Consider the following 72,089-nt stretch of genomic DNA (forward strand, 5'->3'; position numbering starts at 1 on the left):
AAGTTTTTATTGGTAAGGCCGAAGACCAAGTAGGGGGTAACGCACCCGGCGGGCTCATTTCCGTAAGGGAAAAGACCCCGAAGACCGAATAGGGGTAATGCACCTGGCGGGCTCATTTCCTTAAGGGAAAAGGCCCCAAAGACCGAATGGGGGGTAACACACACGCCGGGCTCATTTCCTTAAGGGAAAAGGCCCTGAGTGCCCGATACAGGGGGCTTATATACCGCTGTTGCTGATCACAGTGATTGGTAGATTTGAAAACAGTGGGGACTGGATTGGTGCAGATTTGGTACAGATTTGGTACAGAGCTGGGCGGAGTCTACCTCCTTATTTGGTTTGGTTCCTGGACCCAGCCAGCGGGCTGCAGGGTCTAAGGCCCATACCAGATATGGCAACAGAACCGTGTACATTCAAACAATATCTGCAACCTTTCCATGGTGGTTGAGGGGGCCCCCATCAATCATTATTATTAATATATGGAGTCAGAAGTCATGGATTCAAACCAGTTGTCAGCTGTGTGACTTTGGGCAAGTCACAACTTCTCTGGGCCTCAGTTACCTCATCTGTAAAATGGAGATTGACTGTGAGTCCCCCTGCGGGACAACCTGATCACTTTGTAACCTCCCCAGCACTTAGAACAGTGCTTTGCACAGAGCAAGCCCTTAATAAATGCCATTATCATTATTATTATTATTAGGCATTTCTCCTGAAGTGGGCAGAAATTAACATTTTGTTTGATAGTGGGGAATTGGCTATACCCCTGTGTCAGTGTGAAAGTGTATTTAGGATGAGGTATGTTTGAATGAATTGGCCAGTGTTGTGAAAACGTGTATTGTTCATTGCAGAGAAATTCCTTGCTGAATTTGGGTAGCTCCACAGGCTGAGTCATCTTATTGGCCTGGGTTTTTTAATTCTTCTCCCTTCCCTCAGCTATTCATGAAGTCACCCAGTTGCTCGCAAGAAATTTGCAGTTAAGGCATGAGTGTAGGAAACTTAACCAATTTGCTTTCAGGGCCAGAACTATCAGTTTGGAAGATCAAAAGGGAATTGCATTGAGAGAAGGCACCTCCCCCTAACACAGGGTTGCCTCCCTCAATTCAGTGGTTGCCCTCCTCAATCTAAGGCACCTCCCTCTAGAAACTACAATAGTGGTAATTAGGAGTGAATTTGCCATTGTTCTCCCAGCCTAGGGAGATAGGGATAGGATAAGTGTTTGAATTAATGTGGGATAAGTTTGGATGGAGAGGAAAAGATGGATTTTAGCAATGTTGTGAAGGTTGACAGGATTTGGTGACAGATTGAATATGTGGGTAGAATGAGAGAGATGAATCAAGGATAATGCCAAGTTTATGGGTTTGTGAGACAGGGCGGGTGGTGGTGCTGTTGACAATAATGGGAAAGTCACCAGGAGGACCGGATTTGGGTGGAAAGATAAGGAGTTCTGTTCTGGACACGTTAAATTTGAGGAGTTGGAGGGACATCCAATTACAGATGTCCTGCAAGTAGGAGGAAATGCCAGACTGTGGAGAGGGAGAGAGATGAAGGTTAGAGAAGTAGATTAGGACATTGTCCACTGTGAGCTTTCCAACTTGTACTTCCCAAGCGCTTAGTACAGTGCTCTGCACACAGTAAGCGCACAATAAATACGATTGAATGAATGAATGAATTTAGAGATGGTAGTCGAAGCCATGGGAGAGAAGAAGAAGAAGAATAATGATGGCATTTATTAAGCGCTTACTATGTGCAAAGCACTGTTCTAAGCCCTGGGGAGGTTACAAGGTGATCGGTTGTCCTACAGGGGGGCTCACAGTCTTAATCTCTATTTTACAGATGAGGTAACTGAGACAGAGAAATTAAGTGATTTGCCCTAAGTCACACAGCTGACAATTGGCGGAGTGGAATTTGAACCCATGACCTCTGACTCCAAAGTCCGTGCTCTTTTCCACTGAGTTCTCCAAGTGTGTGGGTGAAGATGGAGAATAGAAGGGGACACAGAACGGTCCCCTGAGGGACTCCTACCTTAGGGGGTGGAAGACAGAGGAGGACTCTGAGGAAGAGACTGAGAATGGGCAGCCAGAGAGCTAGGAGGGGAAGCAGGAGAGGACCATGTCACTGAATCCAGGGTTGGATAAAGTGTTCAGGAGATGGGGTGGTCGACAGTGTTGAAGGTAGCTGACAGGTCGAGGAGTATTAGGATGGGATAGAGGCTATTGGATTTGGCAAGAAGGAAATAATTATCCCATTGTTTAATTTTAATCAGTTCTTCAGAGCGGGAGGGGTGGAGGGGCGTTAAGCCCGAGTGCAAGGGATCAAGGAAAGTGGAGACAGCAGCTGTAGACAACTCATTCGGTGAGTTTGGAGAGGAATGCATGAAATGTACTAACAGTACTAAGTGCTAGGATAGATTAAAAATAATCAGATCCCACTTGGGGCTCACAGTCTAAGTAGGAGGGAACACAGACTGAGCCACCTCCTTCCTCTCCCCCTCCTCCCTCTCTCCATCTCCCCCCCCCCCCCGCCTTACCTCCTTCCCTTCCCCACAGCACCTGTATATATGTATATATGTTTGCACGTATTTATTACTCTATTTGTTTATTTTACTTGTACATATTTATTCTATTTATTTTATTTTGTTAATATATTTTGTTCTGTTCTCTGTCTCCCCCTTCTAGACTGTGAGCCCACTCTTGGGTAGGGACCGTCTCTATGTGTTGCCAAATTGTACTTCCCAAGCACTTAGTACAGTGCTTTGCACACAGTAAGTGCTCAATAAATATGATTGAATCCATATTTTGCAGATGAGGAAACTGAGGCACGCCGTGAGCGCTTCCGGGCCACTAACGTGGGGGGGGGGGGGCAGGGCCATCTGAAACCCTTGCGGGCTGGGGGGGCCTGGAGAGGGGTGTGGGGGGAAAGGGGGAGCCCCGTAGCCCTCATCGGTGCCGCTTTGGGTGGCTTTCGTGCTTGAGCTCTCTTCCTCCCTTTAAAGCCCTACTGAGAGCTCAGCTCCTCCAAGAGGCCTTCCCAGACTGAGCCCCCCTTTCCCTCTTCTTCTCCCCACCCCCCGCCCTACCTCCTTTCCCTCCCTGCAACCTTATGTATATTTGTACATATTTATTATTCTATTTATTTTATTAATGATGTGTATATATCTATAATTCTATTTTTTATGGTAGTGTGGCTTACTGGAAAGAGCCCTAGCTTGGGAGTCAGAGATTGTGGAGCCCGCTGTTGGGTAGGGACCTTCTCTATATGTTGCCAACTTGTACTTCCCAAGCCCTTAGTACAGTGCTCTGCACACAGTAAGCACTCAATAAATACGATTGAAATATGATTGAATGAATGTGGGTTCTAATCCCGACTCCAGCAGTTATCAGCTTTTGGGCAAGTGACTTAACTTCTCTGTCCCTCAGTTTTCTCATTTGTAAAATGGGGATTAAGACTGTGAGCCCTATGTGGGACAACCTGATTACCTTGTATCTACCCCAATGCTTAGAACAGTGCCTGGCACATAGCAAGTGCTTAACAAATGCCATAATAATAATAATACTCACCCAAGCTCTTAGTACAATGCTTCACATACAGTAAGCATTCAGTAAATACCATTAATTAACTGACAGATCATTCTCTAGTTTCTTATGTTTAAACCCATTCCTTAATGGAACCAAGCTGAGTGGACAAGGATTTGGACATTTCCCCTACTCCTACTATTTGATTAAAATTTGTGTCTTCCTGCCTTTTCCATTAGATTGTAGTCTCTTTGAGGGTATGGGACCTCTGTTCTGTTATTGTTATGGTCTCCCAAGCATCGAGTACAATGTTCTTTGCACCATAGGTGCTTAACAGATACTAATAAATGGGTGTGTTAATTCAAAGGAAGTCCACGACCACTTCTTGGTCTGGATTGAGAATGATCCTCTCAGGCTAAAATCTAGAGCCTAATCCTGACCCCTACCTAAACTGCTACTATTTCTCAGGAAGTTTTCCAGTCAGTCAGTCAGTCCATCAATCATATTTAATGAGCACTTACTGTGTACAGAGCACTGTCCTAAGTGCTTGAGCGAGTACAATATATTTCCAAGCACTTAGTACCATGCTCTGCACACAGTAAATGCTCAATAAATATGACTCAATGAATGAATGAACAGACACATTCCCTGCCCACAATGAGCTTGCAGTCTAGAGGAGGAGACAGACGTTAATATAAATAAATACATCACAGACATGTACCTAAGCTCTAAAGCAGGGTTTCATAGGGCATTGGGTTGGAGGGCAGGGGGCATGGGCTTACCTCCTGCCTCCCAGAAAATCTGAGTGGATTAGTTGTACTGTGATGGGGGGGATATGTTATCCCCCAACAAACCCGTTTGTCTGACAGGGAGCAGGGAATGCACTAGACTTATCAATCATTCAGTCGGCCAATATACTCTGCACAGAGCACTGCACTGTTTATCTGGGAGAGTCCAATGGATTAGTAGACATGATTCATTCAATTGCATTTATTGAGAACTTATTGTGATCCCTGCTCAGAAGGAGCTGACAGTCTACTGTGTGTAGAGCACTGTACCGAGCTCTTGGGAAAGGCCAATAGAGTTAGTAGACATAATCCCTGCCTTCCAGAAGCTTACAGTCAGGGTGAAGAGCACTGTGCTGAGTGCTTGGGAGAGTCTACTAGAGTTAGCAGACACTATCCCTGCCCTCAAGGAGCTTACAGTCTATTATGTGCAGAACGGCAACAAAGGAAGTGCGGGATTGGATATGCAGAGCAGTGAGTAATTTCTAGAACCAAGAAGGGAATTAATGGTAGTGGTGTCCAATAACACTCCAACAGTAATTAGACTGCTACCTATAAAGCCTGAATGAAAGTCTAAAATTTCCTGCTCCCACTAGGAATTGAATTTCATCGCATCATACAGGTAAGATAATAGCAGTACAGGCAAAGGATGTAAATTCTTTTCCCTCTGCTGGATCTGGATTAGGGAAACTCCCTCAGAGGAATAGAATTATTAAACTATCAGTAGTATTTATTGAACAACTACTCTGTGCAGAGCCTTGTACTAAGTGCTTGGGAAAGTACAATACAATAGAGTGGGTTGACATGATCCCGCCCTGCCTAGAGCCTGGGCCTGAGATTCAGAAGGACCTGAGTTCTAGTTTCTGCTCTGCCACTTGTCTGCTGTGTGTCACTTCACTTCTCTGCGTCTCATCTGTAAAATGGGGATTAAGAGTGTCATCCCATATGGGACATGGACTGTGTCCAATATGATTACACTACCCAGTGCTTTGAAGAGTGCCTGGCATATGAAAGTGTTTAAAAAAGACCATTAAATGGTACATATTTATTACTCTATTTATTTTACTTGTCCATATCTATTCTATTTATTTTATTTTGTTACTATGTTTGGTTTTGTTCTCTGTCTTCCCCTTTTAGACTGTGAGCCCACTGTTGGGTAGGGACTGTCTCTATATGTTGCCAACTTGTACTTCCCAAGCGCTTAGTACAGTGCTCTGCACACAGTAAGTGCTCAATAAATACGAATGATTGATTGATTGATATTGCTGCATACAGGCAATATAGACCAATAATGAAAACAGATCATTATTACCTGGGGCTGGAGCTGCGAACAGCCAACAACTGCTAGACTCTTAATCTTATCTAAACTGCCTCACTTAACTTAACTGAGCCTCAGTTACCTCATCTGCAATATGGGGATGAAGACTGTGAACCCCACTGGAACAACCTGATCACCTTGTATCCACCCCCCTGCCCCCCAGGGCTAGAACAGTGCTTCGCACATAGTAAACGCTTAACAAATACCATTATTATTATATTCGTTTTCCTATTTTCTTGTAAAAGGAGGTGAATTTACCCATGACCCTAAAATACCCACATTATCACCGCAAGCAGGTTTCATGAATCCAATCGCCTTGTTTATTATTAATCCATCCTCTGCTGAAGCCTCTGAACTTTAAATACATTCACAAATGTTTGGTCAGCTAGGCTAATGAGTCAGATGGTATTTATGGATTCCTAACGTTGGTGCTTGTGGAACAAAGTGTCAGTAGCTTGCTTTATTGTGCAGCAAAAGCCATAAATTATTTCACAAATGAAACCTTGTGAGGGATACTTTGACAGCATAATACCTTCCAAGGGAAGAGAGAAAACGCTGGGCTATTTTGACTCTATTGACACAACACTTGAGAATGTTCTTGTAAAATAATACCAGAAGAACAATTGCAGACAGTTGCCAAAAAAAAGGTTATAGCAAGAGAAGATGATTTTTCTGGAAGTCGTTTCACGCTAGTCAGATGCTGCTTAATCAACCTGGAGCCCAGGCCTAGATCAGGTTACCGAGCATAACATTAGTCCCAAGGGTTTAAAATTATTTTAGTTTCACATTGGTCATCTTGCTGCAGGCAGCAAACTTCTCAAAACTCATTCCAGGTTTTGGAGTGAGGGTCAAGGCTCATCCAGATTTCATCAATAGCTTACTTATCACTTAGTATTTAAATAGAACACCCTACAAATATTTGTATAATGTTATTAACTAAGACATATATCGTTCAACAGTGTTCCCAGTGGGTGTCTCGATTTGTATGAGGCAAATACATTTTGTAATTCTATTCTAAGTGAGAACTGAACTATTCTTCTCTTATTTTAGATGTTCACTTTATTTTCCCTGCTTGAGTTTTTTTTAAAAAAGAAACACATGCATACAAATTTATATGCTTAAAGATCACTGATGCTTGTGATAATGCTTGGATATTATTTGGGAAACTTGATGTGAATTTAAGACTTTTAGGTAGATGGATCCTTAGCAGAAAGTGTCATTCCCATTATAGTATGCCAGAACAGAGTTTTGCAAAGGCGATGTTTATCTTGGGGGTTACGTTGCAGTCATATTGGGGGTAGACCCATGAGAGCTAACATTAGGGACAGATATAATAATGATGGCATTTATTAAGCACTTACTATGTGCAAAGCACTGTTCTAAGCACTGGGGAGGTAACAAAGGAATCAGATTGTCCCACGGGGGGCTCACAGTCTTAATCCCCATTTTACAGATGAGGTAACTGGGGCACAGAGAAGTTAAGTGACTTGCCCAAAGTCACACAGCTGACAATTGGCGGAGTCGGGATTTGAACCCATGACCTCTGACTCCAAAGCCTGGGCTCTTTCCACTGAGCCATGCTGCTTCTCTTTGAAATGCAGAGTGGCCTGGGGCAGCATGGCCTAGTCCTGGGAGTTAGAAGGACCTGGGTTCTAATCCCAGCCCCACCATATGTCTGCTATATGACCTCAAGCAAGTCACTTCACTTCTCTGGGCCTCAGTTACCTCATCTGTAAAATGGGGACTAAGACTGTGAGCCTGATGTGGGTCAGGGACTGTGTTCAACCTGATTAGCTTGTATCTGCAGCCCCCTCTCTACCCCCTCGCTGACCCTGGATGGGTGGCAGCCACTGGGAGAGGGGGTTCCAGAAGAGAAATCATTCATTCATTCAATCGTATTTATTGAGCACTTACTCTGTGCAGAGCACTGTACTAAGCGCTTGGGAAGAACATGTGGACAGGTGTCAAGTCTCCAGGAAAGTATGACCCCTGCCAAGGAGCCCTGGCAGAGCTGCTTCAGCAACAGCAGACTCAAGCCCTTCCCCCATCCTTAAGGAGGTGGTTGCTAGTGTGAAGTTGTTAGGCTGGTAGACATGGCAGTTGCATCATCAGCAACACTTTTCCACACAACCCAAGAGGAGCAGAGTGTAGAGAGGCAGCAGGACTGGGCACAGGAAAGGATCCTGATTTTGGTTTTTCAGAAACATTCTCTGTCTCTCAGTCTTTGTTTCTCACTACAACCTCACTGCCTCAGGAAATGGCAGATCTTCCAATCAATCTGATCCTGTCTGCAGGAACCAATCAGAGGTCAGGGCTCATGAATGTGCCATAAAACAATCCCCTCAACTGGGTGAACGATAATCAGATATGGGAATACAGGGACACCCATAATCTCATCCAACATACTCTGTGCAACATGCACCTGTATCATATAGCCATCTGGTGCGACATGGGATAAAACCAACCTCCCCTTCCCTAGGATGGATGTTCAGGAATGACATATGATAGTGTAAGCATTACCTTTGCAGTGTAATCTAATAACATCATACACAGCATTTATGTCAACATTCTATTTCAAAGATTGGTTCCTGAGTGTTAACACCCAGTTCGAGGCCTGGTTCTTGATAAGCGGATGGTTTCTGAGACTATGAAAGGGCCCTGGGCATCGTATTTTGGAGGCAGATTCAGACCCAGAGACAGGGAAAGCAGCAGGAGAGAGAAACCCTTTCTCTCTCTAGAGGATTGTGTGGTTATTTCTTGGTATTCTTTCTGGGTTGGTCTCTTTGGTTCAGAAGGGGTGAGACAGAAGCAGGATGTAGGCGAGATAGACAAGATCCACAGCTCTGGATCACCTCCATTGTTAACTTTCTCTGTTCCTGTGGAGAAGTCACCTCCTGACCAAAGAGACTTCCAAGTGATTAGTGGGCCTGAGTTGTAGTAGCAGTAATAATTGCATTTATTTAGTCCTTACTGTGCGCAGGCACTGCAATAAGCGCTGGAAGAGAATATGAAGGTGAGAATTAGACATGACCCCTGTTCCTAGAGGGGCTCACAGTCTATGAGTATAAGTTGGCAGAGGGAATCGTTCTCGTCACTGTACCTCATTCTCGCCTGTCCCGCTGTCGACCCCCGGCCCATGTCCTCCCCCTGGCCTGGAATTCCCTCCCTCCGCACATATGCCAAGCTAGCTCTCTTCTTCCCTTCAAAGCCCTACTGAAAGCTCACCTCCTCCAGGAGGCCTTCCCAGACTGAGCTCCATTTTTCCTCTCCTCCTCCCCATCCCCCCCCCCCACCTCCTTCCCCTCCCCACAGCACCTGTATATATGTTTGTACAGATTTATTACTCTATTTTACTTGTACATATTTACTATTCTATTCATTTTGTTAATGATGTGCATCTAGTTTTACTTCTATTTATTCTGATGACCTGACATCTGTCCACGTGTTTTGTTTTGTTGTCTGTCTCCCCCTTCTAAACTGTGAGCCTGTTGTTGGGTAGGGACCGTCTCTATATGTTGCCAGCTTGTACTTCCCAAGCGCTTACTACAGTGCTCTGCACACAGTAAGCACTCAATAAATATGATTGAATGAATGACTGAATGAAAAACACATCAGGAATGATGAAATGTTAAAAGCTAACACAGACAAATAAATAAAACAAAAGCAAAATCAGTAAGGTACTTTGCCTAGAGGTGCTGACTTTCAGGCTCCTCAGGGCTCATTCATTCATTCATTTGTTCATTCAATCATATTTTTTGAGCACCTACTGTGTGCAAAGCACTGTGTTAAGTGCTGGGGGGAGTGCAGTGCAACAGCAAATAGCAAGCATATTCAGTCAATCAGTCTGTTGCATTTAATGAGCACTTACTGTGTGCAGAGCACTGTTCTAAGTGCTTGGGAAAATACAGCATAACAATATAACAGACGCATTCCCTGCCCACAGTGAGCTTACAATCTAGAGGAAAAGAACTGCTAAAACCTGGGATCAAACCAGGGACCTATATATCTTCAGTCTAATGTTCTCCCAACTGAGCATTTTTGGCTCTAAGTTCAGGGCACAGCAATAGCTGCTGCAATTACTACAGCAGTCACAAGTCTTCCTGGGGTTTTAATAATAATAACAATAATAATAATAATTAATAACGATAATGGCATTTATTAAGCGCTTACTATGTGCAAAGCACTGTTCTAAGCGCTGGGGAGGTTACAAGGTGATCAGGTTGTCCCACGGGAGGCTCACAGTCTTAATCCCCATTTTACAGATGAGGTAACTGAGGCACGGGGAAGTTAAGTGACTTGCCCAAAGTCACACAGCTGACAACTGGACAATTGGACAATGACAATTTTACTGAGGCCTTGTCATGTGGCTGTTTTTCTCTTGCCTGCTGGAGTGTTGGGAGGTAAAATGGGATGGAGTCTCCTTCCTGTAGCAGAATGAGTTATTATTTGAAGTGTCAGCAGCTGGTTTGTCCCTTAGAGACAAGTAAATTTGTACTTCCCAAGTGCTTAGTACAGTGCTCTGCACACAGTAAGCGCTCTATAAATATGATTGAATGAATGAATAATGGATTTTGAGATACTAAAGCAAAAACCTGCCCGTATCAAGCAAAAATTCTTCACTATTGACTTCAGAGCTCTCCATTACCTTGCCCCCTCCTACCTCACCTCCCTTCTCGCCTTCTATATCCCAACTCACACACACCACTCCTCTGGTGCTAAACTTCTCACTGTGCTTCGTTCTCGCCTGTCCCCCGCCATCTACCCCTGACCCACGTCCTACCTCTGGCCTGGAATGCCCTCCTTCCTCAAAAAAAACACACTTCCACCCTTCAAAGCCCTACTAAAGGCTCACCTCCTCCAGGAGGCCTTCCCAGACTAAGCCCCCCCTTTTCCTCAGCTCCCCCTCCCCCCAACCTAGCCCCAATTCTCTCCCTTTGTTCTACTTCCCTCTCCCCACCCCACAACAATTGTGTATTTATGTTCATATCTATAATTCTATTTGTTTATATTAATGCCTGTTTTACTTGTTCTGACATGTATATATATCTCAAATTCTATTTATTTATGTTGATGCTACTGATGCCTGTTTGTTTGTTTTGATGTCTGTCTTCCCCCTTCTAGACTGTGAGCCTGTTGTGGGTAATGATTCTCTCTCTTTGTTTCTGAATTGTACTTTCTAAGCAGTTAGTACAGTTCTCTGCAAACAGTCAATGCTCAATAAATACGACAATGAATAAAGAGTCCTGGGGGCCTTCTTTGGGAGCCAGTCTCAGACCCAGGCAGAAGGAGAGCACCAGATTCACATCTACCAACTCTATTGTATCATTCCAAGTGCTCAGTACAGTATGCTGCTCACAATAAGCCCTTAGTAAATATCTTTGACTGAGCAGGAGTGCTACATCCTCTCTTTCTCTCCGATTTTGTGGTTCTATCTCAGTATTCCTTCTGGGCTGGTCTCTGGCTCAGGAGGGTTGAGAGGCCTCCTGGCAAGGGAAGGCACTGTGTAGTTTAATGGAGCTGAGTGAGTTGATCCCACAAGCTAAATTAAATTAGTAAAGACAAATGACAAATGAAATCTATGAACAATTTTAATATCCCTCTTAGTGGGTTTCAAAATTGCTGGGCTCTGAAAGTCTTGAATAGGAAATACTCACGAATAAAATATCCAGAGTTTTCAGGCCACTCCATCACCATGCCAACTTCTCTCCCTTTACCTGTTACCCTGAGGTGGCTGCCCTCCTCTGAGTGCTGAGGTGGTTTCCCTCCTGCTCATTCATTCATTCAATCGTATTTATTGAGAACTTACCGTGTGCCGAGTACTGCACTAAGAACTTGGGAGAGCACAATACAACAGTAAAATGACACATTCCCTGCCCACAACAAGCTTACAGTCTAGAGGACGAGCTTGCTCCCTGTCTCTACCTGGCCCAGAGGATGGAGGTGTACGTTTTCTCAGGTGATCCTTTCAAGTGTTTAGATGCCATCTCTCTCATCTTCATTTTCATTTCCTTCTGGTGGAAGGAAAACTTCCTAGCTAAGAAGTTTTCAGGAACTAGTTGTCTGAAAAGCCTCTTCACAAAGTTGGCCTGGATGATCTATGTTCATAAAGGGAGATAGGCAAGATTGGGGTTTTGTAAAAGCCCATTACTGACTAGGTTTGATTTATCACCTGCCAGATTCTCAAACCTCTTTCCAACAATGGTAATGGATCCGTCTCATTCTGTCAAAGCTCCTTCGTTCATAGGAGAGGAGGTGTCAAAAGAAATGGGATTGATGTTCACTTGGGAAGGATCATTCAGAGTTAAGTCAGTTTCCACATGAACAAAAAAATGCTCATGGAGATGCAGAGGGGGGAATGTTACCTGATATTGGATTATTTAGAAGGGTTGGGCTTTTTTCTCCCAGATGTGTGGCTATGGTTCCTAGTGTAGCTTCCCTGTTCCTTGACTGGTACAAGCACTTTTCTGCTTCTATCAAACATTGTTATCTGGTAAGGAATCTGCACGGGGTCAAGCTAGAGTCCATTATCTTCTCCATGGGGGTTGGGGTCCTCCGGAGACCTTGGGACTGGATGGAGGGAGGCTTTGGGAACAACAACTCAGGAGATCTAGCCTCCCAGAGTATTAAAACGGAAGCCACTGCATCAGAAAACCATGCAGCACCTCCCAAAGATGGCAGCAAGCGGGACTTATTCAAAGATGGCCACTGGTGCAAGACTTGCTGCCTTTCTAAAAATAATAACAATGGTATTTGTTAAGCACCAAGCACTATTCTAAGCGCTGGTGTAGACACAAGGTAATCAGGTTGTCCCAAGTGGGGCTCACAGACTTAATTCCATTTCACAGATGAGATGATTGAGGCACAGAGAAGTGAAGTGACTTTCCCAAAGTCACACAGCTGACAAGGGGAGGGGCTGGGATTAGAACCCAGGACCTCTGACTCCCAAACCCATGCTCTTTCCACTAAGCCACGCTGCTTCTGCCATAGCTTTCTCACTGTAAGGTCTTTGTGAGTGGGAAACATATCTGCCTGCTCGGTTGTATTGCTCTCTCCCAAGTACTTAGTTCTGTGCTCTGCACATAGTAAGCGCTCAATAAATACCATTGATGATGAGGAGGAGGAGGAGGAGGAAGAGGATGATAACGATGACGGCAGCAGGATGGAATCAATCAACTGTATCTAAGAACTGAACTACTAACAGGTTGGGAGTTGTGGCTTCTGGGCTGAGCTGAACTGCCTGAAGCAGTATGCCCTGTGGAGGTGGTAATTGAGCAAATCTATTCCACAAAATACTGCATGTGACAACGTTATGTTGCACTGTGAGATGAAACGACATCTGCATCAGCATGTTGAAAAATGGGGGCCGTGTAACGTGAACCCCCATGATGTGATACTGTCTTGTGGAACAATGGGGAGGGTCATGACCTAGTCAAAACAGCACGGCCCTGAGAGTCAGAAGGACCTGGGTTCTAATCTCAGCTCTTTCACTTGTCTTCTCTGTGACCTTGAGCATGTCACTTCACTTCTCTGTACCTCAGTTACCTCCTCTGTAAAACAGGGATTATGACTGTGAGCCCCACATGGGCCGGGGACTGTGTTCAACCTGATTAGCTTGCACATACCCCAGGGCTTAGTACAGTGCTTGGCACATAGTAGATGCTTAATGAATACCAAAAAAATTAAGAAAAGAGGGTTAATTTTAGGCTAATCAAGCTAGTGTGAACAACCAGAGTGATCATGGTTTGGCATGGACTCCTGTAAAATACTGGATTTTCCCTGAAATATTCACTGCATTCAGGTGTGATTCTGTGTATATGACCCCATTCTCCATAATGAGAAAGGGGACTCATTCTATGAGGCTTTGTACCCTTGGAAGCAACAATATGAAGAACCCAGGTGGAGAAATCACATGATGAGAGGGAGTGACACTGTGAATAGAAGCCCAGCAGCTTCTTTTCAGGTGTTCAAATATGACTGCTACCAGCCTCTGGAGGAGGATGTGATCAAATAAAATGACAGAAAGAACTGAGCAAAGTTCCACAAAGCAAAGCAAAGGAAAAGAAAGCATTTGCATGTTGCTTATTTCCAGTGCTTTATTCATAAAGAAAAATGCCAGGAACTCAAGGGACTGTGTCATTTCACGTTTTTAATGAGCTGGCACAGGTGGCAGCATTACTGCTGGGGCTCAAAACTCTCCAGGCCAGAGCTGCTAAGGGGATGAATTATTCCCAGCTGAGAAGAGAACCCTGGCACAGTTTATATGCTGTTTATATCCAAGAAACTTGCTTGTTACTACGGAATTTTTTCACTACTTCATTCATTCATTCATTCAATCATATTTATTGAGTGCTCACACTGTGCAGAGTACTATACTAAGTACTTAGGAGAGTACAGTATAACAATAAGCAGACACATCCCCTGCCCACAACGAGTTTACAGTCTAGAGGAGGAGACAGACATAAATATCAGTCAATAAATTACAGATACGTGCATAAGTGCTGAGGGGCTGGGAGGAGGGATGAATAAAAGGAGCAAGTTAGGGTGCTGCCAATGGGAGAAGAAGAAATGAGGGCTCAGTTAGGGAAGGCCTCTTGGAGGAGAAGTGCCTACAGTAAGGCTATTTCTCATCCTGTTCCCATGGAGCAGCCACAAAGCCAGTAAAGTTCTGGACCTTGTTGCCTCTTTCATGGGGCCACTGCAGGGGATGGCCCTGACATGATACAGATTGCGCAGAGAGTGCCATTGTTTCCCCTCTCATAGGTATTGCAAGCTGCCTCTTCTGAGTTCGGGGAACTGACCTTATAAGTGGAGATGCCATGTCTTCTCTATTCTAAAAAACCCTACCTTGACCCCTCAGCTCCCTCCAGCTTTCGCCCCATCTCTCTCCTACCATTTCTCTTCTCGAGTGATTTGTCTACACCCTCTGCCTCCACTTCCTTCCAGTTCTCTCCTTGGCCCTCTCCAATCTGCCTTCCACCTCCTTCATGCCACAGAAATCACCCTCTCGAAAGGTCACCAGTGATCTTCTTGCCAAATTCTCCTCAATCTCTCAAATGCCTTCGACACCGTCGACCACCCTGTTCTTTTAGAAACATTGTTCAACCTTGCTTCACTGACACTGTCCTCTCCTAGTTCTCTCTGGACACTCAAACTCAGGCTTTCTCAACTCCTCTGCCTCCCATGCTCTAAATATGGGAGTCCCCAAGATTGATCTTCAGGTATTTATAGCATCAATCAAACAATGGTATTTATTGAATGCTTATTGTGTGTACAGCACTGTATACTGAACACTTGGAAGAGTATGATATAACAATTTGACAGATACATTCCCTGCCCACAACAAGCTTACAGTCTTGTTGGGGAGACAGACATTAATATAAATAACTAAATTAAGGATATGTACATAAGTGCTGCGGAACTTGGGGTGGGAGGGTGAATAAAGGGAGCCAACCAGGGTGATGCAGAAGGGAGTGGGAGAAGAGGAAATGAGGGCTTAGTCAGGGAAGGGTTCTTGGAGGAGACATGCTTTCAATAAGGCTTTCAAGTGGGGAGAGCTATCTGTCAGATATAGTAATAATAATAATAATAATAGTAATAATGATGTTGGTATTTGTTAAGCACTTATACTATACTATACTATACTATCTCCAGTGGCTACCAATCAATCTGCGCATCAGGCAGAAACTCCTCACCCTGGGCTTCAAGGCTGTCCATCACCTCGCCCCCTCCTACCTCACCTCCCTTCTCTCCTTCTCCAGCCCAGCCCGCACCCTCCGCTCCTCCACCGCTAATCTCCTCACCGTACCTCGTTCTCGCCTGTCCCGCCATCGACCCCTGGCCCACATCATCCCCCGGGCCTGGAATGCCCTCCCTCTGCCCATCCGCCAAGCTAGCTCTCTTCCTCCCTTCAAGGCCCTGCTGAGAGCTCACCTCCTCCCTGAGGCCTTCCCAGACTGAGCCCCTTCCTTCCTCTCCCCCTCGTCTCCCTCTCCATCCCCCCATCTTACCTCCTTCCCTTCCCCACAGCACCTGTATATAAGTATATATATTTGTACATATTTATTACTCTATTTATTTGTTTATTTTACTTGTACATATCTATCCTATTTATTTTATTTTGTTAGTATGTTTGGTTTTGTTCTCTGTCTCCCCCTTTTAGACTGTGAGCCCACTGTTGGGTAGGGACTGTCTCTATATGTTGCCAATTTGTACTTCCCAAGCGCTTAGTACAGTGCTCTGCACATAGTAAGTGCTCAATAAATACGATTGATTGATTGATACTATACTATACTATACTGTACCAAGCACTGTTCTAAGCACTGGAGTAGATACAAGGTAATCAGGTTTTCCCACGTGGAGCTCACAGTCTTCAACCCCATATTACCATTGAGGTAACTGAGGCACAGACAAGTTAAGTGACTTGACCAAGGTCACACAGCAGACAAGTGGCAGAGTTGGAATTAGAACCCACAATCTCTGACTCTCAAGCCCGGGCTCTTTCCAATAAGCCACACTTCTTCTCACCCCGGATATGAAGAGGTTAGTGTGTTCCAGGACAGAAGTAGGATGTGGGAGAGATAGACAAGATCCACAGCTCTGGATCACCTCCATAGTTAATTTTCTCTGTTCCTGTGGAGCACTGTTGGTGGAAATCCAGATATTAGGTCTACCTCATCCATCTTTAATTCATCTTTGCCTGCAGCGAGATAGACAAGATCATGGTATAGTGACTAAGTTGGCATTAGAGGAGCGAAATGTGGAGGCTGGGTTGTAGTAGAGGAGTAGTGAGGTGAGGTAGGAGGGGGCAAGGTGATCAAGTGCTTTAAAGCCAATGGTAAGAGGTTTCTTTTTATTACAGAGGTGGATGGGCAACCATTGGAGATTCTTGAGGAGTGAGGAAACATGGACTGAATGTTTTCTTTTCAAAGAATGATCCAGGCAGTAGAGTAAAGTGTGGCCTGGAGTGAGGTGAGAGGCTGGAGGCAGGCAGGTCAGTGAGGAGGGTACTACAGTATTAAAGCTGGGGTAGAATAAGTGCTTGGATTTTAATCATATTTATTGAGTGCTTATTGTGTGCAAAGCACTGTACTAAGCGCTTGGGAAGTCCAAGGTGGCAACATATAGAGATGGTCCCTACCCAACAATGGGCTCACAGTCTAGAAGGGGAAGATGACAACAAAACAAAACATGTGGAGAGGTGCCAAGCTTTCAGAATAAATAGAAATAAAGCTAAATGCGCATCATTAATAAAATAAATAGAATAGTAAATATGTACAAGTAAAATAAATAGAGTAATAAATCTGTACAAACATATATACAGGTGCTGTGGGGAGGGGAAGGAGGTAGGACGGGGAGAGTGGGGAAGGAGAGGAAAAAGGGGGCTCAGTCTGGGAAGGCCTCCAGGAGGAGGTGAGCTCTCAGCAGGGGTTTGAAGGGAGGAAGAGAGCTAGCTTGGCGGATATGTGGAGGGATCAATACGGTTTGAATTTTAGTAACTTTGTAAGGAAGAACCAACCCATTTTGGTGACAGATTGTATTTATGGGTTGAATGAGAGAGATGAGTGAAAGATAATGCCAAAGTTTCAGACTTGTGAGACAGGAAGGATGGTGGTGTTGACTAGAGTGATGGGTAAGTCAAAGGGAGGATAGGGTTTGGGTGGGAAGATGAGGAGTTTTGTTTTGGACGTATTAAGTTTGAGGTGTTGGTGGTACGTGATAATAATAATAATGATGGCATTTGTTAGGCACTGAGGGGATACAAGGTGATCAGGTTGTCCCACGTGGGGCTCACAGTCTTAATCCCCATTTTACAGCTGAGGTAACTGAGGCACAGAGAAGTTAAGTTAGTTGCCCAAAGCCACACAGCTGACAAATGGTGGAGCCGGGACTAGAACCCATGACCTCTGACTCCCAAGCCCGGGGTCTTTCCACTGAGCCACCCTGCTTCTCATCCATCCATATCCAAGTAGAGATGTCCTGAAGGCAGGAAGAAATGCTAGACTATGAGAGAGATCAGGGTTAGAGAGAAAGATTTGAGAATCATCCACATAGAGATGGTTATTGAAGCCATGGGAGAGAGGGAGTTCTCCAAAAGAGTAGGTGTACATGGGGAAAAGAAAGGGACCAAGAACTGAGTCTTGAGGAACTCCCACAGTTAGGGGGTGGAATCAGAGGAGGAGCTCGCAAAAGAAAATGAGACTGAGCAACCAGACAGATAGGAGGAGAACCAGGAGAGGATAGTGTCAGTGAAGCCAAGGTTAGATAATATCCCAGGAGAAATTAATTCCAGGAGAATAGAAGGGGGCGGTTCATATGTCAAAGGTAGCTGGATTTGGCAAGATGGAGATTCATTCATTTTTATTTATTGAGTGCTTATTGTGTGCAGAGCACTGTACTTAGCCTTTGAGAGGGCAGTTTCCATAGAATGAAGAGGGTGGAAACCAGATTGAAGGAGGTCAAGAAGAGAAATGGAAGAGAGGAGGTGGAGTCAGTGGGTGTAGATAACTCACTCAAAGAGATTGGAGAGGAATGGTTATTTGGAAGAAGATGGGACAATAATTGGAGAGAGCTATGGTATCAGGGAGGGTTTTATCTGATAGGGATACATGAGCATGTTTGAAAGCCATGGGGAAGAAGCCATTGGAAATTGAAAAGTTGAAGGTGGCAGTCAAGGAGGGGAAAAAGGTGGGGGGGGGGGGTGAGTGTTTTGATATTATGTGAAGGGATAGAGTTGGAGTTGCTAGTGGAGGGGGCAGATTTTGAGGGGAGGCAGGATATCATCTCTTGAGATACTGCTGGAAAGCATGGGTAAGTTGAATAAGGGGAAGAGGAGAGAGGGACTGGAGGCAAGAGATGAGGATGGTGGGGGAATGAAGTTTGAGGAAGGAGTTAAAGGTCTGAAACAACTGGTGAGGGCAATGGGCACAGGAATAAAAAATGATGGAGAAATAATGTTTCTTGGTGGAGGAAAGGCAGAGTTAAAGCAGGCAAAGATGAATTAAAGATGAGGTAGACCTAATATCTGGATTTCTACTAACAGTGCTCCACAGGAACAGAGAAGGTCAACTATGGAGGTGGTCCAGAGCTGTGGATTAAAGGTACAAGATCAACAAAGAGATAGGAGAGCGAGTGAGTTGAGTTTAATAGAGGGGGTGGTTTTATGGGTGGTAATTTGTGCATCAGAGATGGGTAGTTTGGGTATGGAGACTAAATAGGGTGTGACTTGAGAAAATCGATGTAAACAGCCAAGCAGTGAATGCATTGTCGAATGCACCACTTTATGGATATCCATCTAAGTTCACCCAAATTCTGGATCTTTTTTCTGGAGTGACTGCCTGACTCCCCCATTTGATGTTCCCTTCCAGTTGTCTGAATAAGGGTGTTGTTTATGAGCCACAGAACTTGTGCTATATGGCAGAAATTGTGCTATTCCTCCATCATTGTATATCTGTAATTTATTTATATTAATGTCTGTCTCCCCCACTAGACTATAAGCTCACTGTGGGCAGGGATTGTATGTTTATTGTTATATTGTACTGTCCTAAGCACTTAGCATAGTGCTATGCACACAGTAAGCACTCAATAAGTACCGTTGAATGAATGAATGAATGAATGAATGAATGAATGAATGAAAGTAAGGCAGGAGAAGACTGCTTTGTTAAAATGCAAGTGCTGGAGATATCTGATACACTTACCAGACAGGGACAGACCAGTTATAAGCTAGATTGTCCTTTATAGAACCTGATGAATGGCCAATGATGATGATGATGGCATTTGTTAAGCGCTTACTATGTGCCAAGCACTGTTCTAAGCGCTGCGGGGGATACAAAGTGATCAGGTTGTCCCATGGGGGGCTCACAGTCTTCATCCCCATTTTACAGATGAGGTAACTGAGGCTCTGAGAAGTTAAAGTGACTTGCCCAAGGTCACACCCAGACATGTGGTGGAGCTGGGATTCGAACCCATGACCTCTGACTCCAGAGCCCATGCTCTTTCCACTGAGCCACGCTGCTTCTACATGCCCATTGCCCATTGGCCAGTGGCTGGTACCATCTGGCTTGCCATGTGCACTGTTGATCTGTTGTATTGACAGGGAGAAGTGGCTGGGGAGGATGGTGTTGTGGTGGTTTTAGCAGAGAAAAAGCCCACCACTTTTGTCAGTCTACCCAAACAGCTATGGCTGTGTTATGACAATAGATTTGAGTTGGGCGGCAGAGCCGTATCTTAGATTTGTTTCCAAGAAGGTGAACTTGCAAATCCCTAATAGCAGATCTCTTGGGCCTCTGTGGGGCCATGTAGGGCCATGTAACATCTTTGGGCCTATATCCAGAACTCCCCAGATTTGTTTTGGGCTGCAGAATTTGGGTCCATGCAAGGATTTCCTAAGAGCATCATAAAATCTGGTGGTGAAAGGTTTTGAACAGCCATTGGGGTTGGTGAACCATGGTCTAGGTGGCCTTGGTGAGCCAGCCTCTCCCACTTCCTCTTCGTTCTCCCCCACTTCCCATTTGTCCTCTTTCACTTCCTGTCCACTCCCTTAACTCCCTCCATCCTCAACCTTTAAGATCTGTTGTGATGCCTGGAGGGAATTGCCAAAGAGCCACACTAGAAACCCTATTATTGACTAGGAAAGCCTAAGACGATCCCCATTGTCACTGCTGATTTTTTAAAAAGGAAATGCTAGAGATGTAGAGGGAGTTTATTTCAATTATTTTATAGACCAGCACTAACCATGAGGGTGGTATTCAGGTGGGCAACCATTTTCCAAGTGGGTGGATCCCATTGTCAGAGACAGAGTCCTGAATAGACTGTGGGTCTAACCCAGAAATGACATTGTGCACAGTCTTGTGGTAGCATTAAAATTACCATTCCTCCCCCGCCGCCGGCCCGGCTCTTTTTTTTATAATACTTATTAGTTGCTCATTATGTGCCAGGAACTGTACTCAACAATGGGGTAGATACAAGCTGATCAGGTGTCCCACAAAGGGTTCCCAGCTTTAATCCTCATTTTACAGATGAGGTAATTGAGGCACAGAGAAGTTAAGCCTCCTTTCTGATCTCCCAACCTATTGTCTCTCCCACTTCATTCCATACTTCACTCTGCTGCCCAGATTATCTTTCTACAGAAATGTTCAGGGCATGTCACCACACTCCTCCTTCAAAATCTCCAGCGGTTGCTTATCAACCTCCCTTTCAAACAAAACCTCCTTACTATTGGCTTCAGAACTCTCCATCACCTTGGCCCCCCCACCTCACTGCCCTTCTCTCCTACATCCCAGCCCACACACCCTGCTCCTCTGTTGCTAACCTTCTCACTGTGCCTCCATTTCGTCTGTCTCGTGGCCCATCCCTGACCCACACCCTACCTCTGGCCTGGAACACCCTCCCTCCTCAAATCTGCCAAACAATCACTCTTCCCCACTTCAAAGCCCTACTGAAGGTGCACGTCCTCCAAGAAATCTTCCCAGACTAAGCCCCCTTTTTCTCAGCACCCCCCCTTCCACATCACCTTGACTTGCTCCCTTTGCTCTTCTCCCCCTCCCCCCCAGCACTTATGAATATATGTATATATATATAATTCTATTTACTTATTTTGATGCCAATTTACTTGTTTTGATGCCTCTCTCCCCACTTCTAGACTGTAAGCCCGTTGTGGGCAGGGATTGTCTCTATTGCTGAATTGTACTTTCCAAGTCCTTAGTACAGTGCTCTGCACACAGTGAGTGCTCAATAAACATGATTGAATGAACGTATGAATCAATCAGTGAAGTGACTTGTCAAAGGTTACACAGCAGACAGGCAGCAGAGCTGGGATTAGAACCCAGGTCCTTTGACTCCTAAATCCTTTTTTTTCCACTAGGCCAAGCTACTTTTCTCTCATCTCCTTATGACCTGATGTGAAGGTATGTAGCTGACAAAAAGAGGATACTCAATCATTGATCTGTTTCACCAGCTTTCTGGCTCATCCATCACTTAATTCTTTTGCCCTTTCTTGGCTTTCAGCACATTATCTGGAAGTCACTTATCTAATCACTTCTTGACACAGTTATTTTATAGTCCTTTCCATGAACTTCTCTTTGGTCCAGTTCTCTAAATAGCATTGTAAAATTACTAGCATATTTTGCCCAAGTCTATTTCTGGTCATCCCTGACGCTTCTTGGCTTCTCCTTGCCTGTGCACCAGTTTTATTATTCTGGTTCTCTCTGGATTCTAATCCTGGCTCTACCACTGGTCTGCTGTGTGACCTTGGGCAAGTCACTTAAATTCTCTGTGCTTCAATTTCATTGTCTTTAAAATGGGGATTAAATCCTAGTACCTCCTACTAAGACTGGCAGCCCAATATAAGATAGGGACTATGTCCAAACTGATTATCTCATATCCACCCCAGTACTTAGAACAGTGTTTCATGTAAAGTAAGTGCTTAACAGGTACCATTATTATTATTATCATTATAATGATCATTACCATCAAAGTCAACTCATCCATGCTGGGTGCTGTGCTTCAAACTTTCTCAGCTGAGATTTTATCATTCTTCCCCAGTCAGTTTCCTTTTTTCTTTCAACAACAGCAACAAAAATAACTTCAGAATGTCAAATCTCTGGAAGCTCATTTTACATTCCTAGCACAAGCTTTCTTTAAAAAAAAATTCACTTGATTTCTGGTGAGACCTATTTAAATGGCTCCTACTGATGCTACTGTCAGAGATTGAACTCTATCTGGATAGACCTTTGGTCTGATTAAGTTGCGCTGTCCCCTCTGGTCCTAGTTCATGTGGATTTAGGTTAGAAAACTGAGGTCAAGCAAACAAGTAATAATAATATTTGTTAAGTTCTTACTAAATGCCAAGCTCTGTACTAAGCAGTAGGCGTAGATACAAGATACTCAGATTCAACACAGTCTCTGTCCTACATGGGGCTTACAGCTCAAGAAGGAAGGAGAATAAACATTTAATCCCCAGTGTACAGCAGAGGAAACTGAGGCACAGAGAAATAAAGTGACTTGCCCAAGGTCCCACAGCAGGAAAGAGGTGGAGCTGGGACCAGAACCCAGATCCCCGACTATCGGCCCTTGCTCTTTCCTCTAAGCCATGCTTCTAGAGCAGAGGAATAGTGAAATAGATACAGTATCATGAAGGGAGGGGGACTAAGAATTGGAAAGAAGAAGATATTTCAGCAAGCAACAAAAGGGACTAAGCAGCTCTATAGCAATCAATCAATCAATTAATTACTTATTTGACTGACTTACAGTTCTGCTGGCCAGATCATTTAGTGCATAGGAGGAATAGAAATACTACAGGGAAAGGCTTGGGCTGTCTACTGCTCATTATTTGGTATAGTTTGTGGTAGGCACAACAAACTTGTTTGTGTCTGGTTACCATGCTGAGGTCGTGCAGAAGAGATGGGAATTCTCTTGGGGACAATGAAGTAGCAAAATGACTCCTGGAGAGGAAGGAGGCCCCTTTCAGTCATTATTGGCTGGTCAGGCAGCGCTATTTCAAAGCACAAATCGAAGCATTTCCATCCATCTTTTTCCAGCTCACCGTGCAGGCTGCTCTTCCCTTCCCCCAGCTCCCTGTCAGCTTCAGGAAAGTGCTGGGAGCTGATTTGGATGTGGAACTGAGATCTCTGGGGCAGGAGGAATGGCTATCCTGAATAAATGAACAAATGAATACTTCCCAAGTGCTTAGTACAGTGCTCTGCACACCGTAAGCGCTCAATAAATATGAATGAATTGAATGAATGAATGAGTGAAATGGTGCCATGAACTGTCCAATAAGACCCTCTAAAAATCTTGAGAGGTCACACCTGCGAAATGCTCTTCCCAGAACCTGTGCTTTCAGGGATTTTCTGGTTAAAACACCAAACAAGGCAATTTAGTTTTTCAAATGCTGCAAGAACCTTGTGGCTAGGAAATGAATCACTGTCCTTTTCTTTGCAAATTAAAAGAGACTCACAGAAGCACTGTGAGTCCACGAGTAATTTGGTTCCCATGCAGGATCCTAGAACGTTCCATTAAGAGAGACAGAAAAAAGTACCATTAACTAACGAGAAAGTATGATTACCCCAGCAGCTTCTGCCAATCTGTCCAGAAACTAGCAATGGAAATCACTTGAGGTGATTAATTAACTTAATTAATTAATTTCTAATTAATTAATTAGAAAATTAAGTTCTAATTTTAAAAATAACAGACAGTAATCTCTCTTCGATGCCACTTAAGGAATGGGCCTGCCTAAGGGTTGCCACTGCTCTGGAACAGGGGGAAATGTTGTAGAGGGAGACAGAGAAGCTCCTTGGGGTTTTATGATGAGAGCATCCATTCTGAGAACACGCATATGTCATTTATTGAGGGAAGGAAGCCATCCGGTAAAGCAGTATTTGAGTCACAGAAGAAAGAGGGCACAAGGATGGACATTGACTTGGGAAAGATTCACTGCAGTATTAACTCGAGGCATTGACGAAATTCCAGGTACAATTCAGTCATAGCAAATCTTCTTCCCTTCCCCAGCTCCCTTCACTGCTCCCATGCCAACTCTTAACCACAACTTAACTCTCAAAAGTCTCTCTTTTGTCTTTGTCCTGTTGCTCTCACTCCACAGGCCATCTGCTTCCCATGTTTATCATTGACAAATTAAGAACTTGTTTAAATTTAGGCGAAGGCAGAGCTGGTTTAAAAGTTTGCACAGTAAGGAGAGCGATCAATAGCTTGGAGTCATTCTTGGCTAGACACATTGAATGAGGACCCACATGGATCAACACAGGGCCCAGTTAGGCACCAAATCTTTATTTAATGACTTTGATGAAAGACCCATGGCAATCTGGAACTCAAGGTATGGGCATCCCATAATTCCAGGGAACCTTACATGAAATTTTATTCAATTATGTTCCTTTGCAGGAGGGAGCATGCTTCATTCTTCTTCTTTAATCCCTTGGGACCTTGTCTAGTGCCTTCTACTCAGTGGGCCCTAAGTAAATGATATTCGCTATTGCCTAACTACATATAATACTTATGGATCCGGTAAAACTTTTACTAAGCACCAAGCACTGTATGAAGCACAGGGATAGAAACAGTGTCATCAGGTTGGATACAGTCCCTGTCCACATGGGGCTTGCAGTCTAAGTAGGAACAAGTAGGATTTACTCCCCATTATACAGATGAGTAAACTGAGGCACAGATAAGTTGTGACTTACCCAAGGTCACACAGCAGAGAAGTGGCAGAGCTGAGTTCAAAATACAGGTCCTATGACTTTCAGGCCCATGCTCTCTTCACTGGGCCACACTTCTCTAATTCTATTCCTGAGGATGGTTTAACTCACCCTTGGACCTCTGCTATTCAGGTATATTTTTGGAATGCTTTTTGAGCACTTGCAAATTCTAAAATAATCAGCGCATTTCATGGACCTCAAAGTTTTTAGAGAGACAGGTCTATTCCCTCCTGCTAATAAAAACACTTCCAAACCTCTTCTTCTTGGACTGGAAATTTGTCCACTAACTCTGTTGTACTCTCAAGCACTTAGTGCAGCGCTCTGCACACATTAAGGCTCCGTTAATGACACTGTTGGATTGACTGATTGAGAACAATAGCTACAGTGGATAATTCAGAAAATTCAAGTATTCTATTAAAAAATGAGTGGGTTGTTTGACAGAATTTGCAGCTCAAGAAATCCATTTACTATAGCTCTGTTAATTACTTCTTCCCATTTCAACTTTGAAAGGCATACTTTCAATATATGAGAGTTATAGCAGAGCCAAAATGAAACAAATATTTGTTCTCTAATTCCTTAGAAATGAGGAATCTGAGGTTCAGTGTTAGCTCTAGATACAGAAAATCATCAAGCAACTAATTAAAATATAGCTAGACTGGCATGGATGGTAGAATTTCTCTCAATATTTCTTGCTTTGCTGAGGCCACTATAAAATGAATTTCACCATTTTGACTTTAGGGTACATGGCAAATAGACTAATTATCAAATTTTCTACGAGACAGGGAAATGAATCTGTTGTAAAGAAATAAATATTAACTGAACTTGTGAATGCCGCATAAGGAGTGGCATGATAGAGCTGGAGAAACTTCAGACAGTCTTGGCTTCATTCATTTGGGCACCTTTTGGCTACCTTGATGCAACAATCCAATTGACCGTCTATCCCAAGGTGACCCTGGGGTACCGGCCATCTCAAGGTCAAATGCTACCTTGTGACCACCTGAGCCAGCAGGCAGAATCAGAAGTGAGGGTGGGATATCGCCTCCACAACCAAAACTGCTAGATTGACAGCCCAAGCCGGGAATACAGAAGGTGTCCCTCGCCTCCGTGCCAATCAAATTAGGTATGGAGGAGGGGGCAGGGAAGAGATTGGATAAACTGAGGCCGGAAGCTGGAATGGCCTAGGATCACAGGTGATAAAAACCTGTCAGCTCTGACCTTCTGTGACAGAACATCAAGACATGCAGCAGCAGAAACAGCAGCAGCAGTGGCCCACATATCTTTCTTGGCCCAGAACACCAGACGCCTGCTCTGGAACTAGGACCAACACCCCGAGGAAAGGGCCGTGGGATGGGTGAGCGTCTCGCTGGGTGGGAGCCAGGTGCCCTGCTGAGGATGGGTAACATAAGTGGATTCCTCCCTTGTAGGGGGACCACATGGTGAGATCTAGCTGCCACACCACGTGTGCAGGTAATGTAATGGGTTCTTCCTGTGTGAGAATCAATCAATCTTATTTATTGAGCTCTTACTGCATGCAGAGCACTGTACTAAGTGCTTGGGGAAACTAAGTGGATTCTTCCTATGTGGGAAAGCACATGGCAAGAGCTAGCCACCTCACTCACATGCGACTAATGTATGAGTGTGTTCCTCCCGTTAGGGAAGCTCTAGTATTACAAATTAATCACATTCCTCCCGAAAGGGAAGTTCAATCCCACGTGCAAACAAACTGTAAGAGAATTCCACCTGGGTGGGACCTGGGGGTTCTGCCACATGCAATTAAAGTATGAGTGTGTTCCTCCCATTAAGGAAGTTCTAATATTACTAATTAATCACATTCCTTCCAAAAGGGAAGTTCAATTCATTGCACCTAAACAATTAAATAATTCAATTCGCTTCGTGGAATAAATTTTATATAAAACTCAGGCACTCCATTCCCAGCCTCTCTCTCTCTCTCTCTCTCTCTCTCTGTCTCTCTCTCTCTCTCTCTCTCTCTCTCTCTCTCTCTCTCTCTCTCTCTTTCACCATGCTGATGATTACCGAACGGACCTGTCCCTAGACAACAGGTGACACTGTCCACCATCTAGTGACCTGGTCAATCAGTTGTATTTATTGAACACTTACTTTGGGCAGAGCACTGTACTGAGAAGCAGCTTGGCTCAATGGAAAGAGCCCGGGCTTTGGAGTCGGAGGTCATGGGTTTGAATCCCGGCTCTGCCACATGTCTGCTGTGTGACCTTGGGCAAGTCACTTAACTTCTCTGAGCCTTAGTTCCCTCATCTGTAAAATGGGGATGAAGACTGTGAGCCCCACGTGGGACAACCTGATCACCTTGTATCCCCCCAGCACTTAGAACAGTGTTTTGCACATTGCACATGGTAAGCGCTTAATAAATGCCATCATTAAGTGCTTGGGAGAGTACAGTACAATATAAAAGATACATTCCCTCCCTACAGTGAGCTTACAGTCTAGAGGACTGGTGACATTGTGTGTTATACCAAGTTACATCATCACATTGTGTCACCCTCATGTCAAGTAGAGGGCAGTTTTCTTTAAACACTTAGTGCAGGGCTGTGCACAGAGCAGATGCTCAGTAAATGTTTTTGATGCTGATGATAATCATCATCATCAATCAATCAATGGTATTTATTGAGCAGTTACTGTGGGCAAAGCACTATACTAAGTGCTTGGGAGAGTACAATGCAAAAGAGTTAGTGGACATATTCCATACCCACAAGGAGCTGACAGTGATGATGATTATGACAATCATATAATTTTATACTCCAATATTATGATGTAATGGTAGTACATCGTTGTGTACAAAGCACTGTACTAATCACTAGGAGTGAATATACGGGTGGGAATTAGACATGATCCCTATCCCTGGTTGGGGGGTTCACAATCTAAAAGCAGTCTGGCCTAAGGGAAAGAAAAGTCCACCACTTGTTTAATTGTGAGACCTTAGGCAAGTCAATTAACTTCTCTGTGCCTCAGTTTCCTCATCTGTAAAGTGGGGATAGACTCCTACTCCCTCTATTTAGACTGTGAGCCCTGAATATCTCATATCTACCCCAACACTTAGAACAGTCTGCTGTGTGACCTTAGGAAAGTCACTTTACTTCTCTGTGCCTCAGTTACTTCATCTGTGAAATGGTGATAAGGACTGAGCTCCATGTGGGACATGGACTGGATCCAACCTGCTTATCTTGTGTCTACTGAAGTGCTAAGTAGAGTGTCTGGCACATAGAATGCACTTAACAAATACCATAAAAAAGCAGTGCTTGACACATAGTAAGCACAAAACAAATATTATCATTATCATCATTATTATGACTATAAATTGTATGTTTCAAATTATATTGACCTAAAACAAATGTATAATTCAGTTTAAAAGTCTAGCCCAATATTTGCCCTCTGTAACCTGCTAGTAGATCTGACCCTGTCTAGCCCCAAAACAATGTAGTCAAACAGCCAATCAGTTTTATTTATTCAGTGCTTACTGTGGGTAGAGCACTGTACTAATCGCTTGAGAGAGAACAATGCAAAAACATAGCAGATGCACTCCCTGCCAACAGTGAGCTTACAGTCTAGTGGGGGGAGACAGACATTACTAGAAATACATAAATTACAGATATGTACGTAAGTGCCATGGGGCTCAGGAACGGGTGAATCAAGGGAGCAAATCAGGGTGATGCAGAAGGGAGTGGAAGAAGAGGAAAAGGGGACTTAGGGAAGGCCTCTTGGTGGAGATATGCCTATAATTAGGCTTGGAACGAGGGAAGCGTAAGTGTCTGTCAGCTATGAGGAGGGAGGGCATTCCAGGCCAAAGGCAGCAGAACAAGTAGTTTCAGCAGCTCCAAGGAAAACCCCTGTTTTTGAAAACTAAGTCTAAGCCCTGGGCTGATGTGCTAGCTGGCACAACTGCACAGTGCTATTTCCTTTTGTGAAAGGGGCATGAGACATGCGGGATTGTGCTGGGGCCTGATCAGTTCAAACCAAGTCCTGAAATCCTCCTTCAAGCCTAGGGGCAAATAGGAATCCCTATTTGCTCTCTCCCCCTCCCTCCAGGCTCGCATCTCCTCCTGCCTTCAGGACATCTCCATCTGGATGTCTGCCCACCACCTAAAACTCAACATATCCAAGACTGTACTCCTTGTCTTCCCTTGCGAACCCAGCCATCTCCCTGACTTTCCCATCACTGTTGATGGCACTACTGTCCTTCCCGTCTCACAAGCCCGCAACCTTGGTGTCATCCTCGACTCCGCTCTTTCATTCACTCCTCACATCCAAGCCGTCACCAATACCTGCCGGTCTCAGCTCCGCAACATTGCCAAGATCCACCCTTTCCTCTCCATCCATACCGCTACCCTGCTCATTCAAGCTCTCATCCTGTCCCATCTGGACTACTGCATCAGCCTTCTCTCTGATCTCCCATCCTCGTGTCTCTCCCCACTTCAATCCATACTTCGTGCTGCTGCCCGGATTGTCTTTGTCCAGAAATGCTCTGGGCATGTTACTCCCCTCCTCAAAAATCTCCAGTGGCTACCAATCAATCTGCGCATCAGGCAGAAACTCCTCGCCCTGGGCTTCAAGTCTGTCCATCACCTCGCCCCCTCCTACCTCACCTTCCTTCTCTCCTTCTACAGCCCAGCCCGCACCTTCTGCTCCTCTGCCGCTAATCTCCTCACCGTGCCTCATTCTCGCCTGTCCCGCCGTCGACCCCCGGCCCACGTCATCCCCCTGGCCTGGAATGCCCTTCCTCTGCCCATCTGCCAAGCTAGCTCTCTTCCTCCCTTCAAGGCCCTGCTGAGAGCTCACCTCCTCCAGGAGGCCTTCCCAGACTGAGCCCCCTCCTTCCTCTCCCCCTCGTCCCCCTCTTCATCCGCCCGTCTCACCTCCTTCCCTTCCCCACAGCACCTGTAAATATGTATATACGTTTGCACATATTTATTACTCTATTTATTTATTTATTTATTTATTTATTTTACTTGTACATATCTATTCTATTTATTTTATTATGTTAATAGGTTTGGTTTTGTTCTCTGTCTCCCCCTTCTAGACTGTGAGCCCACTGTTGGGTAGGGACTGTCTCTATATGTTGCCAACTTGTACTTCCCAAGCGCTTAGTACAGTGCTCTGCACACAGTAAGTGCTCAATAAATACGATTGATTTATTGATCGAATCCTGGCCTCATTTCTGTTGTCAAAAAAATCACTACCCAATCCAGCATATGTCACAGATGACAACTAATAACAATAAGTGTGGTATTTGTTAAGCGCTTACCATTGCCTAGTACTGCAGTAGATATTATAAAAGGAGATCATGCACAGTCCCTGTCCCACAGTATGAGAGGGAGAGAAGTCATTTCATCCCCATTTTAATGATGAGAAACTGAGGACCAGATTAATTAAGTAGTGGGCAAGTGACACATCTATATTTAGAACTCAGGTCCTCTCCCTTCCAGTCTGATGCTCTTTCCACTAGGCCATGTTGTTGATTTTGACACCTGTCTATATGTTTTGTTTTGTTGTCTGTCTCCCCCTTTTAGACTGTAAGCCCACTGTTGGGTAGGGATCGTCTCTATATGTTGCCAACTTGTACTTCCCAAGTGCTTAGTACAGTGCTCTGCACATAGTAAGAGCTCAATAAATATAATTGAATGACTGAATGAATGAATGTCCAACAGGAGGTCCTGGAACTAGGAGAGAAAAGGCACTGGATAATACCAATGCCCTGACTACTGGATTGTGTATCGAGTGGGATTTGACACCCACTCCTACCCCAAGAGCTCTCTAAAGCTTTAGAGGGCCTTCTTCATGTTGAGTCTTGGGAAAATCCATGACTTTCTGGGTTTAAGAAAGGAGCAAATGATGGCTAGAGCACACCTTGCTTTACAATGATACAGGGGAAGAACTCGGTCAAAAGCTCTGGGTCTTAAAATTTGACACATTGAATTAGGTGGAAATAAGGCAGAGCAGTAAGAAGGAAGAGAACATATATGAACATAAGACTGTGAGCCTGTTGTTGGGTAGGGATTGTCTCTATTTGTTGCCAGAGTGCTTAGTACAGTGTTCTGCACACAGTAAGTGCTCAATAAATACAATTGAATGAATGAATAAGACTAGGCAAAATGCCATGACAGGGTGGGGCCAATATCTCATCCAACCCAGTATTTTGTCACTGATGATAGAATTATTGAGGCATTGTGAACTGTGTGATGTCTCCTCTGAAAACCCTAATTTCCCCTCTGATCACCCATCAAGGACCTATTTAAATATTTCTTGTGCTGACTAACAATCCAACATTTCCCCTCTACACACTCAATTTTTCCTCTAATTACCCATCATAGACCACATTGCCTATGGACTATAGGACTCAGAACTCCATTTCCATACATCATCTTCTAAACTTGGAGGTCTGAGGATCTCTCTCCTGACCGACTGTGTTGCTTATCTCTGAAGGCTGTTGGCATTTTGGTGGAACTACTGTACTGGATGATCCATATAACTCCCTGTGGGGCGAATAAAAAATTGCAAAGTAGATCTGCCTCTCCTGATGTCTACCTCTTCTGAAGTCCATTTTACTAAGTAGAAATCTTTATTCAAAACTGTATAATAGATGCAGAAAATACTTTGTGGGATTGTTAAAATTTTTTCCTTGTTCTTTAAGGTAGTAGAATTCACTCTGGTGGATTAGTACACTTGTGTGGGCTTGAAAAGGAACAGAATCTGAATAATATCATATCTCTAACTCCATCTGAGTATTAATGTGAAAAGACTCTCCCTTAGAAACAATTAACTCCAGTTAAAGGGACTTGAGTATAAAAAAATCCATATTGTAATTTAATGTGCTGCTACAGAATGATTAGGCCATTTATTAAGGTTTTGCTATAAAAAGGAATTTGACTTTCCTAGCTGGGGAAAACCAATGCATTAATAATCTGGTGGTATTAAGATGAAATCATGTTTGCAATTCTGAGGTATCCAACATTTATTAATTACAAACCACAATTAATGCAGTCTAATTCTCTCTATTTAAGGAAACACGTGCCTGCTAGCCACACTAAAGTGACTACATATATGCTTCATGTCCAAACCACACTATGACTCAAAGCAGGGCCTTGCTACTGAAAAAGAGCATGCTGAGATTCTTGGTGCAAAAACTTGGCTGAGACAGGTTTGAGGTTTCTCAGACAGCTCCTAGATAGGTTTTGAGCATTCTGTGGGGTGGGTTGAGTGAACCAGATGGGAAGGGTGTAGGGTCTATGTTGGCCTAAAGCAGACTCAGTCAGTCAGTTGTATTTATTGAGCCCTTACTGTGTGCAGAGCACTGTACTAAGTGCTTGGGAAAGTACAGTCAAGGGGCTTAGAGTTAACGTCAAAGCCAAATCGTTTGGTGGTCCCATCCTTTATCGGATTCATGAAAGTCCCACACCTTCTGGGAAGATCATCCTGGAAACTAGAATTTCTTCTGGTGAGTTGTGCATTAGCAAGTGCAAAATGTTGGTATGCCCCCTTTAACATGTGCTGGGATCAGAGGGCAAAGAATACTTTATAATAATACTAATACTGATGGTACTTGTTAAATACTATGTGTCAAGCACTGTTCTTAACACTGGGGTAGATTCAAGGTAAGCAGGTTGTCCCGGGGGGCTCACAGCCTTAATCCCCATTTTCCAGATGAGGTAACTGAGGCACAGAGAAGTTAAGTGACTTGCCCAAAGTCACAAAGCTGATAAGTGATGGAGGCGGGATTAGAACCCACATCCCCTGACTCCCAAACCCGTGCTCTTTCCACTAAGCCATGCTGATTCTCTGGGCAAACAGAACAGAAGGACCCCAAGTGAAACTCTGTATCATCTCTTGTTTCGGGCTGTGTTCTTTGCCAAACTTTGTCACCTCCGTATCTAAAAAATCAGCTTGATGTATGTCCTTCTTAAAACTTTTTCAGACAAACTTCACCTGTCAGTCAGTCCCCTCTCCTTGACTTTTTGACTCTCCACTTTCCTACATGACATTCCTCTTAACTTCCAGTCTAATTCATCTCTCCTAATGGTCAATAGCATGTGCCTCTATGGACCTGTAGATGGTTGGAGAGAATACATTTTTAGCCCTTAAATTCAGATGTCCATATAGTGCAATTGAATTTACTTTGTTTCTCATCTTGAATACCCTCTCAGGGTCACACCTAGAGAGTTTCCGGTACTCTACCAGTTTCGACTACAGGAGGGAGAGTCAAACAGAGGCATATCCATTCCATTCATAGCTTGGGCAGTGGCTAGTGAGTGGAAGGCCATCTGCTACAAGTCAAAACTCACCTGTGCTGGGCAGCAGCAGCACGGGAGAGAGTTGAGGGCAGAGACTCATTTACTGCATGGAAGGAGGCAATGGTAAACCAATTCTTTGTTTTCATCAAGAAAACTCTATGGATCTACTACCAGAACGATTGCAGATAGAACAGGAGCATTCTGGGAGGGATGTCTCTGACCCGACAGCATAAAACAACAATATCTTGAATAGAAATCTCACTGTCTATGTCTCCCACTAACTTTTAATTCCCTCAATGGCCCCCAATAAAGGTTGAATGATATTTATCAGGTGAGTAGAAGAAAATGTTTAAGGTGTTGAGTGGTGTTTCTAAACTCAAAGAGGCTGACTGTCCAGGAGGGTAACTAAAACACAGTTCTCCTTAGTGCATGCGTGATCCTTTAGATTGTAAGTGCCTTGAGGGGGGGGGGGGGATCATGGCTTTTGCTTCTAGTGTACTCTCTCTCAAGCTCTTAGTATGGTGTCCTGCACACAGTAGGCACTCATCAAATATCACTGAATGATTGGTTGATTGCCCGATTTGGAGAGAGAATCCAGGATGGTTGGACTGTAGTTCTGACCCAAGATGATCTTACTATCTTATGGAAGATAGGTTATGATCAGAGAGAGGGATTTCAGAGTTGGGGAGGGTGGAAATAGTGCAGCAGTAGGAGATGATGAGGTTGAGGATGTGACCAAGTTGGTGAGTGGGCAAGGTGGGGAGAAGGAAGAGGTTGACAGAGTCAAGGAGAAATTGAAAGCAGGCAGCAGAGGAGTCACCAGGGACATCCGTGTAGATGTTGACATCTCCGAGGATCAGAGTGGGTATGGAAAAGGAGAAAAAGAAGGTGAGAAAGGGGTCAAAATTGTTAAAAAAAGGATAGAGGTAGGGACAGGGGGATGGTAACCTTTCTGGGCCTCAGTTTTTTCATTTATAAAATGAGGATTAAATATTTGTTCTCTCTCATCCCTAAGACTGTGAACCCAGGGACAGGGACAATGTCTGATGTGACTGTAATCATAATAATAATGATGGTACTTGTTAAGCGTTTACTGTGCCAGACACTGTACTAAGCTCTGGGGTGGATACGTGTAAATTGTGTTGGACATAGTCCCTGTTCCATGTGGGGCTCACAGTCTCAATTGCCATTTTACAGATGAGAGAACTGAGGCAAAGAGAAGTAAAGGGACTTGCCCAAGGTCACAAAGCAGACAAGTGATAGAGCTGGAAATAGAACCCATGACCTTCTGACTCTCAGGCCCTTACTCTATCCAATATGTCATGCTTCTTGTTGTGTCTTCCTCAGGGCTTGACACGTATGAAGTGCTTTTTTTTTGACTTTTTGATGGTATTTGTTAAGCACTTACTATGTGTCGAGCACTGTTCTAAGAGCTGGGGTTGATACAGTTAACCATGTGGAACACAGTCCCTTTATCACATGGGCTCACAGACTAAGGAGGAGGGAGAACAGTGTCTTACTGATGAGGAACCTGAAGCACGGAGAAGTAAAATGACTTTCCCAGGGTCACACAGCAGGCTATTGGAAGAACTGGGATTAGAACCAGTTCTAATCTGATTCCCAGACCCAAGCTCTTTCCACTAGGCAATACTGCTTCTCAAAAAATGGGGCTCTAGGGGAAGGGACCTGAGAAAAGTTGATGCCACATCTAGGTATTTCCCATACACTCAGAAGTTGGACATACTTGCTTCGTTTCTTGCCCAGAGGAAATAGACAAAGCTTAACCCTATTCAAATACATACTCATCCTTAATCTATCAATCAGCAGTATTCACTGAGCCCTTAATGCATGCAGAGAAGTGTACTAAGCATTTGTTAGAGTAGCATAATTATTAGTATTACAATAAAATGAGAGACTACAATCCCTTCTTCTAAAGGAAGATATATATTGAAATGAATTACAGCTAGGAAGAAGGAAAAGTGGATATAAAAATGAGTGATTAAGTAATAAAATATGAAATTCAGTAGGTAGAGAAATGCTAGTACATTTGTACACTAATACATTTTGTACTATAACATACATGTACAGTTGGTGCAAAATTGCTAAGGAGTTAGTTGGATATAATCTGGGGAGAGAAGAAATGAATCAGGGAAGGCCTCCAGGATGAGGTTTGATTTCAGAAGAGCTGTGAAGACTGGGAGAGGAATTGCCTGGTGGACATAAAGAGGGAGAGAGTTCCAGGAAGGAGAAAGGTGTGGTGAAGGAGTAAGAAATGGGAGAGGCTGGAGCGGAGCACAGTTAATGGGATTAGCTCAAGAGTGAGGAATACACAATCTGTTATAAGTGTACAAGAAAACTTCCTTATTCATTCATTTATTCATTCAATCATATTTATTGAGCACTTACTGATTGCAGAGCCCTGTACTAAGTGCTTGGGAAGTGTAAGTTAGCAACATATAGAGACAGTCCCTACCCAACAACAGGCTCACAGTCTAGAAGGGGGAGACAGACAACAAAACAAAACATGCGGACAGGTGTCAAGTCATCAGAGCAAATAGAATTAAAGCTAAATGCACATCATTAACAAACTAAATAGAATAGTAAATATATACAAGTAAAATAGAGTAATAAATCTGTACAAAAAATAAATACAGGTGCCGTGGGGAGGGGAAGGAGGTAGGGTGGCGGGGATGGGGAGGAGGAGAGGGAAAAGGGGGCTCAGTCTGGGAAGGCCTCTTGGAGGCTGTGAACTCTCAGAGGGGCTTTGAAGGGAGGAAGAAAGCTAGCTTGGTGGATGTATGGAGGGAGGGTATTCAGAAGAGCGGAGGGTGTGGGCTGGGCTGTAGAAGGGGAGAAGGGAGGTGAGGTAGGAGGGGGCGAGGTGATGGACAGCCTTGAAGCCGAGAGTGAGGAGTTTTTGCTTGATGCCTCAGGTTGCCAGGCAGCCACTGGAGATTTTTGAGGAGGGAAGTAACATGCCCAGAGCGTTTCTGTACAAAGATGATCCGGGCAGCAGAGTGAAGTGTAGACTGAAGTGGGGAGAAACAGGAGGATGGGAGATCAGAGAGGAGGCTGATGCAGTAATCCAGTCAGGATAGGATGAGAGATTGAACAAGCAAAGCAGCGGTTTGGATGGAGAGGAAAGGGTGGATCTTGGCGATGTTGTGGAGGTGAGACCGGTTGGTTTTGGTGACAGATTGAATGTGAGGGGTGAACGAGAGAGTGGAGTCGAGGATGACACCAAGGTTGCGGGCTTGTGAGATGGGAAGGATGCTACCATCCTGCTGTCTACAGTGACGGGAAGGTCAGGGAGAGGGCACGGTTTGGGAGGGAAGATTACTGCATCAGCCTCCTCTCTGATCTCCCATCCTCCTGTCTTTCCCCACTTCAATCCATACTTCACGCTGTTGCCTGGATTGTCTTTGTGCAGAAATGCTCTGGGCATGTTACTCCCCTCCTCAAAAATCTCCAGTGGCTACCAATCAACCTACGCATCAGGCAAAACTCCTCACCCTGGGCTTCAAGGCTCTCCATCACCTCACCCCCTCCTACCTCACCTCCCTTCTCTCCTTCTACAGCCCACCCCACACCCTCCACTCCTCCACCGCTAATCTCCTCACTGTACCTCGTTCTCGCCTGTCCCGCCATCGACCCCCAGCCCACATCATCCCCCTGGCCTGGAATGCCCTCCTTCTGCACATCCACCAAGCTAGCTCTCTTCCTCCCTTCAAAGTCCTACTGAGAGCTCACCTCCTCCAGGAGGCCTTCCCAAACTGAGCCCCCTCTGTCCTCTCCCCCTCCTCCCCCTCCCCACCCCCCCGCCTTACCTCCTTCCCCTCCCCACAGCAACTGTATATATGTATATATGTTTGTACATATTTATTACTCTATTTTATTTGTACATATTTATTCTATTTATTTTATTTTCTTAATACGTTTTGTTGTCTGTCTCCCCCTTCTAGACTGTGAGCCCACTGTTGGGTAGGGACCGTCTCTATATGTTGCCAACTTGTACTTCCCAAGCATTTAGTACAGTGCTCTGCACACAGTAAGCGCTCAATAAATACGATTGAATGAACAAGGAGTTCAGTCGTGGACATATTGAGTTTTAGATGGCAAGAAGACATCCAGATGGAGATGTCCTGAAGGAGAAGACATGAGCCTTAGATATATAGGCAAGGCTTGGAGTGCATGTTCTTACGAAACAGCAATGCAGTCACAGGCTCCCATCAGGCAGGAAGAGAGAGAGAGAGAGAGAGAGAGAGAGAGAGAGAGTGTGTGTGTGTGTGTGTGAGGATTTCCTCCTCTGACTTAGAAGACCTCATCTGGCTTGCTGATTGACTCCCGTTCCCAGATGATGCTGAGAAATATAGAGCAGCAGGATGGCTTAGTGTAAAAGAACATGGGTTCAAGAGTCAGGAAACCTGGGTTTTAATCCCTACTCTGCCACTTGCCTGTTGTGTGACCTTCAGCAGGTCACTTGATTCATTCATTCATTCATTCATTCAATCGTATTGATTGAGTGCTTACTGTTGTCAGAGCACTATACTAAGCGCTTGGGAAGTACAAGTTGGCAACATATAGAGACGGTCCCTACCCAACAACGGGCTCACAGTCTAGAAGGGAGAGACAGACAACAAAACAAAACATGTAGAAAGGTGTCAAAGTCGTCAGAACAAATAGAATTAAATAACAAATAGAACAAATAGAATTAAAGCTATTGATGTCTCTGTGCTTCAGTTTCCTCATCTGTAAAATGAGGATAAGATATCTGGTCTATCTTCTTAGACTCTGAGCCCCATGTGGGGCAAGGTCTATGCTCAATCTTATCTTTTATCTACTCTAGGACTTAATAAGGTACTTGGGACAGTAAATGCTTAACAAGCAGCTGCTTAACAAGAGAAGTGGTATGATCTAGTGGAAAGAGCACAGGTCAAGGAGTCAGAGGACCTGAGTTCTAATAATAATAATAATAATAATAGCATTTGTTAAGTGCTTACTATGTGCAAAGCACTGTTCTAAGCACTGGGGAGGATACAAGGTGATCATGTTGTCCCACGCGGGGCTCACAGTCTTCATCCCCATTTTACAGATGAGGTAACTGAGGCCCAGAGAAGTGAAGTGACTAGCCCAAAGTCCCACAACTGACAAGTGGTGGAGCCGGGATTTGAACCCATGACCTCTGACTCCAAAGCCCGGGCTCTTTCCACTGAGCCACGCTGCTTCTCTAGAAAAAAAAAAAGCTTCATGAATTTGCCTGTCATCCTTGCTCAGGTGCCATGCTAATCTTCTCTGTATCGTTCCAATTTTGGTATGTGTGCTGCCGAGCTAATCATGGATCCAACACTTGTCAGCTGTGTAAACTTGGGCAAGTCACTTAACTTCCCTGTGCCTCAGTTCCTTCATCTGAGAAATGGGATTCAATATCTGTTCTCACTCCTATTTAGACTGTAAGCTCCACATGCGACCTGATTAACTTCTATCTGCACGAGGGCTAAGTACAGTGCTTGATACATAGTAAGTGCTTAACAACTACCACAATTATTGTAATGATCAAATATTATTATTATAGTTATTATTAATGCCATTATTATGCATTATAGGTCTCTAGCTTCTGGGACATAAAGTTCCTAGGAAGTAAGTACCGCAGAATATGTTCACTATTTCCCCCTTCACTCCCTGAACCTCAATTCCCCCTTCAAAACAAGTCTGAATGTTGTCACAATCAGGTTCCACCCAAAATTGATTGCTCCTCATGGAATGATGCCATTTTTGTCTATTTAGGCCACAATACTTGGCTGCAAGGTTTTCCACTAGACTGTAGAAATTGTTAATTCCACTGTTTAGTTGATTGGCCCATTGCTTGCCTTCCATACATGATCATTTCATTCATTCAGTTGCATTTCTTGCACACTTACTGTGTGCAGAGCACTGTACTAAGAGCTTGGAAAGTACAGCTCAGCAATAAAGAGAGGCAATCCTGCCCACACTGGGCTTATGGTGTAGAAGCGGGGAGACGGATGTCAAAACAAGTAACAGGCATCAATATAAATAAATAGAATTATAGATATGTACATATAACGCAAGAGCTGTGGGGTGGGAAGAGGGAGGTAGAGCAAAGAGAGCTAGTCGGGATGATGCGGAGCGGAAGAGGAGCTGAGGAAAAGAGGGCTCAGTCTAGGAAGGCCTCTTGGAGGAGGTGAGCCTTCAGTAGGACTTTGAAGGGGGAAGTGTGATTATTTGGTGAATTTAAGGAGGGAGGCCTTACCTCCTTCCCTTCCCCACAGCACCTGTATATATGTTTGTACGTGTTTATTACTCTATTTTACTTGTACATATCTATTCTATTTTATTTTGTTAATATGCTTTGTTTTGTTCTCTGTCTCCCCCTTCTAGACTGTGAGCCCACTGTTGGGTAGGGACCGTTTCTATATGTTGCCAACTTGTACTTCCCAAGCACTTGGTACAGTGCTCTGCACACAGTAAGTGCTCAATTAATACGATTGATTGATTGATTGAGGGCATTCCAGGCCAGAGGTAGGACGTGGACCAGGGATTGACAGTGGGACAGGCAAGAATGAGGCACAGAGAGAAGGTTAGCACCAGAAGAGCAGAGTGTGCAGACTGGGATGCAGAAGGAGAGAAGGGAGATGAGGTAAGGAAGGGCAAGGTGATGAACAGCTTTAAAGTCAATAGTGATGAGTTTTTGTTTGATAAGGAGATTAATAAGCAACCACTGGAGATTTTTGAGGTGGGGGGTGACATTCCCAGAACATTTCTGTAGAAAGGTAATCTTAGCAGCAGAGTGAAGTATAAACTGAAGTGGGGAGAGACAGGAGGTTGGGAGGTCAGAAAGGAGACTGATGCAGCAATCCAGTCAGGATAGGATAAGAGACTGAACCAGCAAGATAGTGGTTTGAATGGAGAGGAAAGGGAGGATCTCGGCAATGTTGTAAAGGTGAGACTGGCAGGCTTTGGTGATGGATTGGATATGTGGGGTGAATGAGAGAGCAGAGTCAAGGATGACATGAAGGTTGTGGGCTTGTGAGATGGGAAGGATGATAGTGTTGTCCACAGTGATGGGAAAGTCAGGAAGAGGACAGGGTTTGGGAGGGAAGATAAGGAGCTTGGTCTTGGACATGTTGAGTATGAGGTGGTGAGAGGACATCCAAGTAAAGATGTCCTGAAGGCAGGAGGAGATGAGAGACTGGAGGGAGGGAGAGAGAACAGGGGAGGAGATATAGCTGGAGGATTTCGCTCTAGTCCCAAATCCACCACTTGTCAGTTGTGTGACTTTGGGCAATTTACTTAAATGCTCTGTGTCTCATTTACCTCATCTGTAAAATGGGGATTAATACTGTGACCCATATGTGGGACATGGACTCGTGTCCAATCTGATTAGCTTGTCTCTACTCCAGCTATGAGTACAGTGCCTGGCACATAATAAGCACTTATACAAACCATTAAAAAAAAATCCAGCTTGCCACATTTGCTGCAGGAACTTTAGATACTGTACCCTAGGGATAAGGGGGATGCCCCCATCACCTACCATGCCCTCCATTTCCCCCAGTTCCTATGCCCCCTTTGGTTGTATGGGCAGAAAGTGAAGCTGTGAGACAATGCAGTTAGGAAGAGTGGTTGGCGGGGCAGGGAGGGACTGCACTGTGTGCTGTGCCCCCTCCCACTGGAAGACACCTCCTCAGCCTCGCCTCCTCTCCTGATCCATGAGAGCAAGCCTGGGCTGTGACGGCCCTTGGCCCTTCCTCACCTGCCCAACTGATCCCGGTTGTCTGACTGGGGGTCAATGTGCCGTACAGCTCCAACTGTTCTTGGTGGCAATGACTGTGACAGAGTCTGGGGAAGGAGAACCATGGCAGGGATGACCCTGGGAGGGGGTGAAGAAGGAGGAGGAGAAACCATCACCTTAGCACCATGTTGTCCTTTTTATGCTATTTGTTAAGCTCTAACTATGTTCCAGACATTGTACTAAGCGCTGGGATACATGCAAGGTAATTAGGATGGACAGAGTCCCTGTACCACATGGGGCTCATAGACTTGATCCCCATTTTACGGATGAGATAACTGAGGTGTAGAGAAAATAAGTGATTTGCCCAAGGACACCCAGCAGACAAATGAAGGAGTCGGGATTAGAATCCAGGTCCTGCTGATTCCCAGGTTCATGCTTTTTCCAAAGGCCGTGCTGCATCTTGGCGTGTTCTCTATTTCTTCAGGGATGTACAGGTAACTGGAGCTGGACCTGCCCTAGAAACCCCACCCTCTTCTTTCATTATCTCTTTCCTGATCAATCAGTGGTAGGGCATGGCACTGTACTAACAGTTTGGGAGAACACAACAGAATTGGTAGACATGTTCCCTGTCCATAAGGAGTTGTCACCTTCTTTCCCCTGCCTCTTCTTCTCTCTTCCATACCCACCACCACCTGGGCCACTTTTCTCCAACCCCAGATACCAGTGGTCCAGTATGGAAGTGGAGACTCTCCTACTGTAGTAGTAATCGCAGTAGTAGTAGTAGTAGCAGCAGTAATATGTATTATTACAATAATTATAACAATTGTTATAATCGTTACAATTATTATGACAGAGCACTGTTCTAAGCATTGGGAGGAAATTAGGTGGGAATTAGAAATGGTCCCTGTCCCTCAGGGGGCTCATAATTTCAGAGTATAAATGAGGGTACTGGAAAACCAAACACAAAGACAAATGCACAAAATGAAAGCAAAGCCAGCAGAGTGTTGTGGCTAGAGAAGCAGAATTTCATGCTCCTTGTGGCTCAAAATCCATGGCACACCCATAGAAACAACCACTTCCCTTGCTTTACTTCAGGGTTCCACAATATTGAATAACACCGAGCCTACAGGAGGGAGAGCTATTCCAGCTCTCACTACCCAGTCATTGGACTTCTGAAATAAAATCAAAGATGCCTCTGAAACAGAATCAAAATTGGAGTACTTTATCCCACTCTCTTCCTCCATGTATCCCAAACCAAAATGCTCCCTTTAAATGTTCACTCTGCATTTGCTGTACACAGTTTCGGGACAGAATAATCTCTTGAGACTCAATTCCATTCAGAGGTCAGAACTGTCAAGCATCTAGCCTCCCCATTTCTCATGATGGAAGAAAGACGTTCCACACGGAAGACTTTGATTTGTGTTCTGCATTTGTCTCTTGGATACATGGCTAATAATGAACTATGTTCATTGTACCTGAAGGGTCAAAGCAATCTACACAAGGTCAAACTTGTTTTGGAGTTTGGAAGACATAGGAGAGCTGCAGCCTTCCATGGAAGTCTCTTTAGTTTTCCTTTTCTTTCTAAGAGTTGCTATGTTTGTCCACTTAGATTGTGTAATTGTGCTAGAATAATGTGTTTAGACTACTGGAGAGTGCCATAAAATATTTCCCTTGCATTCTGTATCTGTCTGCAAATACAAAATTAATCCCAAATCTAGTGTGCATGAGCAGAAATGGTAGTAGCTCCCTTGGTGACCTCATTCACTCCCACGGCTTCAACTATCATCTCTACGCTGATGACACCCAGATCTACATCTCTGCCCCTGCTCTCTCCCCCTCTCTCCAGGCTCACATCTCCTCCTGCCTTCAGGACATCTCCATCTGGATGTCTGCCCGCCACCTAAAACTCAACATGTCCAAGACTGAACTCCTTGCCTTCCCCCCGAAACCCTGCCCTCTCCCTGACTTTCCCATCTCTGTTGATGGCACTACCATCCTTCCTGTCTCACAAGCCCGCAACCTTGGTGTCATCCTGGACTCCGCTGTCTCGTTCACCCCTCACACCCAAGCCGTCACCAAAACCTGCGGGTCTCAGCTCCGCAACATTGCCAAGATCCGCCCTTTCCTCTCCATCCAAACCGCTACCCTGCTCGTTCAAGCTCTCATCCTATCCCGTCTGGACTACTGTATCAGCCTTCTCTCTGATCTCCCATCCTCATGTCTCTCCCCACTTCAATCCATACTTCATGCTGCTGCCCGGATTGTCTTTGTCCAGAAACGCCCTGGGCATGTTACTCCCCTCCTCAAAAATCTCCAGTGGTTACCAATCAACCAACACATCAGGCAGAAACTCCTCACCCTCAGCTTCAAGGCTCTCCATCACCTCGCCCCCTCCTACCTCACCTCCCTTCTCTCCTACAGCCCAGCCCGCACCCTCCGCTCCTCTGCTACTAATCTCCTCACCATGCCTCATTCTCGCCTGTCCCGCCATCGACCCCCGGCCCACGTCATCCCCCGGGCCTGAAATGTCCTCCCTCTGCCCATCCGCCAAGCTAGCTCTCTTCCTCCCTTCAAGGCCCTACTGAGAGCTCACCTCCTCCAGGAGGCCTTCCCAGACTGAGCCCCTTCCTTCCTCTCCCCCTCATCCCCCCTCCATCCCCCACATCTTACCTCCTTCCCTTCCCCACAGCACCTGTATATATGTATATATGTTTGTACATATTTATTACTCCATTCATTTATTTATTTATTTTACTTGTACATATCTATTCTATTTATTTTATTTTGTTAGTATGTTTGGTTTTGTTCTCTGTCTGCCCCTTTTAGACTGTGAGCTCACTGTTGGGTAGGGACTGTCTCTATATGTTGCCAACTTGTACTTCCCAAGCACTTAGTACAGTGCTCTGCACACAGTAAGCGCTCAATAAATATGATTGATTGCTTGATAGTAGATATTGGTTGGGGAAGTAGTATTAATGGCAGAAATAAAGTAATCACAATAATACCTACTCTATTGCTGTCATTATTATTGTTATCAATTTTTATTAATGATATGTCATGACTTTGTATAGTGTTTGCCTTTTCTCAAAGTGCTTATATTACCTTGACAATACTCCTTATTCTTCTCATTTTATCTAAGAAGAAACTAAGGCTCAGAGACTTTAGGGCTTGATGTTACCTCACATGCTAATTGCAAAGCTGTGGGCAGAAGGCAGGCCTCCTCACTCCCTGATATTGGGTAGGGACTGTCTCTATATGTTGCCGATTTGTACTTTCCAAGCGCTTAGTACAGTGCTCTGCACACAGTAAGCACTCAATACATATGATTGAATGAATGAATATGCTCTTTCCCCTAGACCAAATCATAGGCCTTCTGTTTCTGTTCTCTATTCACTTATCCTAGAATATGGGGCTGCCTTCTTGCAAAACTCCATCTTGAGGAAAATTCATGTGTTTGCTCCCTGTGGCCTCACATGATGAGCTGCATCCAAACAGGCTTGGGTTGTCCAAATCACTTTCTCTAATCCCTCAGCAGTGTCCTCGCAAAAATGTGTAGTGAAATAAACAGTTTTGGCCAAATAATAGTAATAGTGGTATTTGTTAAGCATGTACTATGTGCGAAAATTCATTCATTCATTCAATCGTATTTATTGAGCGTTTATTATGTGATGTTGGTCACCTAAATATTCTTGGATTAAATTTTGGAATCCTGGTGGGTTAATAAAAGGTATATTTCAGATGTGTTCTCCCTTCCACCTATTCTGTGAGCCCCATGTATCTACCCCAGGGCTTCGTACAGCACTTAACCAATGCCATTATTATTATTAGATGAAGCCAATCAGCAGCAGGTGGAGAAAATACCTGGGCAAATATAGGGAGGGTTTCTTCAGTAAGTTTAATGTACAGTAAATGTGCAATGAATCCAATGACTGATTGATTGGTTTTGTGAAGATTAAATGATTTCTCCAACTGGCTCAGGGAGTACCAATCCCTGAAACTGCCTTTCTGGGTGTGGTACACCACAGGTCATTCTTTTTCAGCCTTCATGAAGATGAGATAAAAGCCATTAGAGTGAGCACAGGATTAGAAGTCAGAGAAGCTGGATTCTAGTCCCACCTTTGCCTCTTGCCTTCTTTGTGATCTATGGCAAGTCACTTAGCTGCTCTGAACCTCAATTTTCTCATCTGCAAAATGGGGATTAAATACTTGTCCCCCCGTCTCTCTTTAACTGTGAGCCCCAGGTGGGACAAGGACATTGTCTGATCAGGCTATTGAGTCTATCCCAGTATTTAGCGCAGTGCTGGCATATCATAAGCACTTAACAGATAAAACAATGATCAATTGGTGGCTGGGAGGAATCTGGCTTTTAGGATGTTTTGGGAACAATTTTGTTAAGTGCATATGCTCTCCTCTGGGGTTCTGAGGTCCCACCACTGGGACATTCTGGTTCCCAGATTGGAGCCTGAGGTTGCAGTGGTTTCCCTCCCTTCTCATCCACCACTGGCCGGGAGACACCTTGTCACACTGAGGCAGGCCAGAGCACCTGGAACTGCTGTTACATATGTTACCCTGTAAGCGCCTTGTGGGCAGTGAACATGCCTGCCAACTCTATTTCACTGTGCTCTCCCATGTACTTGGTACAGTGCTCTACATATAGTAAGTGCTCAATAAGTACCTTTGATTGATTGATTGTTAAGATAGAGTTTTGGGGGTAGATTGTAGCCATTTCAACCAAAGGCAAAGCCCAAGGCCCTATTTCCCTCAAGGAATGAGAAATAAAGCCATTTGGATTATTGTTATTGTGTTGTCATGCTATTATTATTGTCTTATTGTTGTTATTGTGAGTGCCATGTTGTTATTCACTAAATTTGCCTGATTTTTTTCTACATTTTCTAGAGTTTTTCTACATTTTCTATATTGCCCCCCACATTTTAAACTATGAGCTGCCCATGGGCCAGGCAGTATTCAATAGCCTGAACCTTTACTCAAGGCTTAGCACAGTGCCCAGCACATGGTAAGCATTTTCCAAATGCTAGCTATAATGATAATAATCAGGAGGAGAGGCAAGAGGAAATGTCCAGCACGGGTCATGGACAGATTTGCCACCAGTAGAAACTTGTTCTCTCCAAGAGGCACTGTGACCCATTACAATGTGAACTGCTACTAAGGGTTTGTATTTCCCAGAATCGGGAAAGTATTTCCTAGTCATTAAGATCGTTAAAACAAGGAAAAAAAAGTATTATGGATTAAAAAGTGGAGTTTAGAATTAGTGTTCTGTGTCCTATTTTCGTTTCCTCTGGATTTGCTTTTAATGTCATCCACCTTTAAAAGCCCAGTAATGCATTTCATGTTTTTTAATGAAAGTTTTGCACTGAGGACTTCCTGGTTTTCCATTCAGCGCAACAGGGATCCTGTTGGTGGTTACCAGGATCACCAGGAGGTCGAAGAAGAAAGCATTAGGGCAAATTGGGCCACTGTTTGGCCTAAGTTAAATCTGCAGCAAAACACCATGCTTTGTTCACTGAACATATCAAGCCGGGCAGGGTACCAGTGCCCTCCCCCAACTCCTTGCCCATGTGTTTACTGGCTTGTGTTTGCAGGAGAAGCACGGTGATTAACTACCAAAAATATCTCATAGACATATCTGCGTGGAGAGAAGTCCCAAACCGTTAAATCTTCCCAAATGCCAAGATAAAGCAGAAAACCTCAGGGGAGGCGTTAGCAGCCTTCTGGCTTTGGTCTGTGTGCCAGCTTCTAAACTCCAGGCATTTTCATGCGGGGGGAACTTTAGCCCCTTGAACCTGAAAGAGAACTTGCCTAAGAGAGTATGGGAAGGGAGTTAAAGCCAACTAATGGAAGATTTTAGACTGTGAGCCCACTGTTGGGTAGGGACTGTCTCTATATGTTGCCAATTTGTACTTCCCAAGCACTTAGTACAGTGCTCTGCACACAGTAAGCGCTCAGTAAATACGATTGATGATGATGATGATGATTAGGGAAGCCACATGGATTAGCGGAGAAAGCATGGGCCTGGGAGTCCGAAGGACCTGGATTCTAATCCCAGTTCCACCACTTGAAAGCTGTGTGACCTTGGGCAGGTTACTTCACTTCTCTGGGCCTCAGTTCCCTATCTGTAAAATGGGGATTAAGATTGTGAGCCCCTATGTGGGACATGGACTGTGTCCAACCTGAGTTCCTTGTGTCTACCCTAGCACTAAGAAGAGCGCCTGGCACATAGTAAGTGCTTAACAAATCCCATTAAAAAAAAAAACAATCACAGCAGCCTCTAGGCAGAATGAAGGGCCCATCTAAGATGGGTGAGTTGTTCTTAAAGAACAGAAAGACTCCATCCTACTATGTGGTGACCGGGAGGGCTCTTATAAATCTCCCCAAGACTCGGGTAGAGCCATGTCAAATCACGGCAGTCAGATGAACCCACTTACCTGCCGCTCATTCCTGGGGCTTGAGTCCAGGACTTTGGCTCCGTCTAGAGAACTAATGATCTTGATTAGCATAATCAGCAGTTTTTAAGCACTGGGGTGTTAAAGAACGGTAATAAAAATGGGGCCTATATCTTAACTGGAAAATGTACTTGATTCAGGGTAGAAATAAATGCCTTTTGCCTGTAATTAGGTCTATTGGACAGGGGGATAGAATTGTTAATAATGATAATAGATTCTTGGTTCCTAGGAGATTGCAAATGGGATATTCTGTTCATTTTAACTGTTTGGGATTTAAAGAAGACTCGGAAGTGCAGAATAGATTTGCATAAAGCATTCTCTCTTGATTTAAAATTCTTTGCCTGAGTACAGAGACATTTTCCAGAGTCCAGTAAAGAGCCAATCTTGGCTCTATTTAACGTTAAAGTGAGTCCGAGGATGTGACTCAGGAGTCTCCTACAAGGGTACAGTTTAAGTCCAACAGTGGACTGATCATTGATATTTATTGAACGCTTACTGGGTACAGAGCACTGTACAAAGGACTTGGTAAAGTACAATAAAACAGAGTTAATAATAATAATAATAATAATAGTATTTATTAAGTGCTTACTATGTGCAAAGCACTGTTCTAAGCACTGGGGAGGTTACAAGGTGATCAGGTTGGCCCACAGGGGGCTCACAGGCTAAATCCCCATTTTACAGATGAGGTAACAGAGAAGTTAAGTGACTTGCCCAAAGTCACAAAGCTGACAATTGGCAGAGTTGGAATTTGAACCCATGACCTCTGATTCCAAAGCCTGGGCTCTTTCCACTGAGCCACACTGATCCTTGCCCCCAAGGAGCTTACAGTCTAGAGGGGAGACAGACATTAAGGCAGATTAGAGAATTAGCATGGCATAGTGGATAGAGCACAGTCCTGGGAGTCAGGAGGTTATGGGTTCTCATACTGACTCCACCATTTGTGTGATTTAGACGAGTCACTTCACTTCTCTGTGCTTCAGTTACTTCTGCTATAAAATGGGGATTGAAACTGTGAGCTTCATGTGTGACAGGGACCGTTTCCAACCCATTTGCTTGTATCCACCTCAGTGCTTAGTAGAGTGCCTGGCACAAAGTAAGAGCTCAATAAATACCATTATTATAATTATTATTAAGGATAGGCAAAATAGTAACATCAGAGATGCTGGGTTGAATTACAGATACTTTGTCCCAAGACCTCAGAGCGAGGTTATCTCAAAGCCCATCCCTAACATGCACAGCACAAGCACAAATTGGGGGCCTCCTCTGTTCCATCCCTCTTCTCAGAATCCACCTCCTAAGCACACGGCACCTGCCAGCCCGGGAAACAGAACCTCTGTATCACTTTGAAACTTCACCGTGAGCCCCAGAGCACATACGTTCATATTCTTATACTCTGCTATTTTCCCTAACTGTAATTTATTTCAATAGTTGTCTTCTCCCATTGTAAGTGGTAAACTTCCTTTGAGAAGAGGTTGTGTCTACCAATTCTTCTGTATCTCACTCTCCCAAGTACTTAGTACAGTGCTCTGCACATAGTAAGCACTCAGTTAATAACATTGGTCAATTGACAGATTGTCAGAAGTCTTGCTGGGCTGCTGGCTAACTGGGCTGGGCCCTGAGCAAATATTGGGTCAGGCAATAGGGGAAACAGGAGGGTGGAGCAAGCAGAAATCAGGAGCAGAAACAGCCTGTTGGGCCCAGAAACTCAGGCTGGGACTCTCCCCATCACTAACATGCAATCAGTCAGTAGTATTTATTGAGCACTTACTATGTGCAGCTCACTGTACTGAGCACTTGGGAGAGTACAATATAGAAGAGTTGGCAGACACATTCCCTGTCCACAACCCTCAGAGCGTCCTCACAACCTACGAGATGTCGGGAAGCTTTGTTCCCTCAGGACCAGGCACAGACTGGAAGCGGGGGTCACTCATTTCACCATGACTTCCCCTAGCCCAACCCTCTGCTCACCACATCCTTGGTCTTCTCTCTCACCATCACCATGCCCAGCATTGTATCCTATCAGTTTCATCTCTCCAACTGGCCCCCACCCCTAACCCATCCTGGGCTCTGAGAACTTGTCTAAATGTGGCCTGTGGCTCCCTGCTCCAATGAGACAAACTCCCTTTCATCCTCTACCTGTTCCTGACCCAATCCTTTTCCTCGTTGTGTCTGAGACTGTCTTATTCCAGACGATACTGTATTTTCTGCTGTTTTCTCCTAAGAGGGCCTCACATTCATTTATTCATTCATTCAATCGTATCTATTGAGTGCTTACTGTGTGAAGAGCATTTTACTAAGTGCTTGGGAAAGTACTGTGCAACAGTGAACAGTGACATTCCCTGCCCACGATGAGCTCACAGACTAGAGTTGGGGAGGCAGACATCAATACCAATAAATAAAATTACAGATATGGACATAAGTGCCTTGGGGCTGAGAGGGGGGAAGAGAAAAGGGAATAAGTCAGGGCAAAGCAAAAGGGAGTGGGAGATGAAGAAAAGTGGGGCCTAGTCTGGGAAGACCTCTTGGAAGAGATATGCCTTCAATAAGGGTTTGAAGCCAGGGATACTAGCTGTCTCTCCACCAACTAATTGGGGCTGGAGGAGTAGACCTGCTCTTCTACCTGCAATGTTGCTTTCTCATCATCCCCCACCTCTATCCCCCACCTTCTCACCTTAGAAAAGCAGTGTGGCTCAGTGGAAAGAGCACGGGCTTTGGAGTCAGAGTTCATGGGTTCAAACCCCGCCTCCGCCAATTGTCAGCTGTGTGACTTTGGGCGAGTCACTTAACTTCTCTGTGCCTCAGTTACCTCATCTGTAAAATGGGGATTAAGACTGTGAGCCCTCCTTGGGACAACCTGATCACCTTGTAACCTCCCCAGCTCTTAGAACAGTGCTTTGCACATAGTAAGTGCTTAATAAATGCTATCATTTTTTTTCTCTTCCTTTGAAGTCCAAATCATATGTATCTTGTCATGTCTCATGCAGTCAAATCATGTCCAACCCATAGAGACTCCATGGACACATCTCTCCCAGAAAATCCCACCACCACCTGCAATTGTTCTGGTAGTGTATTTATAGGGTTTGCTCGGTAAAAATACAGAAGTGTTTTACCACTGCCTTCTTCCTCACAATAAACGTGACCTAGACTTTCTCCCATGCCACTGCTGCTTAGCATAGGTGAGTTTTGACTTGTAGCAGATTGTCTTCCACTCGCTAGCCACTGCACAAGCTAGAAATGGAATGGACGCCTCTGCTTGACTCTCCCTTCCTTAGCCGAGGCTAGTAGGGTACCGGAAACTCTCCAGGTGTGATTCTGAGAGGGACATCTGCCTCTAACACCCACTAAAATTACTAGTTGTTGCCATCTACCACTCCTGGCTGCACCTCTAGTTTTCTGAATGGCTTTGACACCTTTTTCTCTTCCTTTCCTCCTTCTCCTCCCCTAAACAGATCTCCTCAGGGACTTAACAGCCACAGCATTGTTCCAGATGTTACTCCCAGTTACCTGCTTCCTTTCACTCCTCAACTCTGCCACCTCCTGCTCTGCCCCACCTCACTCCCTCGCCAACTTGGACACACACCGGATCTCTTCTTCGGTAGTCACTGAACCATTGCTGATCTCACCACTCTTCATCCACATCCTCCTCACCTGCTTTCTCTCCCAAACCTTCCTACCCTCCCTCAGAGACAGATGATCTCCATAGTCCTTTCACTTACCCCAGACTATCATGCTTCATTATAGTGACCTCAACAACCTCCCGTTGCTTGATGTGCAAATCCATGCCTCAACTCCCTCATCATACTCTCTGCCTGTCCATCTCACCCCACCAAACCCAGCCCTGAATCACATCCACAGTATGATTTAACTGCTCCTGGTTTAATGCCATGGTATGCTATTGGCAGAAATCCAAGCTTCAGGACAATTTTGCCCACTTTAAACTCCTTCTGACTTATTACAACCCTGTCCTCACTTCCATTCAGAAATACTATTTCTCCCAACTATGACTCTTTTGCCCATTGTCCCCAGATCATTAACTCCCTCCTGAAATCTTTAGTGTTTCCATCTCTTCCGTCTCTCACCCATGGAGATCTAGCCAGTGACTTTGTTGACCAAACTGAAACCATCAGATATTAGCTCCCCAATATCAATCAATCAAAATCATATTTATTAAGCAGTTACTGTATGCAGAGCAATACTAATAATAATTGTAGCATTTTGTTAAGAGCTTACTATTTGCCAAGCACTATTCTAAGCGCTGAGGTAGATACAACGTAATCAGGTTAGACACAGTTCCTTTCCCACATGGTGCTCACAGTCTTAATCCCCATTTTATAGATGAAGTAACTGAGGCACAGAGAAGTGAAGGACTTTCCCAAGGTCACACAGCAGACATGTGGTAGAGCAGGGATTAGATTTCAGGTCCTTTGACTTACAGGTCTGTACTCTATCCACTAGACCATGCTGCTGTTGCTCTGTACTAAGTGCTTGGGATAGTACAAGGTAACAGACTTGGTAGATGTGCTCCTTGCCCACAAGGAGCTTACAGTCTAGAGGGGGATCTCCTCCTCTCTTGATGCAGACCCAATAAGCCAATGGTGGTCCCCAAATCTTGCCAGGCCCCCACAACTAACCAAGACTCTTGGTGTCCCCACAACAGAGCTGATGCCATTGAAGTCCACATAAGCTGTGTCAGACCAGGCTGATGTCTCATGGCAGATTTCAAAATAAAGACAAAACCTCCTGTTTGCCGTCTTTGGTTTGAAAACAGAGTTAGTCACAATCCTACCATTAAGAAACATGTGCATTTGGGATTTTATTTTCAAAACAAACATTCATTCAATCATATTTATTGAGCACTTACTGTGTGCAGAGCACTGTACTAAGCGGGTTCTGTTCCATGCTGTTGTGGCTTCCTTTATCATTACTAGTTAAGAGGAATCAGCAGCAGCCTATCACAAGTTCACAGTTCAAGAATTTTCTATCAGAGACAATTTTATAAGCGTAGTGAAACAAAATTCTCAGGATTCGATCTGGCTTGCATGGTTTTAATAATGATAATAATGACTGTGGTATTTATTAAGTGTTCACCATGTGTCAGGCACTGTAATGAGTGCTGGAGTAGATAAAAAGTAATTGGATTGGACACAGTCCTTGTTCCATGTAAGGTTTACAGTTTTTATCCCCATTTTAAAGATGAGGTAACTGAGGCACAGAGAAGTGAAGTGACTTGCCCAATGTCATACAGCAGGCAAATGTCAGAGCCAGCATTAGAACCCAGGTCCTTCTGCAAACTAAACACAACAGGAGAATGTAACCTTCCAAGAGACATTTAATGTTCTCCAAATATTTTGCTCTTCCAGTTTCCAGTCAGAGAAAAAGATGAACTTACTTTTCAGAGTGGCATTTTTATTCTGAAATGTCCCTGCATGCTTTAGTCTGGTCCACCCACAACCCCACAGTACTTGTGTACATATCTTTAAATTATAAGTTATAAATGACTTATTTCATTCATTTGATTCTATCATATTTATTGAATGTTAAATATTTATTCATATTAATGTTTTTCTCCCTCTCTAGACTGTAAGCTCATTATGGGTAAAGAATGTGTCTCCTAATTCTGCTGTATTAGGCTCTCCCAAGAACTTTGTACAGTGCTTTGCAAATAGTAAGTGCTCAATAAATGCCACTGGTTAATTGATTGATTCTGAAATAATATCTCCAGTACTCAAACTAAGCCTGATTTATTACTATCAGGAAAGCAGATGTTTGCTAGAGAAATCACCTATAGGAACCAAAAGATGATAAAGTTAGAACAGATATGAGAGGGTGATAACAGAAAAGCCATTGACAAGGAAGGTTATTAACAGGGTGAAGGTGTCTTGTCTTAAGCCTACAAAACAAGATGCCTGTGAATGTACTCAGAGTTTTAAAGGAAGAAAAGGAAGTAGTAGTAGTAGTAGTAGTAGTAGTAGTAGTAGTAGTATGCATTTGGTAAAGTTCAACGGAAACACAAAATCAGTTTCCTTCCCCCAACAAAAATGGCACTTATTAAGGGCTTACTAAGTGTCAAGTACTGCACTGAGCACCACAGTAGATGTAAGATAATCCATTGGACACATTGCCTGTCCCTCATGGGACTCCCAGTTTAAGAGAGAGGGAAAACAGATATTTTAACTCTATTTTACAGATGAGAAAACTGATGCACCAAGTGACTTGCTCAAGGTCACGCAGCCACCAAGTGATGGAATTGGGACTAGAACCCAAGTCTTCTGACTCCTAGTCCTGTGCCTCATCCCCTACACCATTGGGCCTCTCCATGCTGTCTTCAAGGAGCTTACATTCTAATGGGGAAATCGTTCTGTCTTAAACTTTCCCACCAAAGTGAAAATGTATCCTACGTTCTGGGGAAGTCTTATAGTGTCTTATAGTCTAATAATTCTGATATGCTGATGGTCCTCTTGGAAGATTTGAAGAGGGGAAAATAACAGCTATATCTAGTAGAATGGAAGGAAATCTGGTTATTGCATAGATCCATGATTTTAGTGTTGGTTTTTGACCTCATTTAAAACAGGATAAAATGTTCTACTAATTAATTCAGCTGATTCTACGCTAGAAGCTGCTATGTGTTAGTGAGGTCCAGGAAATGAAGCAGCTGAATTTGGTGAGATTAGAATTATGCATGGGAAACAATGCAATAAGATCACAGCTGGGGAAGACGTAAGGTAGTGTGTTTAGAGAGGTATAATCCAAAATACGGTTATTCAATGGAAGAGTGATTCTTGGAGAGCGACTATATTGCAAAATACCTAAGTGCGGTGGTGGATGGCAAATTGAATTGTAAGATTGTAATTTTTAGCGGTAATAAAAAGACAATATAATTTCAGTCTCCACATGCCTAGCCTCTGTTTCATGCATCAGTAAAGTAATAACTCTATCCCTTTCCAGCTCAATGCTGGTAAAATCATAACTAAACCTGCATAAGACAACATCACTAACAGAGAGAGTGTGTGGTGGGTAGAGGAGTGAGAGGAGAGAAAAGAGAGAGAGTGTGTGTCCACAAGATGCAGAAGAATAAATAAAATATTGGGTAGAGGTGAAATAGGAAGAAATCATTAACCCATATAAACCAGTGAACTGATCATCAAGGTGGAGCTAATAATGGAGCAAATAGTTAAGGTACAAATAGGCTATTAGCATAAAATCATTGACAGAGTCATTTAGGGCTCAGCCCAGGCCTCTGTCCCTTCTCAGGATCACACCTGGAGAGTTTTCAGTACTCTACCAGTCTCAGCTATGGGAGGGAGAGTCAAGCAGAGGCCTGTCTATTCCATTCCTAGCTTGGGCAATGGCTAGTCAGTGGAAGGCAATCTGCTACAAGTCAAAACTAACCCGTGCTGGGCAGCAGTGAAATGGGAGAAAGTCAGGAGTGGAGACTCGAGTTTACTGCACGGAAGGCAGCAATGGTAAAACACTACCATATTTTTACCCAGAAAACTCTCTGGTTACAGTACCGGAAAAATTGCAGATGTAGAGCGGGGTGTTCTAGGAGAGATGTGTCACTATGGGTCAGAAACGACTTGACGGCATAAGACAAGACAATACCAGACCTCTGTCTCCATAGGGGTTCATTCATTCATTCAATCATATTTATTGAACACTTACTGTATGCAGAGCACTTTACTAAGCACTTGGAAAGTACAATTCGACAACAGAGACAACCCCTACCCAACAACGGGCTCACAGTCTAGAAGGGATAGACAGACAACAAAGCAAAATGAGTAGACAGGCATCAATACCATCAAGATAGATAAATAGAATTATCTATTAATAAAATCAATAGAGTATGTATTTATTACTCTTGATTTTATCAATGATGTATATATATATATAATATATATCTACAAATATACACAAGTGCTGATGGTGGGGAGTGAGTAGGGCAGAGGGAGGGAGTAGGGGCAATGGGGAGGGGAAGAGGAGCAGAGGAAAAGGGGGGGCTCAATCTGGGAAGGCCTCCTGGGGGAGGTGAGCTCTCCACTTACTATGTTGCCAACATACCTGGAGGAAGCAGTTAATGGTTGTTCTGAATATCCATCGCCATGGTTAAGGATGGAAACAACGTTCCTTAATGGATAAAACACAGGCCTGGGAGTCAGAGGGACCTGCGTTCTAATTTGTGCTCTACCACTTGTCTGCTGTGTGACCTTGGGCAAGCCACACAACTTCTCTGTGCCTCAGTTACATAATCTGTAAAATGGGGATTAAGACTGTGAGCCCCATGAAGGACAGGACTATGTCCAATCTGATTAGCTTGTATCTACCCCTGTACAGTGACTGGCACATTCATTCACTCAATCGTATTTATTGAGCGCTTACTGTGTGCAGAGCACTGGACTAAGCGCTTGGGAAGTACAAGTTGGCAACATATAGACACGGTCCCTACCAAACAGCGGGCTCACAGTCTAGAAGGTAGTAAGCGCTTAACAAATACCAAAAAAAAAAATACCATCTAACATCCCTAATCTTTCCTTTTATATCCCCATCTTTCACTCTGAGGCTTTTATGTTTGAATCTACCCGCACCTGTTTTGGAACCTGCTGATTTTTTTTGTCTGCACAATGTCCATATGCTTAACAGCTGTACATACACTTCATATTTTGAAACTAACACATTGAAGCTCTCACCTTTACGATTCCCTCTCCTGCTGATGGTTTGCAATGTAGTGAATGGCAAGTCTATGTTTGTCCAATCCACCCTCTTTAGAATTTTGCAAACTTCAAACATGTATTCTATCAGCCCGTTTTTTTCCTAATTGCCTCTATCCTTCCTAATAACCTCTATTTATATAGACATTAATTAGCACTTATTAAAAGTGGGTAGTGCACTCCATAGACACTTGTGAACATACAATAGAAGTAAACGATGTGGTTCTGGCCCACAAAGAGCTTGGAGTCTAATGTATTCATGAGCAAACTTGATTTATTCAATGTTATTTGGGTATTTCTGTTCTTGCACATAAAAAACTCAAATGTTAGACTATTTATGGAACACATAATCAGACACACACATTCAGTCATATTTATTGAGCACTTACTGTGTTCAGAGCACTGTATTAAGTGCTTGGGAAGTACAAGTTGGCAACATATAGAGACAGTCCCTACCCAACAGTGGGTTCACAGTCTAGAAGACACACATATACACATACACATAGATCCATAAAACAATTGCTCAATTTCCCTAAATTCTGTATGAGTCTGTCAGCTCCTTTTGGGCAGGGAATGTGTTTGCCAACCTTGTTGTATTGTACTCTCCCAAATGCTTATTACTGTGCTCTGCATATAGTAAGCACTCAGTAAATACCATTGATGTTGATTATAAGAATGAATCCTCAGTAAAACCCATTGCTTCCACCCAGGAAGTATACAGACTGGAAACTGTCTTCACAGATCCAAGGAGTCCTATCTTCCCAAAGGTCAGGTGGCCATTCATCCTTATTGAGCACTGAACTCCTTCCCCTATGTTCTTTTTCAATTTCCAGTGATAGTATTGTGAGGATGTAGACAGCTTTTGCAGGCTGGGGTGTTGGGAGGCTTTAGGCAGGAAGTGGCATTTATGAGTGGAAATCCATTATTACCCTTCAGCCTCTTCATCTTAGTCATCCTTTTCCCACCAATGTCAATCAGCCAATCAATCTCATTTATTGAGCACTTACTACGTGCAGAGCACTATACTAAGCACTTAGGAGAGTATGAAACAACAATATAATAGGCATATTCCCTGCCCACAATGAGCTTACAGGCTACAGTGGAGACAGACATTAATATAAATAAATGAATAATCATTCAGTGATATTTACCAAGTACTTCCGGTGTGCAGAGCACTTTACTAAGCCCTTGGAAGAGTACAAAAGAGTTCATGGACATGATCCCTCCCCTCAGGGAGCTTACAGTCTAGTGGGTCATTCAGACAAGGAAATAAATATAGATGGGGAGAGCAATAGAGTATTCATTCATTCAATCGTATTTATTGAGCCCTTACTGTGTGCACGGCATTGTACTAAGCGCTTGGAAAGTATAAAATGATGTGGGGGTGGGGGGAACTACCAGTGATCAGTCAATAGACTTGAGTCTTGAAATTCATTCATCATTCAATTGTATGAATTGAACGCTTGGGAGGGTGCAATGCAACAATAAACAGACACATTCCCTGCACACAACAAGAATGAGCTGAAGCATGATGAATGACTAGAACAGTTAATTTAGTTCACAAGTGTAATGGGACAAATAGGTTGTGGGGAAGAGAGGTTAATCAGAGAAGGCTTCCTGGAGGAGATATGATTTCATATGCACTTCGAACATGGGGTAAGCAGTGGTTTGCCGGATGTGAAGGGGAAATAAGGCTTGAAGTAAGGCATGTGTGAGAGGTTTATGGCATTAGAGCTAGAAGGAGGTATACCATGAGTTGGTTGGCTTGACAGAAGTGAAGCATGCCAGCTGGGATATAGTGGGATGGTGAGTGACTACCTAGGAAGGAGAGCTAATTGAAGATCTTAATGCCAGTGACCAGGACTTTCTTTTGGATGCAGAGATCATTGATTGATTGAATGGACTGGAGGTTTTTGAGAAGTGAAGAGTATCAAAATGAACAGTATTGGCAAAATTCCTATGATATGCCAAGCACTAGTCTGTGCTTCTGCTGTGAGCAGAGCGTTTAATTGGGCAGCTAGTTTTGGGTAGGGTGGCTACTGACAGCCTTCTTACTGTGGGCACTTCACTAGGCTCTGTTCTGGGACTTCCACTCTTCATGCCCCATATTTCTCCCTCTTAGGGCTCTCATCCACTCACATGGCTCCAACTGCAATTTCTATGCAGATGTCTTCCCCATCTATCTCTCTAGCCCTTCCCCCTCATTTGACCTTCAATCCCATACCTCCTCTTACCTTCAGGACATCTCCATTTGGATGATGTGCTGACCCTTCAAACTCAACGTAATAATAGTAGTAATAATAATAATAATGATGATAATAACAACTGTGGTATTTGTTAAATGCTTACTATGTGCCGGCATTGTACAAAGCACTGGGGTAGATACAAGATATTCACGTTGGACGCAGTCCCTGTCCCACATAGAGCTCACAGTCTTAGTTCCCATTTTGCAGTTGAGGAAACAGGCACAGAGAAGTTCAGCAGCTTGCCCATGTCTAAAACAGAACTTCATATCTCAGGGTCACACCTGGGGAGTTTCCAGTACTGTACCAGTCTTGACTATGGGAGGGAGAGTCAGTCAGAGGCATATCCATTCCACTCCTAGCTTAGGCAGTGGCTAGTGAGTGGAAGGTAATCTGTTGGAGGTCAAAACTCACCTGTGCTGGGCAGCAGTGGCATGGGATAGAGTCGAGAGTGGAGACTCAGGTTTACCACGCAGAAGGAGACAGTGGTAAATTGCTTCTGTATTTTTACCAAGAAAACTCTATGGATCCACTACCAGAACGATTGCAGATGGAGGTGGGGCTTTCTGGGGGAGATATGTCCATGGCATCGCTGTGGGTCAGGCACAATTTGACAGCCTAAGACAACAACAACAACAAAGCAGACTACTCATCTCTCTTCTTAAACCTCCCAACTTTCCCATCTCATTCAATAACACCATCATTCTCTCATGTTCCTCTCCACTCCTTACTGTTGTCCAACTCTCACATTTGATCTACTGCTTTATCCTGCCATTTTTTCCTATAGAACACTTATCAGGTGCTCCTCTTCCTCTCCCCGTACAAGCTCTGGTTGTATTGCTGCTAGACTATTGTATTGCTGGTCTCCCCAACAATACCAGATATAAATGTTCTAGTCCCAGTTCTGCCACTGGCCAAATTAGTGTTCTAATCCCAGTTCTGCCATCTGTAAAATAGGGAGAAGATATTCTGTGGGCCAAGTGTAGGTCAGGTAATGTGTCTGGCCTGATAATCTTATATCTATGCCCTAGAGTTTAGCATACTTAGCAACTAGTAAATTATTAACACTTATCTTCTCCGACTTTGATATGTGCTCCCCATAGTAAACACTCAATAAATCTCACTGATAGATAGATAGGGAATGCAGCTTCATTAACTCAATATGATAGTGTAAGACAGACTAATTAATGTTATTTCAAGTAGAGGATCACATCACTCAATCAATCAATGACATTTACTGAGCGCTTCCTATGAGCAGAGCAATCAATCAATCAATCGTATTTATTGAGCGCTTACTATGTGCAGAGCACTGTACTAAGCGCTTGGGAAGTACAAATTGGCATCACATAGAGACAGTCCCTACCCAACAGTGGGCTCACAGTCTAAAAGGGGGAGACAGAGAACAGAACCAAACATACCAACAAAATAAAATAAGTAGGATAGAAATGTACAAGTAAAATAAATAAATAAATAAATAAATAGAGTAAAATATGTACAACCATATATACATATATACAGGTGCTGTGGGGAAGGGAAGGAGGTAAGACGGGGGGATGGAGAGGGGGACGAGGGGGAGAGGAAAGAAGGGGCTCAGTCTGGGAAGGCCTCCAGAGCACTGTAGTAAGCACTTGGGAGAGTACTGTATAACAGAATTACCAGAGCAAGTTCCCTGCCCATAAGGAGCTTATCCTTGCCTGATCTCAAATTCTTGCAGTTTCTCTGGGTGACTTATTTCAAATATTTTCGATTTCTCTGGATAACATTTCATGTTTCATATATTCTTGTACAATAAATCATTGACTTTATATAGCACTTTCATGTTTCCCAGTTGGAAATGCAGCAAGGCTCAGTGGAAAGAGCCCGGGCTTTGGAGTCAGAGGTCATGGGTTCAAATCCCGGCTCCGCTGTCAGCTCTGTGACTTTGGGCAAGTCATTTAACTTCTCTGTGCCTCAGTTACCTCATCTGTAAAATGGGGATTAAAACTGTGAGCCCCCCATGTGACAGCCTGATCACCTTGTAACCTTCCCAGAGCTTAGAACAGTGCTTGGCACATGGTAAGCGCTTAACAAATACCATCATTATTATTATTATTCTCAATCCACTGTCAGATTTTTCTTTTGATATCATTCCTCTGAATCAGAGGGAGACAAGGATCAATCTCCCCATTTTCTTTTGGGGGAATAGCAGGCCAGAGAATTTAATCATTGGCTTTAGGTAATGCAGGAGGCCAGAGGCAGTGCTGTCTCTAACCCCATTTCTCAATTCCCAGAACAAGATAATAATAATAATGATAATAATAATAATAATAATGGTATTTGTTAAGTGCTTACTATGTGCAAAGCACTGCTCTAAGTGCTGGGGAGATACAAGGTGATCAGGTTGTCCCATCAAGATCGAGCAGCATCTTGGCTGAAGCACGGGGAGTAAAAGTCACCGAACCTGATTAACCCCCTGTTACCTTTCAAGTCTGATTTAGGATGTAACTTTACAGGAAGCTGGTGTTCATTTTCCTAATCCAGTGCTCTTTGTAGGTGAGAGGCCTGGAGAAGCAGTGTGGCCTAATGGAAAATGAACAGGCCTGGGTTCTAATCTCATCTCTTCCACTTGTCTGCTGTGTGACCCTGGACAAGTCACTTAACTTCATTGTGCCTTTGTTTCCTCACCTGTAAAATGGGGTTAGATACCTGCTTTCTGATGGCGGTGGTTGTTCCGGATGGCCACCAAGTCGCCAGGCGACTAAAGAATTAGTCAGACAGCATGTGACTGCCTAAAGTTTTAATAAAGTTTTATTGGTAGGGCCGAAGACCGAATAGGGGGTAACGCACCCGGTGGGCTCATTTCCTTAAGGGAAAAGGCCCCAAAGACCGAATAGGGGGTAATGCACTCGGCGGGTTCATTTCCTTAAGGGAAAAGGTCCCAAAAACCGAATAGAGGGTAACACACCCGGCGGGCTCATTTCCTTAAGGAAAAGGCCCTGAGTGCCCGATACAATGGGCTTATATATTGCAGTTGCTGATCACAGTGATTGGTAGATTTGAAAACAGTGGGGACTGGATTGGTGTAGATTTGGTACAGATTTGGTGCAGAGCTGGGCGGAGTCTATCTCCTTATTTTGTTTGGTTTCTGGACCCAGCCAGTGGGCTGCAGGGTCTAAGGCCCATACCAGATATGGCGACAAAACCGCGTACATTCAAACAATATACATTCAAACAATATCTGCAACCTTTCCATGGTGCATGGGGGGCCCCCCATCACTTTCCCTCCTACTTAGACTGTAAGAGAGGGACTCTGTCTAAATTGTCTCCTCCTTCTAGACTGTGAGCCTGTTGTTGGGTAGGGACCATCTCTATATGTTGCCAACTTGTACTTCCCAAGCACTTAGTACAGTGCTCTGCACACAGTAAGTGCTCAATAAATACTATTGAATGAATGAATGAATAAATTGATCATTTTATATCTACTTTAGTGCTTGGCACGTAGTAAGCACTTTACAAATACCATGATTGTTCATTCATCCATTATTTCACCCATATTTATTAAGCATTTACTATGTGCAGAACACAGTACTAAGTGCTTGGGAAAGTGCAATACAGCACTAAAGAGTGAAAATCCATGCCCACAATGAGCTCACGGTCTAGGGGTGGGGAAACCGACATCAATACAAATAAACAGACATCAATATAAATAAATAAAATTACAAATATATACTTGCACATAGTAAGCGCTTAACAAATACCATCATTATTATAAGTGCTGTGGGGCAGGGAGAGCCAGGAAGAGCAAAGGGAGCAAGTTGGGGTGACACAGAAGGGAGTGGGAAATGAAGAAAAGTAGGACTTAGTCTGAGAAGGCCTCTTGGAGGAGAAGGGCCTTCACAAAGGCTTTCTAGGGGAGGAGAGCTAGCAGATTAGTGGAGGGAGAGCATTTCAGGCCAGAGGCAGGACATGGGTCAGGGGTCGGTGAGACAGGTGAGAGCGAGACACAGTAAGCAGGTTAGCACCAGAGGAGTGAAGTGTGCGGCCTGGGTTGTAGAAGGAGAGAAACAAGGTGAGGTAGGAGGGGACAAGGTGATAGAGCGCTTTAAAGCCAATGGTGAGGAGTTTTTATTTGATGCGGAGGTGGATAGGCAACCACTGGAGATTTCTGAGGAGGGGTGTGACATGTCCTGAACGTTTCTATAAAAAGACGATCTGGGCAGCAGAGTGAGGTATGGACTGGAGTGGGGAGAGGCGGGAGGTTGGGAGGTCAGCAAGAAAGCTGATGCAGTAATCTGGGCGGGATAGGATGAGTGATTGTTATTATTATCTTGTGGATAAGGCTTGGATAATACAATGGAGGAAGCCCCAAGGAGCTGTTCTGTTTCTAGTTTGCAATTAACTTTGTCTTTCTGTTCCTCCCCAAGTCCAGGATTAGGTGAGAGTATTGTGAGGCAGAAATTTCTAAGATCTTTCAGTCTCTGTGCAGGGAACACCAGTGGGAAATTGTGTTTTCTCTCTGATAGTCCTTTATTTTTCAGTCCAATGCTTCACATTTGCATTTCTCCGGGCTGGTGGCAGGATCCACTCTTGCATTCCACCAAGCTCACAAACAGCCGGATGACAGGGCCCATTTTGAACAATTTCATTCCCATTTTCTGGTATACTCGGTTTTGATCAATTCTCATTTGAAAAGGCAATTGTAAAGTCTCTTGAGTCTCAAAACCAACGGGACTAGATATAGTATCTGTGATAACACTGGTTCAAACAAAACGGAGCCTCATTTACCAAAGAATGATAATGCTCTTATCGCCATGCTTTGGGTCTAAGTGCATTGATCGCCCTAATTAGAAACTGAAGCCTACCTAAACAGAAGAAAACACAGTGGTTTTTGGAGGTTGCTATTACTGCTTAATTCTGAGCTTCAAATGGCTCAAGTGAGGGTGTCTAATCCACAGCTCACTTGCAGAGGAAGCTGATGTATGTTGTTCGTTTAATCATGTCAGCACACTGGCAGCAACGCCAGAAGACCCATTGTGAAAAGACTCACCTAACCTACAAGGAAAGAAGGGTGACACAGTGGATAGAGCACCGCCCTGGGAGTCAGACGATCATGGGCTCTGACCTCGGTTCCCCCACTTGTCTGCTGTGTGACCTTGGGCAAGTCACTTCACTTCTCTGGGTCTCAGTTACCTCATCTGTAAAATGGGGTTTGAGACTGTGAACCCCACATGGGACAGGGACAGTGTCCAACCTGATTTGCTGGTATCCACCCCAGTGCTTAGTACAGTGCCTGGCACACAATAAGAGCTTAACAAATACCACAACTGTTGTTACTGTTGCACAATATAATAGAGTTGATAGGCACTGTTACCACTGACCCACTTGGGCAACAGTGCTGTCCCACTTGGTAACCATTACCGAAACAACCTTAGCCAGGATAATGGCTTATGACAGCTCCTCTTCAATAAAGCAGTCCACTGGCCCCATGTGCCAAGGTGAACCAGGGTAATCTGGGTAGATGCTCACCTTTACAGCAAAGACTCATGGGCCTCGGAGTCAGGAAGTCATGGGTTCTGATTCTGGCTCCGACACTTGTCTGTCACCCAAAGTCACTCCCCCGATTCTCCAACCCCCAGGCTGTCAACCCTCTCCGCTACTCTCCCATCTTTCCCAGCAGTATCCTCAGAGGAGATCTCCTCCCTCTTCTCAAGTGCTACTCCGGCCACCTATGCTTCTGACCCCATTCACCGTCATCTTATGAAATCTCTCACTCCATCCCTTCTCCTTCCTTAACTTCCATCTTCAACCACTCAGTCTCCACTGTTTCCTTCCCCTCTACCTTCAAACATGCCCATGTCTCTCCCATCCTAAAAAAACCCTCACCTGACCCCACCTCACCTTCTAGTTATCACCCTATCTCCCTCCTAACATTCCTTTCCAAACTCCTTGAACGAGTCATCTACATGCGCTGCCTCGAATTCCTCAATGCCAACTCTCTCCACGACCCCCTCCAATCTAGCTTCCGCCCCTATGTTCCACAGAAACAGACCTCTCAAAGGTCATCAATGACCTCCTGCTTGCCATATCCAACGGCCCCTACTGCATTCTAATCCTCCTCGACCTCTCAGCTGCCTTCGACACTGTGGACCACCCCTTTCTCCTCGGCACACTATCCAACCTTGGCTTCACAGACTCTGTCCTCTTCTGGTTCTCCTCTTATCTCTCTGATTGTTCATTCTCTGTCTCCTTCACGGGCTCCTCCTCCCCCTCCCATCCCCTTACTGTAGGGGTACCTCAAGGGTCAGTTCTTGGTCCCCTTCTGTTCTCGATCTACACTCACTCCCTTGGTGAACTCATTTGCTCCCATGGCTTCAACTATCATCTCTATGCTGATGACACCAAATCTACATCTCTGCCCTTGATCGCTCTCCTGTCCTCCAGGCTCGCATCTCCTCCTGCCTTCAGGACATCTCCATCTGGATGTCTGCCCATCATCTAAATCTCAACATGTGCAAGACTGAACTCCTTATCTTCCCTCCCAAACCCTGCCCTCTCCCTGACTTTCCCATCACTGTTGATGGCACTACCAATCTTCACGTCTCACAAGCCTGCAACCTTTGTGTCATCCTCGACTCTGCTCTCTTGTTCACCCCTCACATCCAATCCGTCACCAAAACCTGATGGTCTCACCTCCGCAACATTGCCAAGATCCGCCCTTTCCTCTCCATCCAAACCGCTATCCTGCTCGTTCAATCTCTCATCCTATCCCGACTGAATTACTGCATCAGCCTCCTCTCCAATCTCCCATCCTCCTGCCTCTCCAATCAATCAATCAATCAATCATATTTATTGAGCACTTACTATGTGCAGAGCACTGTACTAAGCGCTTGGGAAGTACAAATTGGCAACATATAGAGACAGTCACTACCCAACAGTGGGCTCACAGTCTAAAAGGGGGAGACAGAGAACAAAACCAAACATACTAACAAAATAAAATAAATAGATTCACGCTGCTGCCCAGATCGTCTTTGTGTAGAAATGCTCTAGGCATGTTACTCCCCTCCTCAAAAATCTCCAGTGGCTACCAATCAACCTACGCATCAGGCAAAAACTCCTCACCCTCGGCTTCAAGGCTGTCCATCACCTCATCCCCTCCTACCTCACCTCCCTTCTCTCCTTCTACAGCCCAGCCCGCACCCTCCACTCCTCTGCTGCTAATCTCCTCACTGTGCCTCGTTCTCACCTGTCCTGCCGTCGACCCCTGGCCCACATCCTCCCCCTGTCCTGGAAAGCCCTCCCTCTGCACATCTGCCAAGCTAGCTCTCTTCCTCCCTTCCAAGCCCTACTGAGAGCTCAGCTCCTCCAGGACGCTTTCCCAGACTGAGCCCCCTCCTTCCTCTCCCCCTCCTCCCCCTCCCCATCCCCCCCCGCCTTACCTCCTTCCCCTCCCCAAAGCACCTGTATATATGTTTGTACATTTTTATTTCACTCGTACTTATTTACTATTCTATTTATTTTATTTTGTTTATTATGTTTTGTTTTGTTCTCTGTCTCCTCGTTCTAGACTGTGAGCCCACTGTTGGGTAGGGACCGTCTCTATATGTTTCCAACTTGTACTTCCCAAGCGCTTAGTACAGTGCTCTGCACACAGTAAGCACTCAGTAAATATGATTGAATGAATGAATGAATGTTGAGTGACCTTGGGCAAATCATGTTACTCCTCTGTGCCTCAGTTCCCAAATCTGGGGACTGTCTCTATATGTTGCTGACTTGTTCTTCCCAAGAGCTTAGTACAGTGCTCTGCACAAAGTAAGTGCTCAATAAATATGATAGAATGAGTTAATGAATCTGTAAAATGGGGATTGAGACTGTGAATACCATGTGGGACAGGGACTATGTCCAACCCAATTGTTTGTATCCATCCCAGTGCTTAGTACAGAGCCTGGAACATAGCGCTTAACAAATACCATTATTATTATTATTGTTATTATTATTATTATTATTATTATTATCATTGCGCCTTTTATAGTTAAAGAATTCCAACCCCCCAGATTCCTTCCTTTACTTCCCAGCTCATCAAAGAATCCTGCATGCTGAGCAAATTCTTCCTTCTTTTTCCTGACAGTGCGCGGTGAACTCTTCTGAGGGACCCATTTGGTAGCACCATCCTCAACCCCACAGCACTTATGTACATATCTATAAATTATATGTTTTGCATTATTTATTTATATTAATGTCTGTCTCCCTTTCTAGACTATCAGCCCTCTGTGGGGAGCTAATGTGTCACTTCAATGTTATATTGCACTCTCCAAAGCACTTAGTACAGTGCTCTGCGTACAATAGTGATGATGATGATGAAGATGATGATGATGGTGGTGGTGGTGGAGACAAGGTAATCTCTTCTCCAAAGAAATTCCTCCAGGAATCTCTCCTTGAAGGAAATTCTTCTCCTTATAATGTGAACCGTACTAATTCTTTCCCTTTTATTAATAGTAAGTGGGGACACATTTCTTACGTATTTGTTTTGATGCTAGTACATGTAAACCTCCTCTTTGAGAAATTCAGGTTCGACTTGATTGTCCACCCTGGACTCTTTGTACCTCAGTCTTGTCTATGTCTCCATTGACCTTCAGCCTACATCCTGCTTCTGGCCTGGAATGCCCTTCATCCTCATATCCCGTAGAAAATTACTCTCCTCCTTTTCAAAGTCTTATTGAAGACACATCTCCTCCAAAAGGTCTTTCCTGACTAAGCACTCCTTTCCTTTTCTTCAACTCCATTCTGCATCTCCCTGATTTGCTCCCTTTATTCAACTCCTCTCCCAGCCCCACAGCATTCATTCATTCATTCAATCGTATTTATTGAACACTTACTGTGTGCAGATCACTGTACTAAGCGCTTGGGAAGTACAAGTTGGTAACATATAGAGACAGTCCCTAACCAACAACGGGCTCACAGCACTTATGTACATATCTGTAATTTATTTATATTAATATCAGTCTCCCCCTCTAGGCTGTAAACTCACTGAGGGCAGGGAATGTGTCCGTTATATTGTTATATTGTACTCTTCCAAGTGCTTAGTACAGTGCTCTGCACACAGTAAATAAATATGATTAACTGACCAATGGACTTCTGGTATCTTGCTGCTATCATTTTGCAGCTCGCATGCCATGTCCCCAGTGGCCCCCTGGACCACTGATAACAGACCAATCCCCGTTGACAAGAATTGAGAAAATTAGAGCTCTGGTGCCCCTTAGGATGATGTTCAAAAGCAACACTGATATGTCCTTGGGAGAACAGAAGGCAGACAAGAACTACATGAGAAAGGCTGGACCAGGCTGAACCAGGGGATGAATGGGAGGGAAGGAAGTTTTATCTAGATCACTAAATGTCATATCGGAAAGTCAGCCCCTAGAAAGGGACCATATTTTTTTTTTTTGACAACCATGTGATTTCCTTTCCTAAGGATGAAATAGGTCATTCATGCTTGGAAAGCACTTTGAAAGTCAATAAAATGCTGAAATCACAGTGATATACTTCTCATCGGGTGGTGAGTTAATCCCAGGGATCAACACTATTATCCCTGCTGGGATCCCTTACCCATGATCCAGTAAGCCTTCAAGGGCATCAAAAGAAGGAGAGGCAGGAAAGAGCCTGTCCTAGGCTGCTCCTTTTTAAGTCTGTACTCCCGGTTTTCCTGCATCTCCTCTCTAAGTCTCCCAGATCTTACCTCAACCCTGCCCTTAGAGGCTGGATGTTGGTCACTGGACTGTAAACTCCTCTGCTAGATAGTTCGTGGAGGGCTGGAATTGTGCTACATAGTCTATTGTTGTGCTATTCCAAATGCTTAATATAGTGATCTACACACAGTAAGCACTTAGTGAATACTATTGTTAATCAACCAATGACATTTATCAAACAAGTGCTGCATGTAGAGCACTGCAATAGTGATAATAACTGCGATATTTGTTAAGCACTTACTATGTGCCAGGCACTGTACTAAGTGCTAGGGTGGGCACAAGCAAATCGGGTTGGACACACTCCCTATCCTGCATGGAGTTCACAGTCTTAATCCCTATTTTACAGATAAGGTCACTGAGGCACAGAGAAGTGAAGTGACTTGTCCAAGGCCACATAGTAGACAACTGGTGGAGCCGAGATTAGAACCCGTGACTTTCTGACTCTCAGGCCCTTGCTCTATTCACTACGCCCTACTTGGGAGAGAACAGTACAAGAGGGTTAATAGCTATGATCCTCGCCTTCAAGGAGTTTACAATCTAGTATAGGGTGGTAGATTTTAGAAAACATTTCAGGCAGAGAACAAGAATATGTATGTAAATGCTGTGGGGATAGGGCATCAGAGTGCTTAGGGGATATGGACCCAAGTGCACAGGTGATGCAGAATGGAGGGAAAATAGGGTGGTAAACTGAGGACAGCCAGGGAAACTTTCTGGAAGAGATACAATTTTAGTAAGGCTTGGAAGAAGGGGAGAGTGGTGGTCTGTTGGATTGGAGGAGGGAGATCCAGGCAGGAGGCATGATGTGAGAAAGGGCTCAAGGATGAAAGAGATAATACCTAAGTACAGTAGTAGGTTGGTGTTAGAGAAATAAAATGTGAGGGCTGAGTTGTAATGGGAGATATGTGAGGTTAGGTAGGAGAGGGAGAGCTGTTTGAGGGCCTTAAACATGATGGTGAAGTTTCAGTCTGATGAGGAGATGGATGGGTAAACCTCCAATAGAGCTCATTCATTCATTCAATAGTATTTATTGAGCACTTACTGTGTGTAGAGCATTGCACTAAATACTTGGAAAATACAGTACAGCAATAAAGAGAGACAATTCCTGCCCACAGTGGGCTTACAGTCTGGCGGGGGCGGTGGGGAGAGAGGCCAGAAGTGGGTCAGCCAGGAGGGTGATGCAGTAATTGAGGTGGTGAGTGATAAGTGATAAGTGCTTGGACCAGTGTACTAGTAGTTTGGTTGAAGAGGAAGGAGTGGAGGGAGTGTAGAGATGTTACAAAGGTAGAAATGACAAGATGTGGTGACCCAGTGAATAGGGAGGTGGATTGAGAGATGAGTTGAGAGTAATGCCAAGGCTGGAGGTATGAAATATGGGCACAGAGAAGTTAAGTGACTTGCCAAAGTCACACAGCTGACAAGTGGCGGAGCTGGTATTAGAACCCATGACCTCTGACTCCCAAGCCCGTCCTCTTTCCACTGGACCCCACTGCTCCTCTGATTGAATCAATCAATCAATTAATCAGTGGTATTTATTGAGCATTCACTAAGTGCCAAGCACTGTACTAAATACTTGGGAAAGTATAATACAGAGAGATGGAAGCCTGGGTTTCTGCCCATAATGAGTTTATACAGAAGCCGCCATGGCTCAGTGAAGAGAGCCCGGGCTTGGGAATCAGAGGTCATGGGTTCGAATCCCAGCTCTGTCACTTCCCAGCTGTGTGACCTCGGGCAAGTCCCTTAACTCCTCTGTGTCTCAGTTACCTCATTTATAAAATGGTGATTAAGACTGTGAGCCCCCCGTGGGACAACCTGATCACCTTGTATCCCCCCTCCAGCGCTTAGAACAGTGCTTTGCACATAGTAAGCGCTTAACAAATGCCATTATCATGATTATTATTATTATTGTCATTATTATACTCTAAAGAGTCAGGTGACCAAGTTTCTAGTACCAACTACAAGCAGAGTGGACTAATTGGAAAGAGCAGGGGCCTGAATGTCAGAGAACCTAGGTTCAAATCCTGGCTTTACCTGCTCTGTGATTCATTCATTCATTCGACTGTATTTATTGAGCATTTACTGTGTGCAGAGGACTGTACTAAGTGCTTGGAGAGTACAGTATAACAATAAACAGTCATTCCCTGCCCACCGTGAGTTTACAGTCTAAGGTGGAGACAATCTAGAGGCAGAGATCATCTAGAAGGGGAGATCTTGGGCAAGTCACTTAACTTTCCTGTGCCTCATTTTCCTCATGTATAAAATGGTCATTCAATACCTATTTTCCCTCTTAGTTAAACTGTGAACCCCACATGGGACCTGACTAACTTGTATCTACCCCAGCTCTTGGTACAATACAGCTCTTGGTACAGGGAAGCAGCATGACTTAGTGGAAAGAACCCGAGCTGGGGAGTCAGAGGTCATGGGTTCTAATCCTGGCTCTGCCACTTGTCAGCTGTGTGACTTTGGGCAAGTCACTTAACTTCTCTGTGCCTCAGTTAACTCATCTGTAAAAGGGGAATTAAGACTGTGAGCCCCACATGGGACAACCTGATTACCTTGTATCTACCCTAGTGCTTAGAACGGTGCTTGGCACATAGTAAGCGCTTAACAAATACCATCATTATTATTATTTATAATTTATTATAATAATGGTATTTGTTAAGTGCTTACTATGTGCCAAGCACCATTCCAAGAACCGGCACTTGTACTTGCAACATGGTAAGCATTTAATAAATGCCATTATTATTATTATTTAATTATCATTATTATTATTAGAGCTCTGCCACTGGCCTGCTTCGTATCTTTGAGTAGAACAGTTAACCTCTCTACACCTCTGCTACCCTCTCTACTTCAGTGAAAAGAATAATCCCCACAACTCCCTCTCTCATATAGAAGCTGGGAGAAGGAATTGAGCTGCGCTTTGGGAAGGCACTTTGAGGAAAACAAAGCACCTAACAGATTCAAAGGGAGATGGAAGATGCCAGAATACAAAGGAGTCCACCTCATGACTGGAACTGAAACTCAGCCCTTCTTGGACTGATTCCCTTCAAAGCTGTTCTGAGGGAGATAAGAAGGAAAGCACAGGATTTGGGGGAATAAAAAAAAAAGAAGAAAGAAAACCCCAACTAAACTCTACAAGATTCCAAGTTGGCTGAAGAATAGAGAATGAAGAATCTTCCTTTTCTCTTCAAAGCAAAAGCCACCCTCTGCTGAGGACCATGTTTCCATTCTGAAGTGCCCACCCATAGCCTCAGGCTGTTCCTTCATCCCTCTGCAGGCTATAAATAGCCCCGTCTGGATTTCCATTTTAGATGTCTCGAGAACCTTGTTTTTCCTATTCATTTCACAAAGGAAAAGCAAAAACAAAGGAAGGTTTTTGTTGATTCTTGCACAATCAAGACTTAGGTAAGTTTATTAATGCAACATCCTTGCAAGGGAAAATAGATTCTAATATCTGGAGTCAGTGAGCTAAGAACCAACAAGCGAAGACATGTGCTTTTGTCATCAGAGATGCTAATGTGAAATCAAAGGAATTCCTTTTGCTATTCAGGCCTGGAGCTCCAGATTCAATTTTATTTTCACTTCAGCACTGTAGAGAAGAACATCAGACCAGGGTGCAAATTTGCTTAAAGCTGGGGTTTCACTAGAATGGCCCTGTATTTTAAGTAGAACCTGAGAATCCCCTTCTGTGGAAGGAAGTCACTGCATCTAATAATATTAATAATAATTATGGTGCTTGTTAAGCACTTAGTATTACTAAGAACTACTCTAAGAGCTGGGGTAGATACAAGTTTTTCAGGTTGAACACAGTCCCTGTCCAATGTGGGGCTCATAGTCTTAATCCTGGGCAAGTCACTTAACATCTCTGGGCCTCATTTACCTCATTTGTAAAATGGGGATTAAGACTGTGAGCCAGACATGGGGCAACCTGGTTACCTTTTATCTACCCCAGAGCTTAAAACAGTGCTTGGCACATAGTAAGCGCTTAACAAATACCACCATTATTATTAATCTCTATTTTAAAAATGAGGTAACTAAGGCCCAGAGAAGTTAAGTGACTCGCCCAAGGTCATACAGCAGACATGTGGTGGAGCCGGGATTAGAACCCAGATCCTTATGACTTCTAGGCCTGAGCTCTATCC

The 72,089-nt window shown here is 44.2% G+C and overlaps 4 non-coding genes across 4 annotated transcripts; 2 read left to right on the forward strand and 2 right to left on the reverse strand.

The window, feature by feature from the left end:
* Positions 1-32,978: 32,978 nt before the first annotated feature.
* LOC119924527 lies at positions 32,979-33,116 on the forward strand. The gene has a single exon (XR_005449237.1). It is a non-coding gene; the product is annotated as a small nucleolar RNA SNORA7 (small nucleolar RNA).
* Positions 33,117-38,304: 5,188 nt separating this feature from the next.
* On the reverse strand, positions 38,305-38,411 carry LOC119924671. Its single transcript, XR_005449370.1, has one exon. It is a non-coding gene; the product is annotated as a U6 spliceosomal RNA (small nuclear RNA).
* A 12,058-nt stretch (positions 38,412-50,469) lies between these two features.
* Positions 50,470-50,605, reverse strand: LOC119924894. Its single transcript, XR_005449573.1, has one exon. It is a non-coding gene; the product is annotated as a small nucleolar RNA SNORA7 (small nucleolar RNA).
* A 3,919-nt stretch (positions 50,606-54,524) lies between these two features.
* On the forward strand, positions 54,525-54,662 carry LOC119925016. The gene has a single exon (XR_005449688.1). It is a non-coding gene; the product is annotated as a small nucleolar RNA SNORA7 (small nucleolar RNA).
* Positions 54,663-72,089: the final 17,427 nt, after the last annotated feature.

The sequence above is a fragment of the Tachyglossus aculeatus genome, chromosome 2, assembly GCF_015852505.1.
Source record: "Tachyglossus aculeatus isolate mTacAcu1 chromosome 2, mTacAcu1.pri, whole genome shotgun sequence".
Classification (NCBI taxonomy): Eukaryota; Metazoa; Chordata; class Mammalia; order Monotremata; family Tachyglossidae; genus Tachyglossus; species Tachyglossus aculeatus.